At 37.4% G+C, this 72,089-nt stretch overlaps 1 protein-coding gene across 1 annotated transcript; it reads left to right on the top strand.

The window, feature by feature from the left end:
• Positions 1 to 12,349: 12,349 nt before the first annotated feature.
• Positions 12,350 to 45,888, top strand: IGFBP5 (insulin like growth factor binding protein 5). The gene is made up of 4 exons (XM_053698115.1): positions 12,350 to 13,364; positions 35,391 to 35,608; positions 35,768 to 35,887; positions 39,575 to 45,888. Exons 1-4 carry the CDS (start codon positions 13,037 to 13,039, stop codon positions 39,704 to 39,706), a joined length of 798 nt encoding a protein of 265 aa, XP_053554090.1. The 5' UTR covers positions 12,350 to 13,036; the 3' UTR covers positions 39,707 to 45,888.
• Positions 45,889 to 72,089: the final 26,201 nt, after the last annotated feature.

Here is a 72,089-nt window from a genome sequence, read left to right as displayed (position 1 = left end):
AAGTGCACTACGTAGCATGATGGAAATATTATAGTGCTGGGATTAAATGAGACGATCAGGAAGTGCACAGTGACCCGTATCAGTTCTTGTAATTGCATAAACATGATCATCACTTCTATTTTTCATAAACCTCTCCAAAAATTAAACCTGAATAAAATCCAACTTTGCGTGCAACTTGCTCAGCATTTTATGCACATACTCATCCAGAAAGAGGCAATGAAACTGTATGGGTAATCAAATATGCTTTGTATAAGCAAAGATCTAATATTGAACACATGAAAGGCAAATAAAACTAGGTATATTTAAAGAACATAATGCAATTAGACTTGTTACTAGGTTCTTATCTAGCTGGGTTTCATTAAAGGGACATGAACCCACATTTTTTCTTTCATGATTCAGATAGAGAATAAAATTTAAACAACTTTCCAATTTACTTCTATTATTATTTAACTTCTCTTGTTATCCTTTGCTAAAAAGGTTTATCTAGGCAAGCTTAGGAGCAGCAAAGAACCTAGGTTCTAGCTGTTGATTGGTGGCTGTATATATATATATATATATATATATATATATATATATAATCTATATTGATTGTGATTGGCTCCCCCATGTGTTCAGTTAGAAACCATTAGAGTAGTGCTGCTCCTTCAAAAAATAATACCAAGAGAATGAAACAGATTAGATAATAGAAGTAAATTAGAAAGTTGTTTAAAAATGTATTCTCTATCTCATGAAAGAAAATTTTTGGTTTTCATGTCCCTTTAAGCAGAGTATAACATCCTGCATGTTGCATAGGTTGTGGTACATTAAAGGGACATAGCACACAAAAAAAAATTAAAGGGGCATAGCAAACAAAGAATTGTTTTTCAAGCATGTGAATGAAAAATGAATTATAATGTTATAATAAGGTATAATTTTGCATTACAAAAAAATATTCCTTGTTTATCCTTTCATAAGAAAATCTCTTAAAGACACAGACAAATCAATTTCACACCCAAAAAAACAACAAAAAAAACAACTACAGTGTTTAATCTGCAACATATTGTAATTAGGTATCGGATGGGTAAAAGAATAAAATCACACAGTTTGAATTTGTATTTTCTGATGTACTATATATGGATGGTACATGATCTAAAAAAATAAAACTTACAAATATTGAAGCAAATATGTGTAGCAGAGAGTAGAGAAGAGAGAGAGATGATATAATATAAACGTTCAGGTATATTAAGGGACTTAATAACACTAAAGGCCCAATTAATCAAAGCCCAGATGGACAAGGTTCGCCTGTCCACCCGGTATCCCAGAAAGCAGGCAGCAATATGCTTGTGCAATGCTGCCCCCTGCTTATGCGCCATTGGGCTGTCAATCACCCCGGGCAAACGTGTCCGGAGTGAGTTTGGAAGCAGCGGCCATCAGACTATACTTAACTATTAGGCCTCCAAAGCTGCATAAGCAGCTTGGTAAATGGAGCCCTAACAGTGAAAATATTTTTCACAAAGCCAGAAACACTAGAACAAGGAATCATTGTCTCACATTCAAGGGTAGTAGGTTCAGGAATAATCTGCAGAAGCACTTCTTATTGAAAGGGTGGTTGATTCATGGAATAACTTTCCATTAGAGGTGGTAAACACAAACACTGTGGGGGACTTCAAGAATGCATGAAATAAGCATAAGGGCTTCTAAAATGGTACATCATACATGATCTAAAAAATAAAACTTACAAGGACTTGATGAACTAAATATGTGTAGCAGAGAGGAGAGAAGGGAGAAAGGTGATGTAGTAAAATTGTTCAGGTATATTAAGAGCCTTAATAATACTAAGGTTAAAAATATTTTCACAAAAACAGAAACACCAGAACAAGGGATCATTATCTCAAGTTCAAGGGTAGTAGCTTCAGAAGCACTTCCTTATTGAAAGGGTGGTTGAATAATGCAATAAACTTCCATTAGACATAGTAAAGACAAACACTGAGGAGCACATCAGGGGCGCAATCCGATATAGATCGTAGTTTGCGGCGCAAGCGAGGGAACCCCCGCCGCCCATAGTTTCATCTCGCAACTCGAGCTATCCCATATATGGCGCCGTCAGAGGATAAAGTGCCGCAAGCCGGATAAACCAGCGATGTCCAGAAATCTGCGTAAGTACACATTTCTGGAATCACTAGTGACTTACGACACTTTAGAAACTGCCGGCGCCTACAAAACCTGACTAAGTTATTAAATCTCCCGTTACTGACTAACACGCCTCCTAAACATAGCCCGACACGTCTAACCCTCTATCCGCTATCCCCCCTCACTCTCCTAATAATAAAAAATGTATTAACCCCTAAATCGCCGCTCCCGGACCCCGCCGCCACCTAATAAAGTTATTAACCCCTAAACCACTGCTCCCGGACCCCCCCGCCACCTACATTAACTACCCCCTAATGTGAGCTCCTACTCCGCCGCCAGCTACATTACCTACCCCCTAATGTGAGCCCCTTACACCGCCGCCACCTACATTAACTACCCCCTAATGTGAGCTCCTACCCCGCCGCCAGCTACATTAACTACCCCCTAATGTGAGCCCCTTACACCGCCGCCAGCTATATTAACCCCTAATCTAATCCCCCTACCCCGCCGCCAGCTATATTAAAATTATTAACCCCTAATTTAATCCCCCTACCCCGCCGCCAGCTATATTAAATTAATTAACCCCTAATCTAATCCCCTATACCGCTGCCAGCTATATTAAATACATTAACCCCCTAATCTAATCCCCCTAAAGTAATTACCTCTATTACCAGCCTTTAAAAGGGCCTTTTGCGTGACATTGCCCCAAAGTAACAGCTCTATTGCCAGCCCTTAAAAGGGCTTTTTGCGGGGCATTTCCCCAAAGAAATCAGCTCTTTTACCTGCCCTTAAAAGGGCTTTTTGCGGGGCATTGTCACAAAGAAATCAGCTCTTCGGGGTGGTATTGTGTGTCTTTTTACAGGCATGCCCCGCAAAAGGCCCTTTTAAGGGCTGGTAAGGTAATAGAGCTGTTAACTTTTTTAATTTAGAATAGGGTAGGGAATTTTTTTTATTTTGGGGGGCTTTATTATTTTATTAGGGGGCTTAGAATAGGTGTAATTAGCTTAAAAATCTTGTAATCTTTTTTTATTTTTTGTAATTTAGTTTAGTTTATTTAATTGTAGTTTAGTTTAGAGATTTGTAGTTTATTTAATTTATTGATAGTGTAGGTGTATTTGTAACTTAGGTTAGGATTTATTTTACAGGTAAATTGGTAATTATTTTAACTAGGTAGCTATTAAATAGTTATTAACTATTTAATAGCTATTGTACCTAGTTAAAATAAATACCAAGTTACCTGTAAAATAAATATAAACCCTAAAATAGCTACAATGTAATTATTAATTACATTGTAGCTATCTTAGGGTTTATTTTATAGGTAAGTATTTAGATTTAAATAGGAATATTTTAATTAATAATATTAATTAGATTTATTTTAATAAGAATTTAGTTAGGGATGTTAGAGTTAGATAGGGTTATTATACTTAATAAATATATAATATAATAACGATATTAACTATATTAACCCTAATATAATTAGGGTTAATATACAGGGAGTGCAGAATTATTAGGCAAATGAGTATTTTGACCACATCATCCTCTTTATGCATGTTGTCTTACTCCAAGCTGTATAGGCTCGAAAGCCTACTACCAATTAAGCATATTAGGTGATGTGCATCTCTGTAATGAGAAGGGGTGTGGTCTAATGACATCAACACCCTATATCAGGTGTGCATAATTATTAGGCAACTTCCTTTCCTTTGGCAAAATGGGTCAAAAGAAGGACTTGACAGGCTCAGAAAAGTCAAAAATAGTGAGATATCTTGCAGAGGGATGCAGCACTCTTAAAATTGCAAAGCTTCTGAAGCGTGATCATCGAACAATCAAGCGTTTCATTCAAAATAGTCAACAGGGTCGCAAGAAGCGTGTGGAAAAAACCAAGGCGCAAAATAACTGCCCATGAACTGAGAAAAGTCAAGCGTGCAGCTGCCAAGATGCCACTTGCCACCAGTTTGGCCATATTTCAGAGCTGCAACATCACTGGAGTGCCCAAAAGCACAAGGTGTGCAATACTCAGAGACATGGCCAAGGTAACGAAAGGCTGAAAGACGACCACCACTGAACAAAACACACAAGCTGAAACGTCAAGACTGGGCCAAGAAATATCTCAAGACTGATTTTTCTAAGGTTTTATGGACTGATGAAATGAGAGTGAGTCTTGATGGGCCAGATGGATGGGCCCGTGGCTGGATTGGTAAAGGGCAGAGAACTCCAGTCCGACTCAGACGCCAGCAAGGTGGAGGTGGAGTACTGGTTTGGGCTGGTATCATCAAAGATGAGCTTGTGGGGCCTTTTTCGGGTTGAGGATGGAGTCAAGCTCAACTCCCAGTCCTACTGCCCAGTTTCTGGAAGACACCTTCTTCAAGCAGTGGTACAGGAAGAAGTCTGCATCCTTCAAGAAAAACATGATTTTCATGCAGGACAATGCTCCATCACACGCGTCCAAGTACTCCACAGCGTGGCTGGCAAGAAAGGGTATAAAAGAAGAAAATCTAATGACATGGCCTCATTGTTCACCTGATCTGAACCCCATTGAGAACCTGTGGTCCATCATCAAATGTGAGATTTACAAGGAGGGAAAACAGTACACCTCTCTGAACAGTGTCTGGGAGGCTGTGGTTGCTGCTGCACGCAATGTTGAAGGTGAACAGATCAAAACACTGACAGAATCCATGGATGGCAGGCTTTTGAGTGTCCTTGCAAAGAAAGGTGGCTATATTGGTCACTGATTTGTTTTTGTTTTGTTTTTGAATGTCAGAAATGTATATTTGTGAATGTTGAGATGTTATATTGGTTTCACTGGTAAAAATAAATAATTGAAATGGGTATATATTTGTTTTTTGTTAAGTTGCCTAATAATTATGCACAGTAATAGTCACCTGCACACACAGATATCCCCCTAAAATAGCTAAAACTAAAAACAAACTAAAAACTACTTCCAAAAATATTCAGCTTTGATATTAATTAGTTTTTTGGGTTCATTGAGAACATGGTTGTTGTTCAATAATAAAATTAATCCTCAAAAATACAACTTGCCTAATAATTCTGCACTCCCTGTAGTTAATATATAATATAATAACTAAATTAACTATAGTAACCCTAATATAATTAGGGTTAATATAGTTAATATAGCTGGCGGCGGTGTAGGGGGATAGATTAGGGGTTAATCTATTTAATATAGGTGGCGGCGGTGTAGGGGGATTAGATTAGGGGTTAATACATTTATTATAGGTGGCGGCGGTGTAGGGGGATTAGATTAGGGGGGTAATACATTTATTATAGGTGGCGGCGGTGTAGGGGGATTTAGATTATAGGCAAAAGAGCTGATTTCTTTGTGACAATGCCCCGCAAAAAGCCCTTTTAAGGGCTGGTAAAAGAGCTGATTTCTTTGGGGAAATGCCCCGCAAAAAGCCCTTTAAAGGGCTGGCAATAGAGCTGTTACTTTGGGGCAATGTCACGCAAAAGGCCCTTTTAAGGGCTGGTAATAGAGGTAATTACTTTAGGGGGATTAGATTAGGGGTTAATGTATTTAATATAGCTGGCGGCGGTATAGGGGATTAGATTAGGGGTTAATTCATTTAATATAGGTGGCGGCGAGGTAGGGGATTAAATTAGGGGTTAATAATTTTAATATAGCTGGCGGCGGGGTAGGGGGATTAGATTAGGGGTTAATAATTTTAATATAGCTGGCGGCGGTGTAAGGGGCTCACATTAGGGGGTAGTTAATGTAGCTGGCGGCGGGGGTAGGAGCTCACATTCGGGGGTAGTTTAATGTAGCTGGCGGCGGTTTAAGGGGCTCACATTAGGGGGTAGTTTAATATAAACTGCAGAAAAAAAATAGAGGACTAATCCGGACAGGTAGCCAGTGCAGTTAGAGTTTATTAACGAGGTAATAGATAACAGGAACCACTCAAACCATCTGACATGTTTCGCGCATGTTCACATGCGCTTCTTCAGAGATAATGGTAGTTTAATATAGCTGGTGGTGGGGTAGGAGCACACATTAGGGGGTATGTAATGTAGCTGGCGACGGTGTAGGGGATTCACATTAGGGGGTTATACTTTTAATGTAGGTGATGGCGGGGTCTGGGAGCGACGGTTTAGGGGTTAAACACTTTATTAGGGATTGCGGCGGGGGATTGCGGTTGACAGGTAGATAGACATTGCGCATGTGTTAGGTGATAGGTTTTATGTGGCAGCTAGTTTAGGGAGTTACGGGGCTACAATAGACAGCGCAAGGCTTACTACGGCTGCATTTTGTGGTGAGGTGAAAATGGAGTAAGATTTCTCCATTTTCGCCACGTAAGTCCTTATGCTGTATATTGGATACCAAACTGCGCGGGTTTGGTATACCTGCCTATGGCCCAAAAAACTACGGACGAAGGCAGAAATATACGAGCGAAACTTCTAGGTTACGCAGTATATAGGATACCAAACCCGCGCAAAATTTGGCGTCGCCGGCTTTTGCGGCGACGCTGCATATCGGATCGAGGCCCAGGAATACATGTGATAATCATAAGGCAATCCTGCAAACTAGTTTAGCTTATACTTTATAGGAAATATGGGCAGACTTGTTGGGCCTATGGTTCTTATTTGTCCCTAAAATATATATTTCTTTATTGTTAATGTTAGTTAACAATTGGCTAAATTTTCTAAACAAATAGATTTTGCTTTCTTGCAATGTTTAGGTGGCTGTGTCTGTTATCTCCATGGGTTACTTTAAGGAAAACAATTCTAAATGTGCTTCTCCCTCATATATATATATTACTTAAATTGTGCATTTTTAATTAAATTATTCAGAGCATGGGCAGTAAATAATGACTGTATGCTTGTGCTTAAAAGACTATAAAAATAGTCCCTGGTTTGATCTCCCACTATGTTCCACAGGTAATCTCAGTGAATTCAAATGGCAAACCTTGCCAGAATTTAAAACCTACCTTTTACAATATACCAGGCACCAGGTGCAAATGGGAAGTTTATATTTAAATTGTGATGGCTTTTTGTAAATACTACTAAGTTTGTTTCAGAAATCACCATTTACGACAATCTTAAGGGTATTTGTAGCTTTATTAAAAAAAAAAAAAAATACTGCCTAAACAAAAGACAAAGTTGTTTACTTGCACATAGCAATTTGTTTTACATTAGATAAATATTTACACAATTGCACAGCCCAAGTTGCACAAATCTGTGTAATTATATTTTTAATTGAAGGGTTGTGTTACACAGAAACGTACTGCATGCTTGGTTAAGAGAAAGGGTTAAATAATGCAAAAGTAGCTACAATGGATTGAACTATAGCTAAAAAAAATATTAAGGTTTATGTAACAGCGCAATAAAACTTTTCTCATAGATAAGGGTGCCTTCTAGTGCTCAATGACTGGTATTACATAGAATGAAAGTTAAAAGCATATATTTCAAAATTGAGGACATATTTAAAAAAAAAACACACACAATATGATTACTACTATCAAAAACTTTAAATTCTAAACATTATCATTGATTGAAACAGCTGTACAAACATTCAATTCATTGTGCTGTATGTCCTCAAAGTGAAGTAATGTCACATCATTGTGTTCAGCAGTATTCCCTATATCAGTGTTTCTCAGAAAATTTACTCAGGCAACTCCACTAGCAGAGATTGAGAGCCTAATGGTATAAAATGCTCCAATGTGTGATAATCCAAGAAGTCTCTTCAGTACTGGCAGGTTCCTCAATGAATTTAAAAAAAAGCAAATGTTAGTTTGCAAGCTGGATATCTCACGATGCATGGATCTGTATACATTATATTTAAATGCTTTTTTTTTTTTTTTTAACTTTTGCTTGATTTCTCTCCATGTGAGCTTTTGATCTTCAGGCCCTTAGCCTCTTGTCTGTCAGCCCACCAAAGTAGCCTGTACCCTTCCCCAGCAGACAAGAGGTTAAGATTGTTTCTGCTGGGACAGAAAGTGGGTAAACATGGGTATAATTTGGAGGGCTTATGGATACTGTAACCCAGACTGTGTCCTTGTCAAGCCTGATTCTTGTCTTCCATTCATCCTGAGAGAGACTGGTTTCTCCTGTGCCAGCAGACATGCCTGTACATAAGTATGTGGGGAAGAGATAAATACACACTTATGAACATATGTAAATAGAATGTGTATACCAATATGCAAAGTCTGGTAAAAGAATGAAAGCGCGCAGCTCCGATTTAGATTATTTATTGACAATACCATTCATCAAATACATGCTCACTTATACTTAAAATCATCAAGTTGCATTCAAGTACTTCACCGGTTTCCCTCCGAGTGTGTGGCACCGGATCTGGAGTTCATGTGTCCAAAGTGCAAAACAAAGGTTCCAAACAGCGCTTTGCTGCTAGTCTCTATTTGGCGTCCTTAGGCACCATCACCGGAAACACGTGACAGTTGTTTACAGATGGTATTGGTATTGAAATATATGGATACTACATCTAAGGGTTAATTTACTGGTGACGAACTTAGTGACACCTAATATAAATATAAAATAACAATGTCACTATACCATCTATAAAAAACAAACAATAAAACCGTGAATTAATCATATTAACACACATGCATATATAAATGAGCAAATAGACATACAAATGTGAGTCACTAAAATTTGACATCAACCTTTAAAAATATATCCACTACATAAATGCCTCAAATTTTAGTGACTCGCATTTGTATGTCTATTTGCATATTTATATATGCATGATTGTTAACATGATTAATTTATGGTTTTATCGAGGATTTTTTTTATAGATGGTATAGTGACATTGTTATTTTATATTTTTCTATTAGGTAGCACTAAGTTTGTCACCAGTAAATCAACGCTTAGATGTAGTATCCGTATATTTCAATACCAACTGTAAGAATGACGGACTTCTACACCATGGGATAAGGACTCTGTATGGCGATTGGCCATTTACCTGTTGTGGACACTATAAATGGAGACCGGCAATGTGGAGCTGGTATTCACAATTAACAAATCCTCCTTGAAGTTCAGACGAATCCAAACGAATTGTGTAGAGGTGACGCACTTCAGGCATTGTACCTGTCAGCGTGGTCACGTGTTTCCGGTGCTGGTGCCTAAGGACGCCAAATAGAGACTAGAAGCAAAGCCCTGTTTGGAACCTTTGTTTTGCACTTTGGACACACAAACTCCGGATCCGGTGCCACACACTCAGGGGAAAACCGGTGAAGTACATGAATGCAATGAATTTAAGTGTAAGTGAGCATGTATTTAATGAATGGTATTGTCAATAAATAATCTAAATCGGAGCTGTGCTTTTTCGTTCTTTTACCAGACTTTGCCTACTACTTCGGCTGGATCAAGGAATTTCCAGTTATTGGGAGCTGCACCTGGATTTATTTAACTGTTCACCCTACATTATGAACTAAGTATCTTTCAAATACATATTTTTTACAGTGTTCCAATTAATTATGTGTATATTTTAGAAAGATTTTGGTGTCTCAGGAATTTTTTAAGGTATATGTTTGAGTCACATAAACTGTGTATATAAATTTGTTCCTGAGGCACGTTTTATTTATATTTGGACAAATTAGATATATTGGTATACACCAACACTATAATTAATAAGCGCTAACACTGATATCTACCTGTGCCTGCAACAGTGGGGAATACCCATCTTAGCTAAAGAAGAGAGATCCTAAAACACTGGTATAAAGAGACATTAAACTCCTCTTGCTTTTATTTAAAAATGTGCTTTGTCCTCACCCCCTATAAAAGGCAAAATCTTAGTTTTATAAAAAGCTGCAAATAACCTAAAGTTACTAGTTGATTTGAAATTTACAGAATTAATTTGTTTATTTATTTTGCCTCTCTAGGGAGTGTGGGACAAGCAATTTTTTTTTACGCAAAAGCAAAATATGTTTAATGATTGTTCCACCACTGTCAAAACACAGAACTCAGAGATCTTGTATGGAATGTGTTCTTGTCACCAATACATTGTTAATCCTCTGTGTGACTGGTCATCGATCTTGAGATAGGTCTATGGCTACATCTCATATGATGTTATCAGTAGGGTTACAGTTATGATGAAGGTTGCAGTTATGAAGAGGGTTTAGGATTATCCACAAGATTTTTTCCAGGGGAGGCCCAAAAACAGATTAGATGCTCTTAACATTTGTGCTTGTTGTACACTGTGGCACATCAGCATCAAATTCATTATTTGAATGAGTGCTTAAAGGGTTGAGAACCTGGTTTGCTCTTGCTGATTGGATGGCTAAATGTAGCCACCAATCAGCAAGCCCTATCCAGGGTACTGAACCAAAAATAGGTAGTCTCCAAAGTTTTCATTCTTGCTTTTTCAAATAAAGATACCAAGAGAACGAAGAAAAAATTGATAATAGGAGTAAATTAGAAAGTTGCTTAAAATTGCATGCTTTATCTGAATCATGAAAGAAACCATTTGGGTTTACTATCCCTTTAGTGTAGAAGCAGAATTCCAAGGGAAGCCACCTTCTGGATACCCAACATAGGGTTAATAGAATTTTACTCCAAACATCAGTCACATAATGTCACTCAAGATTTGTCATTGGTGATATCTCAGCCATAAAGATATTGCTGCCACCGTTTTGTAGACCAGGCTATAGTCCAGTAGTGATTGTGTTTTTAGACGGCTGTAGGCCAAAACCCCAGTCTAACAGCTTCCTTTTAACGCATCACCCTTTGATTTTAGTCCTCTCTGGAATTCAGAAACACTACTATAAAAAAAAAAAGAATATAAAACTGGTTAAAATGAGTAAGTACTATAAGTAGAAGAGCTTGCAATCTAAAATGAAGATGCTAAAGACATTAGGTCAAAAAGTGTGTAGGTGATTAACGTCACTTCAAAGACTGTGCCATTTAGCTTCAGGGTACATAACCAGGGTGCATCACAATGAGAAACCTTTCAACAGCATGTTTTGGGTTTTTTTTAACTATTTTTCTACTAACATTAAAAACTGTTCCCTCTGTTTGAAACTACTAGACACACAAACAAAACAAAATCTCAACTGAAATTCTGATCCACCATGCTGCACAGTTTATGTTTGACAGAACTAAAAGTGACTTTTATAGATTTTGCCCAGAGTTTGTGAAACAAAGACACCTCTCACTGGAAGTAATGCAAACTATGAGTTTCATTGGCAGCCATTTGTTTTACCCATGAAGCCTTGATCAAATAGCTGCAAATATGGTAACCGGTATGCAGTTCTCCTGTATAATTTCCCGATGGAGCATTTTACTGCCAGCAGATTACTTTTCACCTTTCTGCTTGCAGCTGCCAGAATTTTTACATTAAGGAACTATTTTCAGATACTGAGATGATGTTGCAAAACCCTTAATGTCCACTTTTACCCTGTACGACATAAATTTAATATTTTAGTGCTAATTAGGTTATCAGTAAGGGAACAAGCTATCTAGATCATTTGGGACGATGACAGTCATGTCATACTTGTCCTTAATAAAAACAGAAATGGCTGCCAGAGAGTGCTTCAGTTGCAGCATGATATGGTACAGGATGGTTCTAGATAACCTCTGATCTGCTGTGTCACTAAAGTCTATTGGATGCATGAGTTTTAAGAAAGATTTATAAGGAGTAAGAACGTTTGTCTGTCCTTGCTATAATGCAAAATGTATCTGTAGCCAGTATAAGAACAGTTAGACTCTGAATAATGTCATTTTTTTCTTTCCATAGTAGGATCAATTTAATGCATTTTGCTTTAAATTGCCTTCAGTTTTCCATGGTAAACATAAATAATATATAGAAATAGATTAGATAGATAGACATAGACACACACACATATATATATATATATATATATATATATATATATATATATATATATATATATATATATATATATATATATATATATATACACACACACACACACTTAATTGTGGTTTCTAGGAAATATGTTGCAGCTGCCATGTTCACGCCCCACATAATACCATAATAGCTGGAGAAAAAGTAAATGGGCATCATTTTTTGCTAAAAGTAAAGTCAACGTGTTGATTCGTTCTCTCTGGTTGCAAAGGGGTTAATGCACAATAAGAACACTGACCATATTCTCAACACCAGTGTATAAAGTACTCTAATATTCGCCGGTTACTGGCATCTATTCAGGCTTGGTGTCGTGATATCCGATTGCAGCTAAAGGCTGGCAGGCAGCCAGAGGTAGTCTATTTAAAATAGACAGCCTGCTCCACAGTAATCAGTCTCTTAAGAAACTTCTCCAGGGTAAAACTGTTGGGAGAGCTACAAAGTCCTTTTTTTTTTCTTCTTATGACTTGCATACTTTGCAAAAGTTAAAACTTCTATTTTTGTCTGCATATTGGAGAATATATGTTTAGTAATTGCTTAGCAATTGAATGTCTGCAGATTTTGTTACTAAAGTTTCTATATCATATGAAAGTTAAATCCATTGTTGCATAGCAAAGTTTGCAAAAATTTAAAGGCTTTTGCAAAACTAAAGATATTGGATTCATTTTTTTTTTTATTATTTCTTTCATGCACGTTGATTTGATAATCACATTATCAAGAACTTTTGATTTTTTTCTAATTTTTATTATATAAAATATATAATAAGATTTTTTTTCCAACCTGTTGCTATCTTAGCAATATCCTGACAACAGCAGCAGGTTATAGACATAGTTTATGTTGATTCACGTTTTGTTTATTCTGCAAATCAGTTTTAAGACAGCACCTTTGCTGGGTGTGTACTGATAGTTTTCTACCTATTTTTTCAATAGCTGAATGTGAGATTTTGAGTTGCTATTGCATTTTTTTAGTTGATTTTTTTGCAAGTGATTTTTGAACAGCTGCATAAGATTGCACCAGACTCTATATATTTATATATTTTTGCAGTGATAGTGGAGTTTTTTTTTTATTGGAAAGTTTTGCACGTTTTTGTAGCCTGCAATGATACTGCCAGTGTGCCTTGTGTCCCTGTGCCTGGGGCTGTGCCAGGCCATGGGCTCCTTCGTGCATTGTGAGCCGTGTGATGAGAAGGCCATGTCCATGTGTCCACCGACCCCAGTGGGCTGTGAGCTGGTGAAGGAGCCTGGCTGCGGTTGCTGTATGACGTGCGCCCTGGCGGAAGGGCAATGCTGTGGGGTGTATACAGAGCGCTGTGCCGGGGGACTACGGTGCCTGCCTAGGCAAGGCGAGGAGAAACCACTGCATGCTCTGCTGCACGGCCGGGGGGTCTGCCTCAATGAGAAGAGCCACCGGGACCAGGTGAAAACAGGTAAGTCCCTAGCACTGACCTGTTTGTGTATGGGGGGCACTGACTAGTACAGCTGTGCATTACAGTGTGCTGCTGGTACATTAGGGCTGTCAGTGAGCTACAGTTTCTCACACAATATGTGCGTCACAGCCAGAACTAAGTGTATAGAGCATAGTGACCTGCAGACGTCTTTACTCTACTTTTATGGGGTGATATCTGTGCTGCTTTACTGCTTACGAATTGATTTGTTTAATAATAAATACTTTGAAATGTCTGTTTAATATGTATTATCAATAAATGCATTTATTTTTGTCCATGCGTGAGCACCATTCCCCTCCCCCCAAATAATCTGATAAATATTTATGTATCACCTTCAGCTGCACTTATATCATTATTATATTGCTCTTTTAATTCCAAGACATCTGATATGTCTAGAGATAACAATTCAGTGAAAAAAATCTATGAAGGAGGAGTGCCACTAGCACTGTGCTGATTAGAGGTTGCTACACCATAATTGTCAGCCTGTCTCCAGGTAACCCTAAAGTAAAATGCAGGCATGTGCAATGCTACCTAAATATATTGATTGTAACAGTAATGAGTTACATTTGCTTTGATTTACTCAATTTATGAATCTTAGTATAGCCTAAATGTAAGATACAATTTTCTTCATCCTGTGTTTAGTTAGATATCAGATGTACACTATAAATCTTTTTCTTTCTATACTACATATGGTTTAGTATGCAGCAAGACATTGATGAAACTTGAGTTTTAAATGATTTTACATTATAGGAATACAAATGTCAGTCCCTGTGTTGTGTGTAATTCCCTTTCTCCACAAAGCCTCTGTTTCCATTAAACATGTTGCATCATCAGTTTTTTGGCTTCTGCAGACACCTGTGGAATTTTTCATGTCTTGCTATTGAATACTTAACCACTTTTCTTACTGCAAAATTGCACTTATAACCCCCAAGAAGCTGCATTCTCTACATTGCACAGTTTCCTATCTTTATGGCTAAACCCTTTCACAAAAAAGGTTAAATCCAAAGTCTCCTCAGCTTTTATTGCTAAGACCAGCCCTTCCTGCAGTCTCCTAATTAAATCCCTATGTGCTTGGATTAACCCTTCCTTAGCAGGAGTTTTATTAAAACAGTGTATATTCTCTTCCAGTGAATTGGTATATATATATATATATATATATATATATATATATATATATATATATATATATATATACACACACAATTTGGTTAACAATTATTCAGTGGAAAATAATGCTGCATTTACTAAAGTATGCATATTTACTATTGGTACTATTAACTTTTTAATTTTCAGTAGTGAAAAGTATGCACAAGCATGCAATACAAGTCAATGTTTTTATATATTGCTTTTATGCTTCTAGTAAAATGGGATAGTTACACACCCAGGTAGTGTGATGGTTTCCTGATCAAAATTATATACAATAGAAACATGCCCGTGTCTGCTATATGGGGCCACACCCATTTACTTGGCACCCTATATGTTTTTGGCACCACTGTAAGAGTGCATTTGTGAAATGCTGCCAATTCACAATATATCTGACTGCATGGACACTGAATACACCTAGTATTGTTGGTAGTTATAGGAGGTGATTGTTGGCTTAAATACATGGTAGGTAAAGTAGGACAGAGAAACTTAAGTCTTAATAAATGAACTAACTTTTATACTTTCAGTTGGCTATAGGCATCAATTTCAAATCATTTGGTTTACAACCTATATTTTAGGAAGCTACTGCTGGTAACTCAAAGCTACTGCTATTTATTTTGAATCTGATCTCCCTTGCAACTTGAACTTGTATCCACCCCCATTCCCTTGTGAGCAGGGCTCTCTCTGATTAGGGCAAAATTCACAAACTTATCCAGTATTCTCATAATGTGAATATGAGTCTACCATCTCTGGCCGAGAGCAACATATCAGCGTGTATTTTTATCCAGTCTCAGCACAAATTATATTTCTTTTTGGAGCACTGTGATGGTTAATTGAATCAAAGATCAATCTTCATGCTGCTAGTTAAAGAACAATGCACTTTGTTCAGATACATGGAATGTTCCATGTTGAAATTTATATTAGCTGCTGAAGAGGTTAATATTCTCCATTGCATGGTTTTAAAATTCATTATTACTGGCGGAATGCCCTGCAGGGAGGTATGGCTGGCAGGGAAATGGTTATGTAACATGCATCGCGTTAAATGAAAAGCAGGACAGATTGTGGCTGTGCCAGAAACACAGCTGGGATGCCCCTTTTCAAAAAGTTGAATATATGGGTGTAACTACCAGGGGTGCAGTTACTAGCATGTCCTATGGGGCCAGGAATAACTCTGGTCTCTAAATATAAGCTCATATATAGCTGTACATATAATTATGCATATTCAGGGGTTTCATGTTTGCAATGCATGATTTAGTGGGTAACAGATGTGGAAGGTCATGTCTCAGATTTTTCCACTGGGAACAAACACTTTCTTCTTGCACCCCTTGTTAAGTATGTGACTGCAGCTACGGGAGTAAGCGCCCAACATATGCATTTGTAGATAACATTATTTGACATTATTGTTAGCTAAATTGTTGCACTATTTACATTATGAATGTAATTTAATATGTAATCAGCATTGCTGGAGAGTGTTTATATAGGTTCCTAACCAAGTGTTGTAAAACAAAGCCAAGCAATGCTGGCCACTCCTGTGAGTCTGCATGTCATTTGCATAAATTCTGATTTATTTAGTTTAGCTCCTTGGCTGCCATAGGGCCTGCAGCAGATTACACTAATTATGAAGGCTGTAGTGGTTGTGGATCCGTGGGCCATATAATATATGCAACAATAACTATGTATTTGTGGCTTGATCACAAAAAACACCAGAGTTCTCTTTGTATAATAAACAATGTCATGTTTTAGGACCAGTAAGAATAAGCCAGCCATAACAGGGTACAGACAAGTGCTTTTGTATGTAAACATTGATTATTTTTAAAATGTAGAAGCCAGAACATTTTAGAAGCAGTAGCTCCATGGATTTCTCAAACTCTCAGCTATACACAGATCCTCAGGGGAATTCACAATGATCCCTTGAGATATATATATATATATATATATATATATATATATATATATATATATACATAAATACACATATACATACACACATATATACATACATATATATATACACACACACACACATATACATATATACACACACACACATACATATATACATACACACATATACATATATATATATATATATATATATATATATATACACACACACACTTCTTCAATTTCAAAAGTGAGTTTTGAACAATTCAGTTCAATGAGCATCCCCATATATAGTGCATTCTTCAATATTTATTGTAAAGCACTAGTTTTGGATCATTGTATTTTGTCAGCTTGCCAAACAATGTTTTTCCATGTTTGTTAGTTTGTTTTTCTCTGCCGCAATCTCTCTTGTAGGCACCCAGAAATTTTAATTTTGGAAACTTAGTTAACTGATATTAGTTGACTAACAGAAGAACACTTTCCACTAAATCACATAACATTGTAATACCGGAAACAGACTGAGGGAAATGTAAAATGTGGCTGATCTAAAGAAAGTGCAATATAAGAATCGTCTTTTGATAATAGCCAGGTTAAAAAACAAACAAAAAAAAAACTACTGATTATTGTTCCTTAACCCTTCCACTATTCAATGAGCGCCTGCAGTTTACTCTTGTCACTGGCAGATGTAGGGTTAAGTGCTGGCAATCCACCTGCAGGAGTGCAGCTGTACAGTAACAAGATATCTGTCTTGTAAGTGATCCTTGTACAATCCTAGACATCCTGTATTATTGTGACTCAAAAGTCTGCGTGAAACAGTCTAAAATCAGACATGAGCTGAATGGTGAATTTAAGATGTGTCATATTTGTAACATTTTTAAATCTGTGCTATGAATTGGATTGACATTTAAAAAAAAATGCACATATATAGGTTTTTGCACTTAAAGTGACAGTGAACTCAAAAATAAACTTTCATTATTCAGATAGAACATGCTATTTTAAGCAACTTTCCAATTTACTTCTATTATCAAAATTGCTTTGTTTTCTTGGCATTCTTTATTTAAGAGTAAATCTAGGCAGGCTCATAAGAGCTCAGGAGTGTGCACGTGTCTAGTACTCTATGGCAGCAGTGTACTGCAACATTATTTGCAGCTTTGTTATGCAGTTCTACTAAATACACGTGAACACTCCTGAGCTCTTAGGAGCCTACCAAGTGTTATGATTTAATAAAAGATACCAAGAAAACAAAGCAAATACACTGCTGCTATAGAGTACTAAAAACATGTGAACACTCCTGAGGTCTAATGACCCTACCTAGTTTTACTCTTTAATAAAAGATACTAAGAGAATGAAGCAACATTTATAATAGAAGCAAATTAGAAAGTTGTTTAAAATGGCATTCTCTATCTTACTGGTTTTCAAACCTGTCCTCAGGCTTCCCGAACAGGCCAAATTCAGAAGATATCTGAACTAGACCCCTTGCGAAAATCAGCCAAGGTAATCCAGAAAACCTGGCCTGTTTGGGAGACTTGAGGACAGGTTTGATAACCAGTGCTCTATCTGAATCATGAAAGTTTAATTTTGACTTTACTGTCCCTTTAACTATGATTGACTTGAAACTAGGTTTAGTAAGCCAAATATAAATGTCATCATTTCATGCTATCAAGTGTAAATTTGCAGTCACGTTTTACACCATTAGGCTGCAGATTTCCTAAAATATATGTACTATAGAGCCATAAAACATATTAGTTTAACATCTTCTGCCATGCTTACTATCTATAATGGGGACAGTGCATTTTATATAGTAATGTAGACATAATACAACTTAGTATTTGTTTGCAATCTCTCAGGCAGATATTTTTAAATATGCAGAAATCTTGCCACCTGTGGAATCCAGGTGCTGGTGGCAGCAAGTTATCTGCTTTGGATTACAAAAAAACAACCTACATCCAAGGGGTTAAGAGTCTCTATAACCCTAATCTTACCTGACATCTTCATCCTAGCGGCAATTGTGCCATTGAAGCACTAGAATCATTTCTATGGTCACTTTTAGCCACATTAGCACTACAGATATATATATATACACACACACTCGAGGCGACATTCCTGAAAAGAACCTTACCACGTCAAAGGACCAGTCCAAAATGCTCATACTTTGACTTATTTTGCTCACTGCTTGAATTAGTACTGGAGAACAGGACGCTGCCAGAGGCTCATACTTTGCATCTGTAATCAAGGATTAGAGAAGTGCTTGCCAAAAGCTAAATGTTTTATGGGAAAATTACAGGGCAGGGTTTTAACTTCTTAAGTGCCAGGCTGTTTGTCTCATTTTAGGTCTTCTGAGCAACTTGTTCTATAGAATCAATAGGGATCTAAGCTCTAGGACTTGTATCCTGCACTTATTTGAATCAATATGAATAATACCTACATTTCATAATAGGGATAGTCTAACACAAAAATGGCATGCTCCAATTCCTTACACCTTGTCATTTTTGCATTTCTGTGCATATCTAACTATGGCTTTAATCCCCACAAAGAACTGCTTTGGAGATTCAAGCATTGCAGCTCCAGGGAAAGGCCATTGATTGGCAGGTCTTGTGCCTGTGACTCCTCATTGGTTCACCAAGTTTGTGGTTTTGGAGTGGAAATCTTGCAGGGGTTAAACCCATTGTTATCTAAGTCAGTAATGAAAACATGAGAACATGTCATTTTTGCATTAAAATATCCCTTTAACCTTTTAAAGCTGTTATGCCGTTCTATTCCGTCATAATTAGACTGGGCTTTAAAGCCATTATGACGGAATAGAACGTCATAGCTAACGGCTGTCCTGAAGCCTTCTGTGCTGTCAGGACTTGATCGTGGTCTTGGGGGCGTTCCTAGGGTTGTAGGGATGCCCCCCAGACGCGATCCAATAATTGAAATCTCGCGATCGTGTGCACGATCCCGTGGTTTCAATTTGTCTACATCGGAACAGTTGTTCCGATGTAGGCACTTTAGCCCTGACACGAAAGGGTTAAGCATAAAGTATAAACCATATTAGTAGTAGGTGGCTTGTTAAAATGTGTAATTGTTAGAAAATGGTCTGTTCAGTACCTGTTGCTGTTAGACTACAAAGTTCTACATAGACTTAATATTTTTGGTCTGATGATGGGTTCCATTTAACTCTTGTGCTGTCAGATAGGGCTGTGATAAATTGCTTAAAAGGGACATGAAACCCCAAATTTTCCATTCATGATTCTAATAGAGCACTGGTTTTCAAACCTGTCCTCAGGCCTCGCTAACAGGCCACATTTTGAGGATATCAGAACTAGAGCACAGGTGAAACAATCAGCTGATTAGTAACCATGGTTGTTTTACCTGCTCTCATCCAAGGTAATCCAGAAAACCTGGCCTGTTGGGGAGGCCTGAGGACAGGTTTCAAAACTAATGTGATAGACAGAGCAACACATTTTAAACAACTTTCCAATGTATTTCTATTATCAGATTTGTTTAATTATCTTAGTATTCTTTGTTGAAGGAGCAGCAGTGTACTACTGTAAGGCAGCGTCACTCTCTGTAACGTTCAGCAATCTGTCTTCATATGGTAAGGGAGCGCATATAAAACTTGCACCCACCAATATGCACCCAGGTGCTGAGTCTATCTAGCTATACTTTTCAACAAAGGATACCTAAGTAATGAAGCAAATTAGATAATAAAAATAAATTGGAAAATTGTTTAAAATTTTATGTTCTATTTGAATAGAGAAAGAAAAAAAAAATGTGAGTTTCTTGTCCCTTTAATGCCTTTTGTCTCAAAACTGACTTACTTCACTTTAAAATTCAGAATGTTATTTGACTTAGCCTATCTACACCAGTCCAAAAGATATGCTATTTTGTATAAAAACCCATTTAATAAAACTATATTTTCCTTTGTTCTAGTGTATGAAAACCTAGCTAATCATACATTTTCTGCTAGTTTTAATTTACATTAATATAGTTTAAAGGGACAGTACACTGTAAAATTGTTTTTATATTAATGTATTTTCAATGACTTGTTCTACCAGCTGCAGAGTATAAAATGTATGAAAAAGGGCATTTTCAGGTTTATTTGTGTATATGAAGTAGCTGGTTTTGTGCTTTTAAACCACAGCCTATTACAATGGGTTAAGCTTCAGGTAATATCATATCTCATTATGTTATCACTTTGTGTACACACACTTGCTTCCTTATCTTATATTTGTCTGGAAAAACTAAAGCTCAATACAAAGAGAAAACAATGGAAAATTATAATTTTATTACTTAACTATCCTGCACCCCACTGGGAGTGTCATTTCTGCTACTGGCTGTGTTTACTTAGGCTATTTAATAGCTGAGACTCCAGTATCAAAACTTTTAGTATAGGTTGGGAAACTACAAGCTAAATCAGCTATTTCAAAGGCCAAAATAGGGGCAAAGGAGCCACCTGTAAACAATGTAATACACTCCAGCAGGTCAAATGGATCATTGGGAACAATTTAAAATGGGAGAACATTTTTTGGGTGGACTGTCCCTATTAAGAAACCAAAAAGTAAGATATTTTAAATCTCATTTTCCTAAACTTACCCAGATTCCCTAAATTTAGTGTCAGTACTATGCTGAGGATACGTGTGGAAAAACAGGTTAACCGGATATGTAACTATTACTTCTTGAAATAGCACTGATTTCCATGTATTGGACTTTATTACTTTTGCCTATACTTAGAAACTCTCCCCTTGTTGGAAACTATCCCACTCACATCCAAAGCATGTATGTCTGGATATAACCTATGACAGCTATTGCAGCTGCCAGTCCTATTGTTATCTCTTAGGATTGACAAGACCTAAAAAAGGGCAGTATAATAGACTCTCCTGCAAAGTTTTAGATTTGATCATGAGTGGCTAGTAGACCTGTAACATTTCTATTTGGTACCATTTGACTGACCAGAAACACCATCTAACTTACAGAGAAAGATAATGATGGTGTGTCAAGTACTCATTCCATACAATCTGTTGCATTAGTTTCTGCAAACACATTTTTAGAGTGGAAGATGAAAACTACTTAATTTTAAAACAAAAAGGGGTTGGATCATTGAGTGTTTGTCTCCCTTTGTGAGCAGTTATAAATTATTTCAGTCAGCTGTGCACTGAATAGTGGTACTGGTAAGGTTGCCACATCAGCCAGGTTTTCCTGGGCACTTATGAGTTACACATGCTGCAGGGTGTGCAGGGAGGAACATGTATTGTGCTTCTGGACAGTACTATTTATATGCTCTATTTATATTCCTCCCTGCACACTTAGCAACATGTGTAACTTATAATTGTCCAGGAAAACATGGCTGAGGTGGCAACCCTACGTACTGGATATGTGAGCTTCTCATGCTCTAGCAAACAAAAAGTTAATTAAAATCCTCTAATAAAGCTGCAAGTTTCTCAACTGCCTCCTGTGCTTTCCCTCCTAAAGCACAATCCCATCATGACTCCTGTATGAATTCTGCATGTGCTTGCAAGATAGGAGCATTTAAACTGCTATGGGGACTTTTTTTCTTTAAAGGGACATAATAATACAACAATAAAATGCTTTAATTTCCTGCAATGTGGAAAAGCTGGTTAAATATCTAGAAGGTAATATATATGTAGCCATTTTTTTTTTCTGGGACTGGCTGGAGAATGCACCTGTGCTAAAATGATATGTTAAACCCTTTTATGCACATAATTACATTTTATTATTGCATTTGTTTGTCCCTTTAATAAAACACATGTAATGTTAGCACCATCTTCCATTAAATTATTTTTTTTGTCCCTCAATAACTGGACTACTTGACTCATCAGTCCTCAGAAACTAGTCTGAATTTCCTTTGGGATTATTCAATGCCCCTCCCCATCAAAAATATGTACTTTATAATCCCACAATGTGCATTTTTCACAACTGAGCAGCCATTTTACCCCTTGGCTGTGAATAACATGCAAATCAATATTTTCTTCTCTATGGCTGCCAGTAATACACATAAACATTAGTGATTTGACCCCCCCCCTTGACTGCCCACTATTTCTTTCTGCTCTATATTTGTAATGCATTGACTCATTGGAGGTATTTTACATTTAGAACTTGGTGTGTGCACTATTTTTGTGAGATCTTTACTGGACAACCTGCTAAAACACTGGACTCCCCTGCTAAATACTGGACGATTGGCAACACATGCACCTGTTAAGCCCGTGACACACTGCAAGCGATGCGGCGCGAGGCAAAGCAGCTGCTTTGCTCCGCGTCGCATCGCTTCTGAAGTTCAAATATTTCATCTCTGAGTGCTTAGCTACGCGACCTGACGCAGCAGAGTGCTCAGAGATGAAAAGGCAAGACACACTGAGCGCGCACAGCTGCATCTACACGCTGCGCACGGCTCCGCTTGCAGTGTATCACAGCCTTTAGGCTCTTACCACCTAGTATAAGTGAGCTAACCACCTGTGTTGAAGCAGTGAAATCCTAAATCACTTTTAGCCCTTGAGGAATGTAAGTATGGCATTCCATGTCTAATTACTGTGAAGGATTAATATGGAATTAAAGTGACAATGATATACATAATTCCTTTCCATTCATAAACATACATATAATGATTTGGCCTTTGCTTGCAAGGTCTAATGCCAACAGCCTTTCATTAGAAGTCTTATTAGACTTGCTTTGTTTCCTCCAAAAAATTGTCCATGGTAATGCATAAGCTTCAAAATGAAGCATATTTGTTCCTGGTATTGATAGCCTTAAATAAAATATTTCAGCCAAAGAGTTAAACACCAAAATCTGCAAGCTCAAATTTGTGTGTCTTGTAATCTGCTGTCATCTCCCTATGGGGGATGGGGAGGGACAGAGCAGGTGTGTGTGTGTAGAGGACAATTTGAGGGAATGGGTTTATTTGAAAAGGTCACAAGGGCAGAGATACCAAAAAGGTCATGTTTCCACAGCTGATATCCATGGTGAAATGAGGGTATTCACTATCCACAGGGAGCTCACTGTTTGTTGTTATCCCTGTGGCCTAAACAGTTACTTGGACTATTTATAAACCATGCTGATAATACAGAGTCTCTCTGTTAACACTTTCACTACCACAGCGGTATCTGCTTTTTGTGTGTATGTATGTGTGCATATATATATAATTATTATTTTTTTAAGTTCTTATTTTTTGCTTTACATATGTCAGTATGTTGGGCAACCCACAGTGAAGTACATCTAATTCCTTTTCAGGATTTTTTTTTTCTTTTCAGACATCCTTCAGAGAATCCTGTTTTGTATATACATTGTATATAAATATTGTATTTCACTTCATAATATCTGTTTTCATTTAAATAATGTAAGCCACCTAAAAAAAAAAAAAAGTTCTTTGACATTTTAATGTAAAAAGAAAATCAGAACATGTTTAATCCCTATATCCCAGGGGTTCCAGATATTGTGTCACTCCTAAATCCTCTCCATACACATTTTGAGACTTTGAAGAATATTAAAGTACTAGTTTATATAATAGAATTGCATAATAAAACAATACCACTTTTTTCCCCCTGAGAAATTAGCAACATTTTTCTTTTGTTTCCCTATAACAGGGTTGGCTCTATAATTGGACCAGGTGGGACAACAGGACCCAGGCAGCACTTGTAAGGGGCAGCACATAGGGAGAGCATATCCTGGATAATAGTGTTCTCATGTGAATTTTTAATCTGCTGAGCTTTAGTCTCTGAGATAACTGACTTTAGTTGAATTTAGACTGTAGCATGCAGAGAGTTGGAGGGGATCATTTTTCTCTTGGACCCAGGCATCCCTCACGTGACAGCCATCAGCGAATCACAGACTATTATACAGTATGCATACATATATTCAGTAGGAGCTGATTCTTCAGAAAGTGTGCCAAATTTGATAATGGAAAGTAAATAGGAAAGTTGTTGAAATTGCATGTTCTATCTAAATCATGAAAGATGAATTTTGATTTTATTGTCCCTTTAAAAGAACATCACAGTACAAAGAATACAGTGGCTTTATAGGCCTAGCTGACTGATGATGAGATTGCCAAGGCACAAAAATGTAGGTTCCAATGCATTCAGCATATTTGCCAACCCAGTTAGACTCAGAAATCCGCACCCAATGTCTGCAAATGCTACTAAACTATTGTGAAAAAAAAGCTAAAACCATTTTTTTTTTCCAGTGCTGCTTAGCACCAGCTGCTACACTGTAGTATAGTGGGGTCAGCTAATATTAACCTTTTATGTCCCTAGTATTCATGCATACAAAGAAGTAACTTAAAACTGCCTGTAGCAGATTAATTCTATAATGAAACTAACCTGTCAGCCATTATTAAGATCGGATCAAACACACCCCTGACTAATGGTATATTTTAAAGCTATTATATATTTTTGGATAGCAGGCATTACCAAACATAGCAACAATATAACCAAATGTCAGACAGTTTACAATATTAACCAAAGAAAAAAGCAGTTCTGTTTGGTAGCCAAATAGCAAAGGCTGTCTATAAATGACATAGTTGTTTAGTTTTTCAACACGTAATTGCAAATCGGGACCAGGTTGTTTTGAACAAGGAAGAATTGTCTGACTCATAGAAGCGAGGGCAACAATGTAACTGTTCTGTGGTTTAGGTTTGTGTAATCTAGGATAGACTGTGGTTTAACCCTTCCTCTGCCAGTATGGCAATTTGTGCTGTTGCCTATGTTGTATTCAAGAACAAAAACATCCTCAATGTTCTAAAATATGTTTGTCAGGACACATAAGGTATATAAATAATGCATTTATTTAACAAATCACTAAATTTGTCAGCAGGGCCAGATTTCCCATTAGGCAAAACAGACGGCTGGTAAATAACAGGGGGCACCTAGTAAATAACAGAAGTAAACTGGAAGTAGTTTAACATTGCATACTTTATCTGCATTATAAGAGTTTAATTTGACTTTACTGTCCCTTTAATTAATTTATTTTGGTAAAGCAATATGTAACTTATTCAATATTTTCATTTTCCCTCTGCAGCCAATTAGCCAGCACGCCAACTAGGAACCAGGACAGGCACACACAAGATTCCAGTGCATGCTCATATCCATGGCGACATCCCTCATGTTATGCATCCCGCTAGACAATCAGTGTTTAGATCTATATATTTAGCGAAACAAATGCCGAATATGGCTGTAGGCTGCAACATTAGTTTTTAGGAGCCAGATCTATCAGTGTGAAATACAGTATCTGGTTACATTTTATTTTCTATATTTCCCACCCCACACCCTATCACCCGTGTAAGTGCTAAATCCCACCCAAATAAAAAGTTGTACACAGTCCAGACAAGGATTGTTAACAATGGAAATAACACTAAGAAGGCTGAGTCAGAGACCGAGAACTGCTAGTGGATGCACATAATTAAGCTGCCTGTCACATGAAAGGTACATTGCACTGTACATTTGTTCCCAGTAATCTGTTTTACACACTGGAGTGTATCAAATTGTTTATAAGTAGCTCCTTTACCTTTTATTTAGTCATTTAAAATAGCTGACGTTTGCCTGTTTAAACCATCAACTATACTGAAATTATGTAGATGAGCTATGTACACAAAAGGCAGCAAGTAAGTTCCCAATGGGGTTTGGAATAGTTAAGTAATAAAATTGTCCTTTTCAATTGCTCTCTGTATGTATTAACCATTGTGTACAGACAGAGAGAGAGAGAGAGAGAGAATAAGAAGGCCTTAATATATAGAGAGATATATAACTAGGATGTCTGCTATTTCTGCAGGCTCAGACCATTTATATGGGCATGATATTGTGTACAGTGGATTGAGGCTTCAATCAGCAAAAAAATAATCTACAATAACCATTTTCCATAAAATTTGTACCCTGCAGCTACTATAATATGTTAATGGAAACACAATTTACAGTACAATGTCCCTTAGCATATCCAAGTGTCTATATTCCACCCAGTGGTAGATTTTGGAAAGTTGATATCAACAGCAAGTCAATTGGGGAAGTGCAGCCGTGTTTTATTTCTTTTGCAGGCCATGATTCTGAGTGACACTGACCCAGTAGAGCTTGACCCAGAGGTTCGGCCTAGTGCCACAGAAACTGAGAGGGTAGCGCAGTGTTTCAAGTCAAGTGTACCTTCACCAGGCAGCAAAACATTCAGGATAAAAAATCCCTGGGAACCTGAGATCCAAGGTTGCACCAGGCACAATTTGTTCAGATAAAGAGCAGAGATATTAACATGTTCAGAGCTATAATCTGATAAACGCTGTACAGTAGTGAAGTAACATATACATTTAGTGTCTAACTTTGCTCAGCTAGGAAAGAGTTGCTGGCAATTTTTGAGTAGAGTAAATTGGTCAGTTTCTTCCTGTCTTGGAAGGGATGTGTAAATATAAATAAGGTCTCACCACAGTTATCTGAGACAGGACTTGTCAGTGAGAGATGCCTAAACAATGCATTGATGTCTTGTATTCAAAACCAATCATTCTGCACCCTATTTAACCACTCAGCTGCCAGACCCAAATCTGTCATAAATATATCAAAAAAAGCACCTTGATCTAAAACCTATTGATTTGGTCACTATTTCAGACATATTTCCAACGTACGTTGTCTTCTAAATCCATACTAACACACACAAAAAAGATGAAACCTGAAAATTAGTTGAATTCAGTATTGCCATTTTTATCTCTTATAAATAAAATACAAATAAGTGCAGCAGAACAGTGATGTCCCAATTTACCGTATGGGTGGCCTAATTTTAATAAAGTGTTATACCAACAATATGTAATATATATTTGTGTTTATACACATATCAGCACATAAATAAATATGTATATATAATCGTCTACATTTATATTTGCTGCAATCGCCCATTGGAGCGTATGAAAGCGTTCTCTCTAGAGCGCTAAACTTCCTCGCAATGTGAACGTGAGTTTGCATTCTTATTGCACTTTAATTGTACTACCGGCGCACATTAGAGGGCACTGGTATTACTCAGTGGAGTGCTAATATTTCTTGTGCGTTAAAGGATAGATTGCAAGTGGAGCGCTAATCTAATATTGGTTAATTTTCGAGTGCTTATTACTACCTCTGCGCAGCTCACAGGAATAGCAATAACCAGCCACTTTTAAAGGCTGGCTATTTATCGAGTGGTCGCAAATGAGCATATTTGCCTGTTTGCAGGCACGCAATAATTTAGCGCTCCACCTGTAATCTAACCCACTGTCTCTATATTTCCAGAGTTAATAGTTTGGTTGTAATAAAGTTGGCATTTTTTTCCTGGTTCTGACAATTTTGTTTTCCCATCCACACCCTAAATATCCAAATGAACTCTGGTTACCTTCATCTGTTCTATGTTTAACCGGAGAATTGCCAGGTCAGAGGCAATCTTCCCAGCAATGCAATGAATTCTCATATTACACAGTAAAGTAGTGCACCTCGAGCTGTTTGCATCCTCACGCTCCATCCTCACTCAATGTTTCTAGAAGCCAAAAGATTTGACAGAAAAACCTTATAGCTCAAAAATTATATTAATGGAATGATTGACACTCTAGTAATGTCCCGTAAATACTTGCAGCTTTGCTACCTAAGTTAGAATAGGGTGCGGCACCAAAAACTTTACTTCTTGCCTTTCAATCAAATTGTCTCTATTAACCAGGACTCTAAAAAAATCTTTTCTCTGTAATTACACAGTGTGGCTACCCAATAACATGCCCTTGGGCTCATTCTTAAAATAGGTTTATGACAAAGGATCCCTAAATCTATGTGCTGATTAAGCAGTTTTGTATTATTATTGCTGCACTGCTTCTATAGCAGCAGTTTTTATAGTGATATATGCTGTTTTGCTTTTGGCCTATCATAATCAGAGGGCTGAGAGTTTTATGTCTATTTAAATATCTGTTTGTTTATTATTAGTATATTATAAAATTGACAGTATTTTTCTTATTATAATGTTGCATGTTTATAACTTTGCATTCAAACCCAGCAAAGGCATTAAACACACACATAAAGTGAGCTCTGGAGCTGCAATGCACATCCAATCCTGAACTAAAAACAACCAGTGGCTGGCGGCTATGCAGATATGCCACCACTTATTGGCCCAGCAGCCATGCTTAGCTCAGGACCAGAAGTGCATTTTTCTTAACTATCTGCTAAAACCATTTGCAAGAAATTTCTCTGCAAGCCATAGTGCAATAAGAACATGCGTCAACCTATTAGACTTTTCTTATTGTAGTTTTATGTGCTGTTTATTAGTTTTGGTCTCTTGTCTCTGTAATTTCAGTAGCCGGAGTGCATAAAAAAAATCATGCTGCTACAGAAAAAACAATATTAAATACTTTTTTATGCTTGTGGGGCTTGTCACTGTCCACCATTAGAATTGTGGGAGTTATCCTGATCAGCCTCTGAGCAACATTTCACTAGGAATGAGCAGTGTAGAAACATTCACTTCCTGTTCTATTTCAAAAACAGTAACCTTTTGTTTTTCTACATTCTGGCATTTAAAGGGACAGTCAAGTCCAAAAAAATCTTTCATGTTTTAAATAGGGCATGCAATTATAAACAACTTCACAATTTACTTTTATCACCAATTTTGCTTTGTTCTTTTGGTATTCTTAGTTGAAAGCTAATTTCTTAGACCTTGAAGACTGCCTCTAATCTGAATACATTTTGACCACTAGAGGGCATTAGTTCACATGTTTCATATAGATAACATTGAGCTCATGCACGTAAAGTGACCTAGGACTGAGCACTGATTGGCTAAACTGCATGTCTGTCAAAAGAACTGAAATAAGGGGGCAGTCAGCAGAAGCTTAGATACAAGGTAATCACAGAGGTAAAAAGTATATTAATATAACTGTGTTGGTTATGCAAAACTGGGGAATGGGTAATAAAGGGATTATCTTTCTTTTTAAACAACAAAAATTCTGGTGTTGACTGTCCCTTTAAATAGCTATTATATGTATTTTTTAATGCTTGCAACCCTTGAATGGTTAAAGTAGCACTCAGCGGCTAGAGGGCACTCTAACCTAATCAGCAGTTCTCTTCTGCTCCTGATCTGTACTTTAACTATGTGTTTAAGTGTTTTACAACTAGTGACCCTGGAATGCTATGTGTTTAATTGTTCCACTCTTATGGCCCTGTGAAAAAAACAATATTTTATATAAATGTTATAATGTTACTTTAATGGCTTAATTGGTACACAATTTTTTTTATTTTGAAGCCCTTTGGCAATTTTCCATTTTAAATGATACCTCAGATTAGGAATAACTGCTATAAGCGGTCATAGTTAAAAAAAATAAAAAAAAAAAATCCAGGTCATAGTTAAAAAAAATAAAAAAAATCCAATGTAAAAGAGGTATTTGTAACTTTGTATGGCGTTGTTGCCCTCTTGTGGCTGATTGGGTATAGTACATCAACATTTTTCATTGAAAAAAAGGACAGTTCTGTTTTTGTTGTAATAATTCTAGATGGATATCAATTATTCTAGAATTATTCCTAAATACATTTTTCATTTAGACAGGTTTTAAACTTCCCTTGATCACCAGGTATAGCCAGGAAAAGAGATACAATGTGGGTGAATATACTCATTTACTAAAAGTGTATTAGCATAAAATATTTTTTCTTGATGCAATAGTCATTTGAAATTATTATTTTATGGGGGGTATGCATCAAATATGCCACCTTCAGCAATGGATTTCTGTACTATATTAATATTATGTCTCTTTAAGTTAAACGTTACTTTTAATTTTATGCCACAGGATGCTGAGCTGATTATAGAAGTCTTCAGAAATCAATGATAATTTGTTCATGAAGTCTTGTTATAATGACGAGGATTAGTAAATTTAAAAAATCTGAGTTTCTTAGTTTAGTGAATCTAGGACAAATTATATATTTCTTGGTACAGGAAAGGTTAATTTGCTTCTTGGTCTTGGTAAGTATGGAGGTTTTTGTTAAAATTGTGTTTTAACTTGCTCATCAGGTACAAATACTAATGCTTATAACACAGCACATTATCTTCACATACAGCTAATCAGTAGGTCTCATGTCCACATGTTGTCACATTCCTTTGAACCATTGCTGTATTGGAACATTCTGCCTTATTGAATTTCTACAGACTATTCATCTCAGCACCACCATTCTTCCAAATATGGTCATTTGCTAACAATTATATGAGTTCTCCAAGATCACATGCCACCTTGTTAATTCAATGCTTTACAGTTAGCATAACATTATTTTAAGACTTGGCTCTGTATGCACAATTAGCAAAACACAATCGGCAAGATTACGAGTTTTGCAGTAAGCTGAAAAAGCAGCATTAATAGGTCCTAACGCTGCTTTTTCACTACCACTGCTATTACGAATCTTGCAGGTTTAGGGGCACCGCACACTTTTTTGGCCTTACCGCAAACGACTTACGTAAAGTTCGTAAACCCTTTTTTCTATGGGACTTCCATAGCGCTGGTATTACGAATTTGTCCTGGGAGGCCAAAAAGTGAGTGGTACACCCAATCCCGTCAAGATTCGTACCGCATTTTAAAGTCAGTAGTAATGAGTTTTACACTACAACGCTGTAGCATAAAAATCATAACTAAAGTGCTACAAAGTACACTAACACACATAAACTACCTATTAACCCCTAAACCGAGGCCCTCCCGCATCGCAAACACTATAATAAAATTTTTAACCCCTAATCTGCCGCTCCGGACATCGCTGCCACTAGAATAAACATATTAACCCCTAAACTGCCACACTCCCGCCTTGCAAACACTAGTTAAATACTATTAACCCCTAATCTGCTGCCCCTAACATAACCGGCACCTATATTATACTTATTAACCCCTAATCTTCCGCTCCGGACAACGCCGCAACTTACATTATATTTATTAACCCCTAATCTGCTGTCCCCAACATTGCTGCTACTAATTTAGTGTGTTTTTTTTGTGATTTAGCTAATTTAATTTATTTAATTGTATTTAATGTAGGGAATTGATCAATTGTAGTGTAGTGTTAGATGTTATTGTAACATAGGTTAGGTTTTATTTTACAGGTCAATTTGTATTTATTTTAGCTAGGTAGTTATTAAATAGTTAACTATTTAATAACTATTCCACCTAGTTTAAAAAAAAATAGAAACTTGTACAATTATTAGTTATATTGTAGCTGTTGTAGGGTTTATTTTATAGGTAAGTATTTAGTTTTAAATAGGAATAATTTAGTTAATGATAGTAATTTTATTTAGATTTATTTAAATTATATTTAAGTTAGAAGGTGTTAGGGTTAGACTTAGGGGTTAATAAATTTAGAATAGTGGCGGCGACGTTGGGGCGGCAGATTAGGGGTTAATAAATGTAGGTAGGTTGCGGCGACATTGGGGGCGGGAGATTAGGGGTTATAAATATAATTTAGGGGTTAATAAGTATAATGTAGGTGGCGGCGATGTCCGGAGCGGCAGATTAGGGGTTAATACATATAATGTAGGTGTTGGCGATGTCGGTGACGGCAGATTAGGGGTTAATAAGTGTAAGATTAGGGGGTTTTAGACTCAGGGTTCATGTTAGGGTGTTAGGTGTAAATATAAAATGTGTTTCCCCATAGGAATCAATGGGGCTGTGTTACTGAGATTTACGCTGCTTTTTGGCAGGTGTTAGACTTTTTCTCAGCCGGCTCTCCCATTTGATGTCTATGGGGAAATCGTGTACGAGTACGTACGACCAGCTCACCGCTGACTTAAGCAGCGCTGGTATTGGAGTGAGGTATGGAGCACAATTTTGCTCTACGCTCACTTCTTGCCTTTTAACGCCGGGTTTGTAAAAACCCGTAATACCAGCGCTGTAGGAAAGTGATCGGTGACAATAAACTGCACGGTAGCACCGCACAGCTCATAACGCAAAACTCGTAATCTAGCTGAATGTTAAGAAAAATGTACATGGTAATGTAAGGACACATAGGAAATAATATCACACACCTATATTGAGGTTACAATGTGCCATAATCTCCTCTTTTTCATGTTTAGATAAGTAAGTCTATTGGAATGCAAGATCGAATGAGCAAAGGTGACTGTAAATAAAGATTAAAGATGGATATTTTATTAAATTACTTTGCATCAGAAAGAAAGTATGTCTGAAGGGTTATCCATTAAAGTTGATGCTTGGACAACTACATTCTGTTTTGTGCATGGGGGAGGGGCCCCTTCAATGCAGTGCACTTCCCAAAGCCTTAAAGGGACAGTAAAGTCAAATTTAACTTAAATGGATTGAATAGAGCAACTATCCAATTTACTTCTGTTATCAATTTTGCTTAATTTTCTTAGTATCCTTTGTTGAAAAACAATCCTAGGTGAGCTCAGGAGCATGCATGTGTCTGGCAGCAGTGTTTGCAACAAGGTTTATAGCAATGTTATAAATGGATGCAAGCACTACTGCCATATACTGCTATAGATCTGTTGGCGCTCTACAAATTCCTGATAATAATAATAATAATAATAGACACGTGCATGCTCCTAAGTTTCTATTAGCCCACCTAGCTGTACTCTTCAAAGCATATAAAGTGAATAAAGCAAATTTAATAACATAAGTACATTGGAAAGTTGATATGCTCTATCTGAATCATGAACATTTAATTTTCACTTTACTGCCCCTTTAAAGCAAATACTTTCAGCACTTGTATTTTTGTTGAGGATTACATATTTGTCTTTATAATTTTATACACTTTTTTTATTGCAAAGTGAATCACTGTCCTAATTTATCATTTTGTTATCTGTGATACAAGAGAGCTAAACTAAATTGTATGTTTCAATAAAACCAAATGAACCGTTGGTTTCATTGGTTGGTTACAGTTGGGCAACGACCTACTTACAGCAAAATCAAAAGGCCACTTCTCTCTGCCTAACCTTGCTTGATCTGTTCGTAGCCTTTGATACTGTTGACCACCCTCTTTTGCTCCAAACCCTACAATCCTTTGGCATTTGTGACACAGCCCTCTCGTGGTTCTTTACCTACCTTTGAAACTGTACCTTTATTGTAGCCTTCTCTGGGGCCTCCTCTGCCCCGTTGGGGTACCGCAAGGCTCTGTCCTCGGTCCCCTTCTCTTCTCAATCTACACGTCATCATTAGGTTCCCTAATAAAGTCCAACGGGTTCCAATATCATTTGTATGCAGATGACACACAAATCTACTTCTATGCACCAGACCTATCTCCTTCCTTGCTAACCCATGTCCCTAACTGACTTTCTCATATCTCTTCCTGGATGTCCTCTCACTACCTCAAGCTAAATCACTTTAAAACTGAGCTCCTTATTTTCCCTCCTTATTCCAAAATCTCCATCCCCAATCTCTCCGTCGACAACTCTAGCATTACCCCTACCCCGCATGCCTGATGTCTTGGTGGCACACTTGACTCAGATCTTTCTTTCACTGCTCACATTCAGTCCTTGGCTAAATCCTGCCGCTTCCACCTTAAAAACATCTCTAAAATTAGACATTTCCTTACACAAGACACAACTAAGATTTGAATCCACTCTCTCATCCTTTCCCGCCTTGAGTACTGCAACTCAGTCCTCTCTGGTCTCCCCAGCTGCTGCCTAGCTCCTTTACAATCCATAATGAATGCCTCTGCTAGGCTCATCTTCCTTAAACATCGCTCTTCATCTGCTGCACCTCTCTGCCAATCCCTTCACTGGCTTCCTCTTTCCTCCAGGATTAAACACAAAATTCTCACTCTGACATACAAAGCCCTCAACTGCACTGCTCCCCGCTATATCTCAGACCTTATCTCCACATACTCTCCCTCCCGTCCCCTTCACTCTGCTCATGACCTCCTACTCTCCTCCTCCTCTCCTCCTTTGTTACCTCCTCACACTCCCGCTTACAGGACTTCTCCAGACTGGCTCCCATCTTGTGGTACTCTCTGCCTCGCTCCACAAGACTCTCCCCTAGTTTTGAAAACTTCAAGCACTCCCTAAAGACTCTACTGTTCAGGGATACATACAACCTACACTAACCTTTCTTTATACAGTTTCCTCTCCTCCATTGCTATCCCCTTGAAACCTCTTAGCATGTAAGCCTAAGAGCCATGCTGCTTGTAGATAACCTTCTTTAGAGCTGACTACAACAGTGTGACTCTTGGCCGGGCCCTCTACCCGTCTGATCTCTATAAATGTTTCCTTGTATTTCACCTATGTTTATTGTGCTGCGGAATCTGTTGGCAATCTACAAATAACCGATAATAATAATAACCAAGTTAATGGTTTGGGGAATTAGACTCCAAGTAATACACTGAGCTTTGAACCCTTATTTTATACTTCACCATGACTGCAAATAAAGAAGCTTTGTTGGGGGACAGTGTACGTCATAGATTTAACCACAGAAAGTCTGCAGGTTAAGTTAAAGGGACAAAAGTGCAAAAAATGAAAGAAACTGCTCTTATGTGTATGACTAATTGTATTAATGCATATAACTGTTAAAATCAGTGCAATGCTGAGACCAAGCTGAACATGTGGTGAGCCAGTTAAAACAGGCATATGTGTGTAGCCGCCAATTACCAGATATCTCACTGTAGTTCTTCACCTGAGCCTACCTTGGTATGATGAAAGTTTATATTTGACTACCATGTCCCTTTAAATGCCATGGAAGCAACTCATTACATTTGGTGACCGGTATAATTTAAAAAAAAATTAAATGCACTTTGCTAATATTATACTTTGTTACAAAAAAAGCGAAAATTAACATTGTTTTCATTTGTTTTGTGAATTCCTCAAGCCATATATTGTATTAGATCATTCTTTCTTCTAAACGTTATACCCTTCTGCTCTGTGCATACCATTTCTAAAATGTAACTTAAATCAGTTGGGAATTTTAATATAGTTTACATTTCTAATATTTAGAATTATTGTTCACATATCATGATTATTTTTGTTTTTCTAAAGCTGCATGTGAAAGACAGTCAAATACAAAAATTAATTCACTCTATAATCTTGTGCCATTTCTTCCCTTTGTAGACAAAGAGTCGAAGGAACAAGAAGATCCAACTACATCAGAAATGACTGAAGCTAATTTTCAGGGTAAACATCGTAGACGATATATCCCCCTTACAGACCAGAAAGTGGAAGCTATGAACAAAGATCGCAGGAAGAAGCAGTCCTCCTCCAAGATTATAACTATGGAAAACAAAGCTCAGCCTCCTTCCTCACCAGAACACAGTACTGAGTCAGAATTGGTGAGTAAAATACAAGTCTGAGTTAATCTAGCATTTTAAAAACACTAGGATCACTTTAAAGAAATATAAAATACTCCAAATCCAGCAAAATAAATGAGGCATTTTATTAAAGGTATGTTTTAAATCATGCTTAGTAGTTACTGTTGCTTTACTTTTTAGGGTCCTTGCCGCAGACAGATGGAAACTATTTTGCAGGATATGAAAGGGTCTTATCGCATGTTTCCAAGAGCATTTTACCTTCCTAACTGTGACCGCAAGGGCTTCTTTAAAAGGAAACAGGTATGCTATTAGCATTCATGTGTGTGTATATATTATGATTTAATTTTTTTTATAATCTTAGATTATAATCTCTGATTGTCAACACAAAGACTGTTCAATTTCATGTATCAAAGCTGCTCATGTATTTTTGTGAGAAAAAGTTTGTGAACCTTTCAAATTACCTGAATTTCTGCATTGAGTAATTATATGTGGTCTGATCCAAGCCACAGGGATAAACAAAATGTGATTTAAGAAAAAACACACAAATAGTTGTACTTTTCAGTTTTTCATTGAAATCAATCACAGTGCAGGCTGGAAAATATAAGTGAACCTCTTTGCTAATAACTTCTCCAAAAGCTATTTGGAGTCCGGTATTTAAGTTAAGGAACAAATTTAAGTTAAAAACAAATTTATTACAAATGAACAAAATTTGGGACTGTTGTTACTCTCCTTAGATGTGGGCGTCCTGTACAGATCACTTCAAAAGTACACTAGGCAATCCTGAAAAAGGTAAGAACCCAAGAGTAACAGCAAAAGACCTTCAGAAAACTCTACAAACTGTGAAAGTATTTTCCTGTGTCCACTATCCGAAAAAAAACTGAACAAGAATGGTGTTCACTTTTTCCAGCCTGCACTGTGGACAATTATTCAATGTCTTCAATAAAATTGGAAAGTGCGGCTATTTATGTGCTATTAGTTTAGTTAGATTGTGTTTGTCTATAATTGTGACTTAGATGAAGATCAGACCATATTTTATGTAGAAATCCAGATAATTCCAAAGGGTTCACAAATGTTTTCTTGCAACTGTATGTGTGTTATACTGTATGTATATGTCTTTCTTGGAATATTTATGGATAAGAAATACATAACATATACTATAATATTAATATACTATAGTATATAATAATGTAATATAAATGTTGATTTAAGTTAAAGAGACAGTGAAGTGAAAATTAAACTTTCAAGATTCAAATTGAGCATGCAATTTTAAACAAATTTCCAATTTACTTTATTTTACTTATTTTCTTTGTTTCCCTTGTTGAAGAGTAATCCTCAGGAGCAGCAATGTACTACTGGGATCTAGATAAACACATCTGGTGCACCAATGATAAGAAGCATATGTATTGCTACCGATCACAGCTAGCTCACAGTATTGCATTGTTTCTAAGCCAATCTAGGAATGTTTTTCAACAAAAGTTTACAAGAGTACAAAGCAAATTTGACAAATGAAGTCAATTGGAAAGTGGTTTAAAATGACATGCTCTATCTGAATCATAAACATTTAACTTTAAGTTTGCTATCCTTTTTAAGAAATTTGTATTTACCCTTTAACATACCCTGTACGTCGCTGGTCTTGTTGCTATTTTAGGAAGCCTGCAGGAGGGAGGAAGGCTTCACTTACGTGGTCGTTAAGGAGTTAAAGGGGCATAAAACCACATTTAAAAAGGGCTATATAGCCCAACAATATAGATTTGCCACATATTATTATCAAACAATTTTCCTTAGAGCTATAATATTATTTTAACTCTAGACTGGTTGCTCACAGTCAGAGACCTTCTTAAGACCTGACTCATTTGAACTTTTAGGATTTGTATTTTTTTTTTACCTAATCCTTGCGCTAAATAACCCAATATAAAGCTAGGCTTTACATCAATTTAAAATATTCTATTTTATTAAGTGAACCTCCCAGATTAAAAAGTTGTTTAGGGTTTTAAATATGAGATACTTCATTTCAGGCAGAATATTTAATTATGTAATGCTAACAAAAGTAAGCTTTTTATATTGGATATATTTTTTAGATAATCTTGTTAGTTTTATCAATGCTGGATTGCTGTTGTATTTTTTTTACTGAGCATTGGGTCTGTGGGGATCCCTATCAGTTTATACTGCATAAAGTGATGGTAAAATTTAACTAATCAAATGTCATATATGGAATCTTTGCCATTAAAAAAGTATGTGTACTTTTTTTTGTTTTTAATCAATCTGTGAAAGGGTTAAATTAGTTCATACAGCAATGGTTTTATTGCAATATTATGCCGGCCCACTTGGATGAACTCCTTTTTTTTTATTTCTTTTTTTATTAGGACCATTTCAGTGAACATCCAATCAACATGTGTGTCATTTGACAATCTTGAAGTCCAGCCCCTTTTTAAGCCCTTAGAAAGCCTATGTATAGAATGGGTGGGACTGCTCTATACATGACAGCCCAGCCAAAAAAGGGAAAAAGGGAGGCGGTGGAACAGACAAGATTATAAATCTTTTATTAGTTTTTACTTGCAAGCTAATATATTTTTCATTGCAACATTCTTGTAGAGCGAAAATTACCATCACTTTAAGCATATGTTATTATCTTCAACAAAAGCAGGTTAATCCCTGCACTACAAACCATAAACTAAGTATTACAGTGTCCTAGAAATAAATATACTCATCAAAGATTACACCTATGTTTAAAGGGACACTGAACCCAATTTTTTTCCTTTGTAATTCAGAGAGAGCATGAAATTTTAAGCAACTTTCTAATTTACTCCTATTATCAAATTTTCTTCATTCTCTTGGTATCTTTATTTGAAATGCAAGAATGTAAGTTTAGATGCCGGCCCATTTTTGGTGAACAACCTGGGTTGTCCTTGCTGATTGGTGGACAAATTCATCCACCAATAAAAAAGTGCTGTCCATAGTTCTGAACCAAAACAAGCTTAGATGCCTTCTTTTTCAAATAAGGATAGCAAGAGAACAAAAAATGGATAATAGGAGTAAATTAGAAAGTTGCTTAAAATTGCATGCTCTATCTGAATCACGAAAGAAAAAAATTGGGTTCAGTGTCCCTTTGAAGGGACGTTGAAGTTGCATCATTACTAGTCCTTGTTGTATTGGAGCTATTAAAATACTGTGTGCTCCCTTGTTTTAACTGTCATGCCCCTGATCTTGGAGTAAAAAAGTCAAACAGCAGACCATACAGTCATGTACTGCCACAACCATTTGAATGAGTAATGTGTTCCTGTGTCATTTTTGAAGGAAAGAGCCTAAATCCCTGAGCACATGCTCATTAACTGTACACTCTCATCTGTGACAACCTTTATCTGTGAATGTTTTCCTATTCATTGCCTTTTATGAAAAAGAACAGGACCAGCAATCTTTCATCGGAATTGTTTAATAATGAAAAAACAGGGAATCTGGAGCTAAGCTAATGTGCAGAATTATATAACATTATTTCCTAGGTTTACTGGCCCTTTAAGTGTTTTGGAAGCAATAAATTAAATTGAATTCATACACCCTCTATGTTCCTATAGACATTTGATGTGATAATTGATTTTAAAGGAACATTCTAATACCAAAAAATTGACGTGATCTAACACACAGATAAAGTCCAATTTGGGAGCTGCAAGTCCTGCAGTTCCAGAACAGGTCACATCTGGTCAGGCAATCAGTAGCCGCATTCACACAACCCATCACTTTGCAGTCATTTTCTGCTTGGGTACTGAAATGCTTGTAGCTCCTGGGCAAGACTCTATCTCTCTGTTTAAACCAATTTTTAGAGTTAAACATACAATTTAATGTATTCAGAAATTAATTTTAGCATGTGGTTTTTGCTTTAGACCATCCCTTTAACCACTGTACATAGGCAGTGATCTCACTAACAGTCCACGTTACATTATTAAATTTACAGATTTCAGTTACATTTGGTTAATAATTTTCTTGTCTTTGTAGTGCAAACCTTCAAGAGGCAGAAAGCGCGGAATCTGCTGGTGTGTAGACAAATATGGATTGAAGCTTCCTGGGAGCGATTACGCAGCTGGAGATTTGCAATGCCACAGTTTTGACAGCAGCAACATAGAATAAACCAATTCCTTACACGCTAATGCCTGGCAATGATCACTTAAGGGGTTTTTCAAATGATTTTGTTTTGGGGGTTTTTGGAAAATTTCAGAGGGATAATTTTTGTTCCTTTTTTATTTCTTTTTTCATCCAATTGGCAACAAAAATATTGGAACCTTTTTATTGTGAAGAAAGGACAGCGATTATAGTTGCCGAGGAGAAAAAAATGAATAAACTTAAAAACCACGGCACAAAGCTTGACGAAACAAGAAAGTGAATATACTCTAATGTTAAGAGCAGGAAAAAGGGGCAAGCTCTGGAATCCCCATGAAAAAGCACTGTTGCAAAATTCTATTTTTTATTTTATTATTTTTTTTTATTATTGAATGCTTTTTTCCCTTTATTTTATGAGAAGGGGGGAAGTACTGATATGCTTGTGTTCAGTACCTTACAATTCTTTTTCTTTAATCAACTGATGGACTGAGAATGAGTGTGGCACATGTTAAACATTTCATACAGCGCGTTTGTCTTTTTAAAGTTTGTTATTGCTTGTATTTCTTCAGAAATAATAATCAATGTGGGGTCAGTTAGAACATTTTCTATCATTACTCCTAAAAAAACACACACATATACATACATACACATATATATATAGTTTTAAAAGTAGGTCCAGTCATATACACCTATTTCAGACTTCTTTGTGATTATTTTGCTCACAAACGGATGCATTCGAAATTCTTCAACAGTGGTGCAATAATTAAATTCTGTGCAGACGTTTATGACTTTCTAAAAACACTCTCCATATGTTGATTATTATGACTTGAAGACAATATTAGTAGTTAGTTGTGACAATGCTTTTCTTTGTTTTTATTGACTCTGTTTCATTATAAAAAAAAGTTACAGTATCTGTTTTTGCTGCACATTCTGCATAATGTCACATGAGCTTCCTTTTCAGCCAGTGAAACTTTGGCGAGGTCAGAAACACATAACTGGCATTCACAAACTCTTGAATGCATAGAAAAGCATATTGGGCTCCTGTTTGCTTTCCCCCAAAGCAATAAGTCATTAGTCTTATTTGCTGAAAAGCTGTGATGTAGTATGTGGGTTTTTTTTGTTTTTTTTTTAATTGCAATGCAAAATGTTATTATACACTTTGAGTTATTTCTATTGCAACAATAGAGTAAGAAAATGTTAACCCTTTTGCTTCTGGAGGGTCTTGCAGTACATTTCAGTTGCTAGCACTTGTTAAAAATGACCTTTTCTTTTAACTTATTCACTGTTGAAGGAGCTTGTGCCTCATGGCAGTCCCCTCCAGCTTTGCAGGGTCACATTTTTAGTAGTTTTTACTTGCTGACACTTTATTAAAACTCCTTCCTTTAGGGCAATAAGGAACTATATTAGCTGATTATATTGTGACAATGCCCCTTGTGGAAATCTTGGTGCTTTTTTTTATGACGTTTCAATGGTTTATTGGAAAATATAAGCTATAATGATGGGTTGCATACTATTTGCATTTGGAACTGATTGAGTTAACCTCTTTCTTGCTGACAGAGCATATGGTCTATTGCAGAGCAGAGGGCCACAAGTTATTTAGCAGTGAAAAGGTCTAAGCGACTCAAGCTTTAAATGAAGGCTTTTGTCACCACTTTGCTTGTAACATAGCCAGAAACAGCTTTTTGTACTGCATGAGTTCATGCTGAAATAGGCACAAAATAATTGGAATTACTGACTTGAGATGGGATGGACCATATGAACCTATAGAAAATGTATATAGGTTAATAATGTTAACCTAAGTCTGTTGGTTGTAGAATGTAAACTTCCGTGTAGTTTGCAAAAAATGGATTAGTTTGATGATTGTCCTTTTTTTTTTTCTTCCTGAAATACAACGATCAATACATCTCTCCAGTATGAGGATTAAGGGCAGATGGTGTAGGGTATAGATTTGTAAACATTTTAAATGCATTCATTTTTGACAAAGCGAATATACCAGCAATTAATACTTGACTCATATGTTTGTGTTAGACATTGGACTCTACTAATCACATTTACAATATGAAGATTATATTCTTCTCTTTAAAACAAAAATCAAGATAGTTTGGCATGTAGAAACTGAACTAAAGTCCTTTCCATTGCCCTGTTTAGTCCTGCTAAATGTTTTCACTATATGCCCTGCTGGTGCAGTGAGACCTGATTCTGTCTTCTTTGGAGACTTATCTTTTTAATTTGATTTTAAATAAATTTGCCTTTTGATTGAAATATTTCAGATAATAGATATGCTTTTGATCTTGATGAAAGAAAAATTCAAAGTTTTTAGTTTCCTTTCTTAATTGGGCCATTTAGCCTCTCTAAATTACAGGGATCTTCAGCTTTCTTGACTTTATTTGACTTTCTATGGACTTGGTTAAGACCTGTGAGAACCTATCATTCCGCTCATCTAAGATCATGCTCATCTATGCTGAGGACTTGTGGATCTTGAAAATATTATTGCTGTATCACATGAAAGATAAAAGTGGACAGTGTGGATTTTTGTTACTTATTTTATTACATAATAAATTGTTGAATATGGAAAATTTAGCAATGTTCATGTGAAAGTCAAAGGAGATTGTTTGGGGAAACAGGTTAATCTGCTATTATAACCACTGTATGGGACTCTACATGCCAATAATTTGTGCTTTGTGTTTTACAAATTTCTTGTGCAAAACAAAGTTTCTTACATGTCTGTAACTTCTTATGCCTTAAAACATTGTTTATAGCAGCAAAGTTTTATATTTTGTAATAAACCCGACCACAGCAAGTGTAGGTATCAATAATGTAATCTCATTTCTTTAGATAAACATCCCAAAGTTGAATCCAAATATGTAATCATGGAGTATCATAGTGCAAACCATAAAATGTAAAGGGAGTTAACAACAAATATTTCCCCACAATTAAAGGGACATAAAACCCATTTTTTTCATGATTCAGATAGAGCATTTAATTTTAAACAAGTTTCCAATTTACTTCAACTAGCCCCCAGTAGTGTATTGCTCTTAGAACACATGAGGTGAGCCAATGGCAAGAGGCAAATGTGTGAAGCCACTAATCAGCTGCAAGCTCCCAGTAGGGTATTGCTGCCCCTAACCCTACCTAGGTCTGCTTTTCAACAAATGATACAAAGATAACAAATGCAATTTTAAACAATTTTCCAATTTACTTCTGTTATATAATTTGATGTCCTTTCTGAATCATGACATTTTACTTTTGACTTTAATGTCCCTTTAAATTGAAAAGCCCAGTTTACAATGTTGTCTTTAAAGTGACTTAATTATGTATTTAAAACTATTTTTTATTTTAATGGAAAACCTGGGATGGGATATGTATGTGCAGACAAAAGGCGTTTTTGGGTGAAAGAATAACATAAAGATTGTTCAATATGAGCAAGGTGGAGGCTGACAAATTGTTTGCCTTTCATAGTCAGAAAGAGTGTAAATTTTAAAGGGAGACTAAAGGCTAAAATTTTCTTTCACTATTCAAATAGAACATATGATTTTAAACAACTTTCCAATTTTCATTCTATTACTTAATTTGCTTTGTGCCTTCGGTATCCTTTGCTGAAAAGCATGCCTAGGTAAGCTCAGAAGCAGTGACACACTACTGGGAGTTAGCTGCTGATTGGTGGCTGCACATATTTGCCTCCTGTCATTGGCTCACCAGATGCTCATTTAAAGGGCCATAATACCCAAATGTTTAAACACTTGAAAGTGATGCAGTATAGCTGTAAAACGCTGACTAGAAAATATCACCTGAACATCTCTATGTAAAAAAGAAATATATTTTACCTCAAAAGTTTCTCAGTAGCCACATCCCAAAAAGGACTTCTAAGCAACAAATCAGTATATCTGTCCCGTGACAGCAGAAGGAGCGAGCTTTCGTGCACACTCATCTTATTTGCCTATTCAGTGTAAGGAAGTTTACTATGAAATCTCATTAAAGTTAAGTGAAATCTCATGAGATCACAGTAAAATAGTTCATGACCTCAGCACTGCTGATGCTGATTGACTACTGTTCATTTCTTCATTTTTTTTAAAAAAAATTTTTACCTGCACCTGGGCTGCAGCTGAGTATAACTTTTTACACAGAACTTACTCTGCTGAGCTGAGGAAGTTGTGAGCTAAAATATCTTCCTTTTTTACATAGAGATGCTCAGGTGATATTTTCCTGTCAGCTTTTTAGAGTTATACTGCATCAGTTTCAAGTGATTTAGCATATGAGTATTATGTCCCTTTAACTCCCAGTAGTGCATTGCTGCTCTTTCAACAGTGGTTACCAACAGAATTAAGCAAATTAGATAATAGAAGTTAATTGGAAAATTGCTTAAAATTGCATGTTCTCTCTAATCATGAAAGAAACATTCTGGGTTTAATGTCCCTTCATAGTTTACCTGCTTTTCTAGGGGTTTAAAAAAAAATATTATAAATTTCAGAAATGTGTTTACCACAAGAAATGTTCAAAATATCCAAAGAACACAATATCCTATATAAAAAATACACAGAAAGGAAAACCATGCAACACTGCCTTACACCTAATTAAAAACCAAAAATAGCCAAATTAAAATGATAAACTTGATCAAATGAACTTGCCAATATATAAAAATTCAGTCAAACAAAAAAAATAATAATATATATATATTTTTAAGATTAAAGTATTCTCTTATCCAGTCAGTAGAATAAATATTTTGGATCTATTTCTAAAGTAAGTAATTTTATTTGTATCTTTACCAATGTTGTGTTTAGGTGAATAGGTTTATTGCTCAGTTTTACTTTCCTACATATTCTTTACAATATCCCTGAACTGTAAAACACTTTATACAACACCTTTTTTTTCTTTTTTATATCAAAATAAATATTTGTATTTTTTTAAATTAAACAAAAAAGGGATATTTGTGTTTTTGTAAGGGCCATACATTTACTGAAACTTGGCAAGTTTGTTGTAATTTGCAAAATATACATTTTGCGGTGGCATTTGGCAAGAGATGTTAAAGGGAAACAACACATTTATTAGTATTAAAAGAAGATTAGAACACAGTAGAATTAACCATTATTGTTGGCTAAAATTATTTGGTATAGAGCTTTATTAACTTTGTACAAGATAATGGATTTTCAGGAATCATTTATATTCCTTCAATAGATTTTTTTTTTTTTTTAACCTAGTAGAGGACTTTTGTGTTAACATTACAATTTGGCTAGAACCCCTTGAAAGTTAATTAAATAAAATGTATAACTACTGTGGGTGGAACTGGTGCTTTTTGAAAACTTAGCAAAGTAGATTTAAAAGATTGTATTTAAAATTGTATTCATAATAATATCCAATGAAAACAAGTTTTGTTTAAATGGTATCTGTTTGTGGAGAACATAAATGATTCAATTAAGCCAGATACATACATATATTATAGAACCAATAAGTGCTGAAACACAAAATATCCACAAAAAATGACACTTTTGCACAATTCTAGAAGCAGTACAATAATGTAATGGCTATTCAAATTCATTTATAAAGGGGTTGATACTAATATATATATATATATATATATATATATATTAGAATAAGTTGCAATTAAATACCCCATGTGCTGACACGTTGCGAAAGGTTTATGACGATTAACATAATTGTGAAAAAGATTTTGCTTAAAATGCAATATAACCTTGTTGTGTTTTTTTGTTTGTTGTTTTTTATTTTGTTTTTTTTTAACCACTACTTCAGGAGTAATTTTTTTGCACTATTTTTACCTTTTTTTATATATATATATATATATATATAATTCCTTTTTCATATTTTCTCTTCCAGTGAACTCATTTACAAACAGTTAACCATCCATATTGCAGCGCTCATTACCTGCATTGGAACTGTATTTTCATAACCTTTATAACCAGTTTTTAACACATTATCCACAACATCCATTTTGCAATATATTGTACATTACTTATGTTTTCTTCTTTACAATAAAATATTCATAATTAAGCTGGTGTACAAAAGCAAACAATTTGTGGATTGTAAGTGTTCTGTTTAACATTTTGTACTTAATAAAAAAAATCAAAAAAAATCTCACATTTTATTACAGAAAGTGAAGATTGCTATATGCTATTTATTCATCTTATAATTTATGTTACTCCTTGATCTTTGTCTTTTTGTCATGACAAAGCATTTATTTAATAAAGTTATGTATTCAAGTTTTTTTTTTCTAATGGATGATTTGGCAACAAAGTTCAAGTTGTAATCCTAACTAGTCTACTACTTAAGCAGCATTCTATGTAAAATGTATGCTTTTCAAATGTTGGGGGGGGGGTTTGGATGATCACTCACTGCAATGCCTAAAAGTAGAATTAAGATTGTACTAAGACATTTTTGAGTGTTTTTTTTTTTTTGGGGGGGGGGTAAACTTTTATTTGGGTAATATACCTTAAGTAGATCTGAATATATAAAGCATCAAAATGTCTACAGTGTCATTTATGCATGCTTATAAAAAAAGATAGGCAAAGACATTCCAATTATGGCAAACCTAAGGTTTACGCTAATAAAGCACAAACATCACTAGGTAAGATCATTTACATAGATACATTTGTCTGTGAACACATTTTCCCTGTGTTTATTTTGAATGTGATGTCATTAAAGGGGCACTGAACCCAATTTTTTTCTTTTGTGATTCAGATAGAGCATGCAATTTTAAGCAACTTTCTAATTTACTCCTATTATCAATTTTTTTTTTTGTCGTTCTCTTGCTATCTTTATTTGAAAACAAAGGCCCTTTTTGGTTTAGACCCTGGACAGCACTTGTTTATTGGTGGGTGAATTTATCCACCAATCAGCAAGAACAACCCAGGTTGTTCACCAAAAATGGGCCACCATCTAAACTTACAGTCTTGCTTTTCAAATAAAGATACCAAGAGACTGAAGAAAATTTGATAATAGGAGTAAATTAGAAAGTTGCTTAAAATTGCATGCTCTATCTGAATCACAAAAGAAAAAAATTGGGCTCAGTATCCCTTTAAATGTGTTGAGATTACAGGAACAGCAGAGCTCCTTATCTTATCTCACTAACTCTATACACAAAGGCAATACTTGGGTATTGAAATATTCATTAAAGGTGGATATTTAAATTAGCAAAACCACCTTTGTCAATTGCAAGAATAAATCTTAAAGGGACACTGAACCCAAATTTTTTTCTTTCGTGATTCAGATAACGCATGACATTTTAAGCAACTTTCTAATTTACTCCTATTATCAAATTTTCTTCATTCTCTTGGTATCTTTATTTGAAATGCAAAAATGTAAGTTTAGATGCCGGCCCATTTTTGGTGAACAATCTGGGTTGTTCTTGCTGATTGGTGGATAAATTAATCTTTCTTTTTCAAACAAAGATAGCAAGAGAACGAAGAAAAAATTACATGGTCTTTCTGAATCACGAAAGAAATAAATTGGGTTCAGTGTCTCTTTAAGTAACCAATTCCAATACATTTAATACTATGCAGCTGGTATAACAAGTTATTGGGGATCCATTAAAGGTATAGAAAAGTCAAAATAAAATGTGGATGGATGAATTTCAATTTGAAAAAAAGCATTTTTGCAGTATACTTTAATTACCAGAAATGCTTCTAGTAAAACGTATTACTGTTTTTCTGCAGCATACGCACATATCCTGTCAGGGGCCATGCACAAGTATTTAAGCACCACACTGTCTCAGAGAGTCAGTAGTGGCTTGCATGAGACAAATTACATCTTCACAGAAGCAATACGCCACCACCTCTCTGAGTAGACAGTGTTTGAATACTGGTGCATAGCCCTCACAGCATGGGCAAGATTACATACAATATGCGGCATCGCCCATAAAAGCCGACAATGCCGGTTTTTACACGGTTTTGGTATCGCATATGCAGTGCCGCGTATAAATGCGAAGCATATATTTCACCCGTCGCCTGCAATCTTTACTCCCATAAGCTAACAGAACCGCGTCGCAAATTGGTATCACATATTCAGCAAGGACTTACGCAGCAAAAATTGAGCAATTTAATTCCATTTTTACCTCACCACACAAAGGCAGGCGCAGCAAGACTTGCGCTGAATATGTGAGCAACGTAACTGCCTGAAAATAACTAACACCTAACGCATGCACAATATCTACCTTTCAACCGCCAACCCCCACCGCAATAACTAATAAAATATATTAACCCCTAATCCGCCATTAACCCACATCGCAATATGCCTAATAAATGTATTAACCCCTAATCCGCCATTCACCCACATCGCAATCTACCTAATAAAACTATTAACTCCTAATCCGCCATTAACCCACAAAGCAATAAACCTAATAAAACTATTAACCCCTAATATGCTATTAACCCACAATGCAATAAACCTAATAAAACTGACCCCAATCCACCATTAATCCACAACGCAATCAACCTAACAAAACTATTAACCCCTAATCTGCCAAACCCATACAACGTAATAATCCTAATAAATCTATTAGCCCCTAATCCGCCAAACCCACACAACGCAAATAACTAAATTGCTGAGCCCCCTAACCTAACACCCTCTAAATTAATCCCAATTACCTAAATTAAAAATGACTAAATTACAATTAAAATAAAAAAGCTAACATTTCTTAAAAATAAAAAACTAACATTAAATTAATCTAAAATTACAAAAAATAAAAAGGTCTAACATTACATAATAAAGTAAACCAAATTATCAAAAATAAAAAAATTAAACCTAATCCCTATGAAAATAAAAAAGCCCCCGAAAATAAAAACACCCCCTAATCTAATACTAAACTACCAATAGCCCTTAAAAGGGCCTTTTGTAGAGCATGTCCCTAAGTTTAAACAGCTCTTTTCCTTAAAAAATACTAAGTACCCCTCTAACAGTAAAACCCCCCACCCACCAAACCTCCAAAAATAAAAAAACTAACACTTAAAAATCTTAAACTACCCATTTCCCCTAATGGGGCATTTGTATGGGCATTGCCCTTAAAAAGGGCATTCAGCTATTTTAAGAGTGCCCAATAAATTCCTAATCTAAACCCCCCCCCCCAAAAAAGCCTAAGTCTAATAGGATATAAGGGTTGTACGTGTTGGGTTTATTTTTGGGAGGCGGGTTAGACTTTTACAGGAGATTTTACATTTTTTTTATTTTCTTAGGTGCCGACAGTTTCTAAAGTACCGTAAGTCACTGGCGACTCTAGATATTTGTATTTACGCTCATTTCTGGTCATCACTAGGTTATGCGACTTACGGCACTTTATGAATTGCCGGTGGGGTTTGTGTGATACTCCGATATGCGAGGTGAAATTACAGGCGGCGCAGGTTTCAGCAGTTATGCTGAAGCCTGCGCTGCATATGTAATCCTGCCCCATATGTGCGTATGCCTCAGAGAAATATTAATACATTTACTAGAAGCATTTTTGCTAACGGAAGTATATTGCAAAAATGTTTCTATTTCAAATTTAAATTGACTTATGCACATTTTAATTTTTAGCTTTCTATCACTTTAAGGGCAACAAAGATGGTACAGTGTCCCTTTAAACATTATTATACAGAAAATAAATGTTAGATATAATTATGCATTCAAAATAAAGATTAGCATATGAATAATTACAGGGAAAGGGGGCAAAATAAATAATGAAGGTATATTGCAAAGTTTTTTATTTGAAATACTTTTTATTGAGGTTTAAAATGTAGTAAAACAGATAAATGATATTACAAAAATCATATAGATATGTAGAGAGAAGAACATATTGGTCACCTGAACCACATCATATAATCAAATCTGTTTCATTACAGAAACATTAAACATGTTGAAGATAAACCTCGCATTTTTGCTTTTTAACCTCAAAAATAATATAACATATTAAGCTTCATATGAACCCCAAATAATGCAAAAGACAAATAACAGTCTGTGGCTCATAATAAAAAATAACTAAAAAGTGTAAACAAAAAGCACATCTGACTCTGAGCCATCTAGATTTGGGTGTCTTGTTAGGGAGGGGATATTCCAAAATGTGGTATGTGTTTAGGGAAACCGCGCAAAAGGACCCTGAACACTATCACACAGTGCCAGAGTTCTATATAGGGGGAAGGGAGAGGGATATGGATGGGGCGGAGCCTAATCGTATAACATAATAAGAATTCACCTGGATTTACTAATAATGTTAAGGACATTGTTCAGCCCATTACAGCATATCTAGAAGTGTGAGGGGAAACATCAGTAATGTAAAATTTCAGCCTTTAGCTAGTCAACCACTGCTGGAGGTACAAATAGCTGGTAACCTACCCTATTGCTGTTATTAAGTGAAGAGTAAGACTATTCAGTAATTTGATCATAAACAGCAGACAATAAAAAGACTAGGAAATGGAAATATATTTTAAATCAAAGTAGCCTCCATATAATAAGGTATTTGTCTCCATATCAGCAAAATAGAGTATAGACTGCGTTGGTTCTGCGTAACCATAGATATATCTGCATTAATATTGATACATTTTATTGTCTGGGTGTGGGCCCTTACACCCAACAGATAAACCGTATAGATATAACTTTATATAAATAAGTGTCCCTAGCTAAAGGATAATATATTGAGCTCTGTGGGTTTAACACCCAGCTAAAAGTGTAGGCTTAATGAGACTCATACATATGCAGGGCAATAATATATTTAACCGTGGTTTATATCTGAAGCAATCCTTAGCAGGGATGTATAAATCATTACAAGCATAAACAGAATCAATATATCAGGCTATTATAAGTTGTGTTATGTATCTAGTGCCTTATTTATCTAGGGGCATGATATAATATGAATGCTTATTAAGAGGGCTAGAGCTAAACCATCAAGGTGGACATTATGGGATAGTTTTACCACCTTTCACCTATATCACTTGACTACAGCAGTCAAAAAAGGTTCAGCACCTTGTTATTAACAAGACAAATATATTAATATAATAACAGAATAGAATAGTGTCCCTTCATAGAATAGCAACAAACAATCCAATAAAAAGTTGGCAGGTATGTTATAGATAACCCAGATAAACTCTAAAGGTGACTGACTTATTTATGAATAGGGACTTAAAGCCAGGAAACTTGTGCCTAATAAAAAGGTATGGTAAAGTCCCCTTTCCTATATGTATAGGCAGCTGCCAGTTTCCCCACATGCCCATAGTATTTGGAACTTATACCCAATCCTGCTCAACGAGCGCTCTGGGGGTTGTTTAGGTAGCGATTTGTAGAAATTTCCAAAGGCACAGGTAGAGAGAGGGTATGGGGACCTTATCCCATGTAAATATGTCCAAATGGATTAAACACACAGGCGGCAACTTCTAATCCCAGTGCATCTGCATATGCACTTATAACAAGTAGAAATATCCAGGGGGTGGGAAAAGAAAATAGCGCTCCAAGCGTGGTAGTGAAAAATCCAAAGCTTTATTACAAAAATATTTAAAAGCATACAGAGTAAAAACGGTCGGCATCGAAAAATTTGCAGAATTACAAGTGACAAAACAGGTGCACCCAGCAAACGTTTTGTGCGATCACACACTTGGTCACTGCTGATTTGGAACTTATATGGTATGTCATTTTAACAGTTTAACAAAACATTGTAAGGCCACACATAGAAATAAACTGAACATTGATAACAAGGTCTACTTTGACCTTATCACTCACAATTCTGCCTAAATAAGGTATATATGGGATAGCTGAACTAATCTATTGGAGTGTATAGAATCTATGTACACTTTTATATTATCTATAAATAACTATACATGTCACATAATATTGGCTAATAACAGTAAATCAACTGTGCTAAGCTGTATAAGAAGGAGCTTGGGTGACAGCTTGGCGTAATAGAACTGTTATATGTCCCTTCGTATGATATAGCTAAAATATTCTGGGTTAAACAATGTGCCTATTTTAAGTACAGAACTCCTAAACAAAAATAATATATAAAGAGAAATGGTATATAACAGTTTAAAAAAATACTGTAATGTCGTTTCTGATCTGTAGAATTTCATTATGAATAGTATTATCATTTTATCTAAATCCATATAATACAAAACAGGTGCTCAAGTTTCACAGTCTGTAATTCAAGTGCACTGGTCAAGAAAAATAGGGAAACAGAGGCTTAGTAATAGAAGGGTAATTTAGGCTATATAGTATCAAAATACAAAACTCCACAGTAGCGCTATTTATGATTGAGTTAGCCCTATACCAGTAATTTCACCCAGAAATGGTTGACTGTGATAAGATAAACATTTCAAAATATTATATTGAATTAGGCTGAGAGTAGTTAACTGTAAAATTTAGCTCCTGAAAAAGCTGGAAGGTAGCAATAACAAAGTCACTCCTGAAACTAGGGCAGCTAAATGTTGACACAAAGTCCAGTTAAGAAAAATAGTTTGTTTAAGTAAAAGTAAGTTGTTTCAATCAGATCAGCATTAGCGTCATTTTTCTAAAGAGCAAGCTTAATTCTAAAGCAAACACTTGTATATGCTCGTTCAAGTTCTCCAGAGCGACAAGATTTAGCTACATAAAGGGCACAGTACAACAGTGTCACTGTTCCCAACCACCCAAAAATCACATGAAATTAACCAACTCCTGCTTTCTGGGGCTCCTTTTCGTATGGACTTTGGTGGACCTTAAGATGTAAAAAATGACAATCCTAGGGTAAAACAGTAGCAATCCTCCGAGTAAGATACCTCCAGGGTCCCAGCTCAAAATCGATAGATCTACATAACAGTATTCTCTGAGTGGTTGGGAATATAATCATCCGTTTAAAGCCAATGGCCAGATGGGTTTTGAGTGCTGAGTGTAGATGTTCACTAGGGTCTTCATGGGAGAGAAAATATTAATCTGACTCAGTACAGATAACGATTGGAGGGTGGAAGTGGCTCTCTCTCCAAACTTAGTTGCTGTTTCACTATTCCATAATCTAGGCTCTAAATCCGAATCACTCCGGGATCTTGAAGAGGTGAGTGGCGAGTCCTGGGGTCCCATAACGCCACCATTCTCACACTCCATCAAAATAGGACTAAGATGGATGGTTTGCTCAGTAACCTGTGTGTCCTCTGATTTGAGTATCTTACATAATGTTTCTGATAATGCAGCATGATGTCTGCCCAGCAGGTAGCGCAACTCTGCCTCAAATAGTGTACGAGCCGCTATTTCTCACACAAATACCTGAGTCTGCTGTGATCACCCCCCCCCAAGGTACAGCAGAAAAGTAGCTTGATGTGTCTTTTCCATTAGACCTTTGTGTGTTTTCAATGACTTATGGTCCCTTAATAGTCCCAGCTGAATAAAGGTATCCTTTATGCGACCTTATCCCATAAATCGGTCTCCTCAAACTCTGTTTTAGGGAGAGAATGATAGGTGCAGCCTTTGTTGCTTATATTAGGAGACCTTTGTGGTAATAGTGTGGTGGCTAAATGATTGTTATGTGGAATTCACATATGGTAGCTGTGCTAATGTTCACCAGCCTCTGTCTCTGTAACAGTGCTCCGTCACATGTGCTTTACAGCCTTACCGGATTTCACTCTGTTCCATCATCGTATGCCTCCTTAAAACCTCATCACTCCGGACTGTACAGGGAGTGCAGAATTATTAGGCAAATGAGTATTTTGACCACATCATCCTCTTTATGCATGTTGTCTTACTCCAAGCTGTATAGGCTCGAAAGCCTACTACCAATTAAGCATATTAGGTGATGTGCATCTCTGTAATGAGAAGGGGTGTGGTCTAATGACATCAACACCCTATATCAGGTGTGCATAATTATTAGGCAACTTCCTTTCCTTTGGCAAAATGGGTCAAAAGAAGGACTTGACAGGCTCAGAAAAGTAAAAAATAGTGAGATATCTTGCAGAGGGATGCAGCACTCTTAAAATTGCAAAGCTTCTGAAGCATTATCATCGAAAAATCAAAGCGTTTCATTCAAAATAGTCAACAGGGTCGCAAGAAGCGTGTGGAAAAACCAAGGCGCAAAATTACTGCCCATGAACTGAGAAAAGTCAAGCGTGCAGCTGCCAAGATGCCACTTGCCACCAGTTTGGCCATATTTCAGAGCTGCAACATCACTGGAGTGCCCAAAAGCACAAGGTGTGCAATACTCAGAGACATGGCCAAGGTAAGAAAGGCTGAAAGACGACCACCACTGAACAAGACACACAAGCTGAAACGTCAAGACTGGGCCAAGAAATATCTCAAGACTGATTTTTCTAAGGTTTTATGGACTGATGAAATGAGAGTGAGTCTTGATGGGCCAGATGGATGGGCCCGTGGCTGGATTGGTAAAGGGCAGAGAGCTCCAGTCCGACTCAGACGCCAGCAAGGTGGAGGTGGAGTACCGGTTTGGGCTGGTATCATCAAAGATGAGCTTGTGGGGCCTTTTCGGATTGAGGATGGAGTCAAGCTCAACTCCCAGTCCTACTGCCAGTTTCTGGAAGACACCTTCTTCAAGCAGTGGTACAGGAAGAAGTCTGCATCCTTCAAGAAAAACATGATTTTCATGCAGGACAATGCTCCATCACACGCGTCCAAGTACTCCACAGCGTGGCTGGCAAGAAAGGGTATAAAAGAAGAAAATCTAATGACATGGCCTCCTTGTTCACCTGATCTGAACCCCATTGAGAACCTGTGGTCCATCATCAAATGTGAGATTTACAAGGAGGGAAAACAGTACACCTCTCTGAACAGTGTCTGGGAGGCTGTGGTTGCTGCTGCACGCAATGTTGAAGGTGAACAGATCAAAACACTGACAGAATCCATGGATGGCAGGCTTTTGAGTGTCCTTGCAAAGAAAGGTGGCTATATTGGTCACTGATTTGTTTTTGTTTTGTTTTTGAATGTCAGAAATGTATATTTGTGAATGTTGAGATGTTATATTGGTTTCACTGGTAAAAATAAATAATTGAAATGGGTATATATTTGTTTTTTGTTAAGTTGCCTAATAATTATGCACAGTAATAGTCACCTGCACATACAGATATCCCCCTAAAATAGCTATAACTAAAAACAAACTAAAAACTACTTCCAAAACTATTCAGCTTTGATATTAATGAGTTTTTTGGGTTCATTGAGAACATGGTTGTTGTTCAATAATAAAATTAATCCTCAAAAATACAACTTGCCTAATAATTCTGCACTCCCTGTATGGTCATCTTTTTGCTGAGCTTGTTAGGTATGTGTGAGCTGCCGGCAGTTCTCGATAACCTTAGTTGCCATGACTTGTGAGCAGACTATGTCACTGCCGTCTAGGCCCAATGGCGGCGGAACTGGGTGAGCTATATCAGTTGAGTTTTACATGCTTTCCTTTAGATTTTTGTTCTCCCTGCCCCTTGGTTGGTAACTTCTTCTGTAGGTGATATTTATTTGGACTGATTGCTGCAGTAATGCCTACTTTAAGCTTTGAACTGCATGGAGCTCCTAGCTCAAGCTGCCATCTTTGAGCTTGGTCAGGCTCCGCCCCTGCAAAGTTTTTTTAACTATACATAACTAAATATTTTCCATAAGGGATGTGCAAATATTTGGAATTCAGCATTGGTTTCACTAACAAATGCTCACTTTTCCCTATAAAAAAATAAAATGGTTACAACCTGCAGCATTTGGCTCATTTTGGAACTGGCTTTATTACAGTGAAAGTGGAACACACAACTAGATTTGAAAGGGTATTTATGTGTTCCATTTTTATTCTAATAAATCTGTTTCCAAAATGAGTAGAATGCTGCAGATTGCGGCCATTTTTCCCTCTTTAAAGTAAAGCCCCTATATAAGTATTATTTGCCGGGTGATCACTGGTGAATAACTGTGCATTTGGGAGCTCTTATGTACACATCAGTTATATAACTATACCCAAAGGCCCTAATTTATAAACCCTTCTTTATTTATATTTGACTACATATTTTGGAAAAAAACACACTATTGTTTGCAACCATATTTATTAAACTTTTAATAAACATATACATTGTTTTACACATTTTGTTTGAGTTCTTATGTCATGTTTTATACATAAAATAACATTATGGTCTGAATCTGCTGGATCTGCAAAGAAACAACAACTCAATATATAATATGTGTGGTTTTCTCACTAAAAAGTGACCTACATTGTGTAAGCAGCATCTAAAGGCTGCAAAGCAGCTCAGCACAGGGGTGGAACTGACTCAATATTCACATTGTGAAATATATGGATTTTACATCTATACAGGTAAGGAGCAGCATAATATCCAAATGGGTGTCAGCTTTCAGAGCCTCCCTGTTGCTCCATATCAAATTAAAAAACAAAAGCTGCACTCTCATGTATAGAAAGTAAAAAACTTTATTTTAACGGTTCATGGGCACCTGCCCCTTTGTCAAGCTAAAATCCAATTCACCAATTTAAAGGGACAGTCTAGTCCAAAATAAACTTTCATGATTCAGATAGGGCATGTAATTTTAAACAACTTTCAAATATACTTTTATCACCAATTTTGCTTTGCTCTCTTGGTATTCTTAGTTGAAAGCCAAACCTAGGTAGGCTTATATGCTAATTTCATGCACCTCCCTCTAAACATGGGTGCCACCAGCTTGGAACCTAATTTACACTGAAAGAGAGTTGCTACACGTGCAAATATTTCAGCAATAGAGTGCAGTGAAAGCTACATTTTAATATGGCGGCACCTAGAGCAAAGTGTAGAATAACCTCAAATACAATGTATTTCATGATAGATTAAAAGTGGAGAGCTAGGGGGCAGAGCTTGGCCGTTCAGGGACATGGCCTTGTGAAAAGACAGCTCCTAGGCCCACGCTACCCAAGCCCAAAGTACATGGCCAGCCAGACACCTATAACCATACCCCAGTAAGCCACTGCTTACCCAGAATCCTGGAGGATTGAAGAGAAGTCGCACTGGGAGAAGCCGCTGACATTGTGACACCTGAAAACTCCGGCGGGCTGACATCCCGCGCGAAGGCCACAGACAGTGGCTCCAGCAGCTACACAGACCGCAAGCAGAGCAGGGGGGCAGACATAACACCAGAAGGGCCAGCAGACCGCTCCGGGATCAAAGCCACAAGACAGCCTCTCCGGTCGGCCACGCCATACAGACCGCGATCATATCACAACGATACAGAGCCTCAGGCAAGTGCTAAGCCGCAGGGGGGACCAACAGAGGGGTCAGAGTGCAAGGATCCACACAGGGATGTCCATCTTAGCATATGAGCAAGATTAAACCATCCATCATCTTCTAGAAAAGGTAGAGGACCTGGATAACAGGGGCAGGAGGAACAACCTCCGGATATGTGGCATATCAGAGACTATCCAATCAGCAGCCCTGGAGGGCTGCCTTCAAGATTTATTTCGGACACTTAAAGGAGATAGTGGTGCACCTGAGGTGGTTATTGAAAGAGCACACCGTGCTTTATGAGCCAAACCGCTGCCCAAAGCACCCCCTAGGGATGTCATCCTTAAACTACTCCACTTCAAAGACAATGAAGAAATCCTTAAGCATGCCAGACAGAAACAGGACTTTACCCATGCAGGAAACTGCATCCACATGTTTGCAGACCTGAGCCCAGCAACCCTACAGAAGAGGAGAGACCTCAATCACATAACCACTACCCTACGTGCACAGAAAATACCCTATAGATGGGGCTTCCCGGTCTGCATTATAGCAACAAGAGAGGACACTACTGCCACATACAGGACCAAGGAGGACCTACCATGCTTCTGTGAAATGCTGCGGATCACCATACCAACCCCGGAAAACCCAGGACAACGAAGGACAGCGGCCACACAACAGACCTCAAATGCCACCAGGGGACAAATCAAGGTTGTACTCTGAGACCCTGGCTTCTGCAACAAATGTACACTCAAACTAGAAAGACTCTTGCCTTTCGACAGTGTGCATTCATCACCTTAAGGGGACACTCACTAATCCTTTATGGCTACAGGTTGTATAATAACTGTTTACATTTAAATGTTTGGGCTTGGGGGTGGTGATACAGCCCTATTTGTTTCATTCTCTCTGTTGGTTGATATTGGTATTTTGTTACTATATTGCTTTTTTTGTCACAGGTTCAACTGAGTGATTTCCTATATTTTTGCTCTCTAGACAACTTGTTACAAAACATACTTCTCGCCTGACAGCTTCTATTTTACACGAGACAGTGCAGTTTTCCCGGGTACTCTAGAAGGATACCGGGACGGAGGGTCACATTAGCAAGGCACTCAAGACTCTTTGTTTTTAACTAGGACACACACATCCCTCCCCAGACTCTTTACCTCAGACGCCTCAGAAAGAGACACACTTTCTCATGGCAGGTCAGGAAAAGACGCAACCACGTTCACTCAATGTATTATCAATAAATGCTAAAGGGCTTAATAGCCCGGAAAACGGTTGGTAGCTTTTCACCAGTTACACAAAGATGCAGGGGACATACTTTATATTCAAGAGACACACTTTAAGAAGGGGAGAGAGCCTAAGTCCATAAACAACAAATACAGGACCTTTTTCTTGGCCTCGGGACCATCAAAGAAAGGGGGGGGGGGCATATTCTTCAAAAACTCTGTCCACTTTCAACCAAAACATGTCATCAAGGACCCAAATGGGGCATACGTAATAGTCATAGGGCTTTTGTTTAAAGCATATGTGACACTTGTGAATATATTAGTACCCAACCAAGGGCAACACACAGTTTTCAAACAAGTGACTCAGCTACTACTAGAACACACGAAAGGTGTTCTGTTCATGGCAGGTGACTTTAACCTCCCGCTACCCCCTGTGTGACACTTCCACAGAAAGGACATGTACTCCACTGAAAGTAATAAAATCCACTAACGCTGAATTGCAACTTCTAAAGCTGTATGGAGAGCGAAAAACCCAGATTCACTAGACTTTACATTCTATTCGCACCCACATCATACCTACACTAGGATCGATTATCTCATAACAGACCAGTTGGGATTATCAATGATTGAGGCATCCACAATCTTACCAATCACATGGTCCGTTCATGCCCCAGTGCTCTGCACAGTGGCTTGGCCGGATACCCCACTATGCCCCTTTTTGTGGATGTTGGATGAGCATGACTTAGCTAACCCATTAGTTAAACTGGACATTGACGAGACCTTAGGACACTACTTTAGGGAAAACGCAACAGAGGACACATCTACGTCCACAACATGGGAAGCCCACAAATGCGTGGTGAGGGGGGAGTTTATCAAGCACAGGGCGAGAAAAATTAAAACTCACCGGCAGTTTGTGAATTCCACTCTCTCACAAATATACTGCTAGGAGACACAACATAAACAAGCCCCTAATTTTGCCACTATTTTAGACTCACTGACCAAACCAAGAAACAATTTTAAGAGTCACTGCATTAAGGAAAATCAGCGCAGGGCCACAATTTTGCAGCAAAAATATTTTGATGTAAACAACAAGTCAGGCTCATCCTTGACCAAGGCGTAAAAATGGCAGCAATTAAATACCCACGTACACACGTTAACAGACACGACAGGCCAAATATGCAAAGATAGCACTACAATAGCAGAGACATTTAGAGAAATTATATAATATCCGCAATGATTACAGGCAACACAAAATAGAAAAATACTTGGATGGGGTGACTCTGTGCACATTAGACACTGAGGACACCAAGGCCTAGATTTAGAGTTCGGCGGTAGCCGTCAAAACCAGCGTTAGAGGCTCCTAACGCTGGTTTTGGGCGCCCGCTGGTATTTGGAGTTAGTGATTAAAGGGTCTAACGCTCACTTTACAGCCGCGACTTTTCCATACCGCAGATCCCCCTACGCCATTTGCGTAGCCTATCTTTTCAATGGGATCTTCCTAACGCCGGTATTTAGAGTCGTTTCTGCAGTGAGCGTTAGAGCTCTAACGACAAGATTCCAGCCGCCTGAAAATAGCAGGAGTTAAGAGCTTTCTGGCTAACGCCGGTTTATAAAGCTCTTAACTACTGTACCCTAAAGTACACTAACACCCATAAACTACCTATGTACCCCTAAACCGAGGTCCCCCCACATCGCCGCCACTCGATTAAAATTTTTAACCCCTAATCTGCCGACCGCCACCTACGTTATACTTATGTACCCCTAATCTGCTGCCCCTAACACCGCCGACCCCTGTATTATATCTATTAACCCCTAACTTGCCCCCCACAACGTCGCCGCAAGCTACTTAAAATAATTAACCCCTAATCTTCCGACCGCAAATCGCCGCCACCTACGTTATCCCTATGTACCCCTAATCTGCTACCCCTAACATCGCCGACCCCTATGTTATATTTATTAACCCCTAATCTGCCCCCCACAACGTCGCCGACACCTACCTACACTTATTAACCCCTAATCTGCCGAGCGGACCTGAGCGCTACTATAATAAAGTTATTAACCCCTAATCCGCCTCACTAACCCTATCATAAATAGTATTAACCCCTAATCTGCCCTCCCTAACATCGCCGACACCTACCTTCAATTATTAACCCCTAATCTGCCGACCGGAGCTCACCGCTATTCTAATAAATGTATTAACCCCTAAAGCTAAGTCTAACCCTAACACTAACACCCCCCTAAGTTAAATATAATTTTTATCTAACGAAATAAATTAACTCTTATTAAATAAATGATTCCTATTTAAAGCTAAATACTTACCTGTAAAATAAATCCTAATATAGCTACAATATAAATTATAATTATATTATAGCTATTTTAGGATTAATATTTATTTTACAGGCAACTTTGTAATTATTTTAACCAGGTACAATAGCTATTAAATAGTTAAGAACTATTTAATAGTTACCTAGTTAAAATAATAACAAATTTACCTGTAAAATAAATCCTAACCTAAGATATAATTAAACCTAACACTACCCTATCAATAAAATAATTAAATAAACTACCTACAATTACCTACAATTAACCTAACACTACACTATCAATAAATTAATTAAACACAATTGCTACAAATAAATAAAATTAAATAAACTATCTAAAGTACAAAAAATAAAAAAGAACTAAGTTACAGAAAATAATAAAATATTTACAAACATAAGAAAAATATTACAACAATTTTAAACTAATTACACCTACTCTAAGCCCCCTAATAAAATAACAAAGCCCCCCAAAATAAAAAATTCCCTACCCTATTCTAAAATACAAATATTACAAGCTCTTTTACCTTACCAGCCCTGAACAGGGCCCTTTGCGGGGCATGCCCCAAGAATTTCAGCTCTTTTGCCTGTAAAAAAAAAACATACAATACCCCCCCCCCCAACATTACAACCCACCACCCACATACCCCTAATCTAACCCAAACCCCCCTTAAATAAACCTAACACTACCCCCCTGATGATCTTCCTACCTTGTCTTCACCATGCCAGGTTCACCGATCCGTCCTGGCTCCAAGATCTTCATCCAACCCAAGCGGGGGCTAGACATCCACTGAAGAAGTCCAGAAGAGGGTCCAAAGTCTTCCTCCTATCCGGCAAGAAGAGGACATCCGGACCGGCAAACATCTTCTCCAAGCGGCATCTTCTATCTTCTTCCATCCGATGACGACCGGCTCCATCTTGAAGACCTCCAGCGCGGATCCATCCTCTTCTTCCGACGACTAGACGACGAATGACGGTTCCTTTAAGGGACGTCATCCAAGATGGCGTCCCTCGAATTCCGATTGGCTGATAGGATTCTATCAGCCAATCGGAATTAAGGTAGGAATTTTCTGATTGGCTGATGGAATCAGCCAATCAGAATATAGTTCAATCCGATTGGCTGATCCAATCAGCCAATCAGATTGAGCTCGCATTCTATTGGCTGTTCCGATCAGCCAATAGAATGCAAGCTCAATCTGATTGGCTGATTGGATCAGCCAATCGGATTGAACTTGATTCTGATTGGCTGATTCCATCAGCCAATCAGAAAATTCCTACCTTAATTCCGATTGGCTGATAGAATCCTATCAGCCAATCGGAATTCGAGGGACGCCATCTTGGATGACGTCCCTTAAAGGAACCGTCATTCGTCGTCTAGTCGTCGGAAGAAGAGGATGGATCCGCGCTGGAGGTCTTCAAGATGGAGCCGGTCGTCATCGGATGGAAGAAGATAGAAGATGCCGCTTGGAGAAGATGTTTGCCGGTCCGGATGTCCTCTTCTTGCCGGATAGGAGGAAGACTTTGGACCCTCTTCTGGACTTCTTCAGTGGATGTCTAGCCCCCGCTTGGGTTGGATGAAGATCTTGGAGCCAGGACGGATCGGTGAACCTGGCATGGTGAAGACAAGGTAGGAAGATCATCAGGGGGGTAGTGTTAGGTTTATTTAAGGGGGGTTTGGGTTAGATTAGGGGTATGTGGGTGGTGGGTTGTAATGTTGGGGGGGGGGTATTGTATGTTTTTTTTTACAGGCAAAAGAGCTGAAATTCTTGGGGCATGCCCCGCAAAGGGCCCTGTTCAGGGCTGGTAAGGTAAAAGAGCTTGTAATATTTGTATTTTAGAATAGGGTAGGGAATTTTTTATTTTGGGGGGCTTTGTTATTTTATTAGGGGGCTTAGAGTAGGTGTAATTAGTTTAAAATTGTTGTAATATTTTTCTTATGTTTGTAAATATTTTATTATTTTCTGTAACTTAGTTCTTTTTTATTTTTTGTACTTTAGATAGTTTATTTAATTTTATTTATTTGTAGCAATTGTGTTTAATTAATTTATTGATAGTGTAGTGTTAGGTTAATTGTAGGTAATTGTAGGTAGTTTATTTAATTATTTTATTGATAGGGTAGTGTTAGGTTTAATTATATCTTAGGTTAGGATTTATTTTACAGGTAAATTTGTTATTATTTTAACTAGGTAACTATTAAATAGTTCTTAACTATTTAATAGCTATTGTACCTGGTTAAAATAATTACAAAGTTGCCTGTAAAATAAATATTAATCCTAAAATAGCTATAATATAATTATAATTTATATTGTAGCTATATTAGGATTTATTTTACAGGTAAGTATTTAGCTTTAAATAGGAATCATTTATTTAATAAGAGTTAATTTATTTCGTTAGATAAAAATTATATTTAACTTAGGGGGGTGTTAGTGTTAGGGTTAGACTTAGCTTTAGGGGTTAATACATTTATTAGAATAGCGGTGAGCTCCGGTCGGCAGATTAGGGGTTAATAATTGAAGGTAGGTGTCGGCGATGTTAGGGAGGGCAGATTAGGGGTTAATACTATTTATGATAGGGTTAGTGAGGCGGATTAGGGGTTAATAACTTTATTATAGTAGCGCTCAGGTCCGCTCGGCAGATTAGGGGTTAATAAGTGTAGGCAGGTGGAGGCGACGTTGTGGGGGGCAGATTAGGGGTTAATAAATATAACATAGGGGTCGGCGATGTTAGGGCAGCAGATTAGGGGTACATAGGGATAACGTAGGTGGCGGCGGTTTACGGAGCGGCAGATTAGGGGTTAAAAGTGTAATGCAGGGGTCAGCGATAGCGGGGGCGGCAGATTAGGAGTTAATAAGTGTAAGGTTAGGGGTGTTTAGACTCGGGGTACATGTTAGGGTGTTAGGTGCAGACTTAGGAGGTGTTTCCCCATAGGAAACAATGGGGCTGCGTTAGGAGCTGAACGCTGCTTTTTTCCAGGTGTTAGGTTTTTTTTCAGCTCAAACAGCCCCATTGTTTCCTATGGGAGAATCGTGCACGAGCACGTTTTTGATGCCGGCCGCGTCCGTAAGCAACTCTGGTATCGAGAGTTGCATTTGCGGTAAAAATGCTCTACGCTCCTTTTTTGGAGCCTAACGCAGCATTTGTTTGAACTCTCGATACCAGAGTTAAATTTATGGTGCGGCCAGAAAAAAACCCGCGGAGCGTTAACAGCCCTTTTACCGCCGAACTCTAAATCTAGGCCCAAGTCACTAGACATACCGATCACCCATGACGAAATTACAGCGGCTATCAAAACTATGCCGAATGGCAAGAGCCCAGGGCAGGACAGACTGAGTCTTAAATACTATAAAACTTACATACACCATCTGCTGGTACCCCTGGCATCTTTATTTAATTGTTTTCTAAAGGACAGAGGCTTTACTGACCATATACTAGAGGCCAACATTTCTGTACTTCCCAAACACTGTAAACGCCCAGACAAACCAGAGAATTTCCGCCCCATCTCCCTTCTGAACTCTGATATCAAGATATTCGCTAAGATCTTGGCCATCAGAATTAATAAATACCTACCTAAGTTGATCCACCCGGATCAGGTGGACTTTGTGCCTGGAAGGGAGGCAAGGGACAGTACCCTAAAAGTCTTACAAATGGTGACTTACGCCCGACAACACCATATACCATCAGTTCTTGTATCAACAGACGCTGAGAAAACCTTTGACAGGGTTCACTGGAATTTCTAAAAGGCGGTTCTGTACAAGATGAAATTCAGTGACACCGTAATAGCCCAAATCTTCACATTATACCGTCACCCTACAGCGAGGGTTAAGGTCAATGGTCTCCTATCTGACAAATTCACCATCCGAAATGATACAAGACAGGGGTGTCGCCTCTCACCGATTCTCTTTGCCATAACCATAGAAGCCCTGGCCCAAAAAATAAGGGAGGACACACAAATATCGGGACTATACAACAAAACACACAAGCATAAGCTTGCATTATATGCAGACAATGTGCTACTCACGCTAACTAATGTAGGCATCTCCCTACCCAAGGTCTTAGCCACCTTCAGGGAATACAGACAGTTCTCAAATTTCCATCAAATATAACCAAATCCAAGTTACTGAACGTCACATATGACCCTGATGAACTGCCCGAGTTTCTACAGGGCTGTCCCCTTGGGATCCAACCAACTAAAATAAAATACCTGGGAATTTACTTGTCCCCAGACCCACAAATGATATTTCAGGCCAACTATAAAACATTGGAGCGCACCTTAGTCACTGACCTCTCTAGCTGGAGGAAGAAAACGATCTTGTGGATGGGGAGGATCAACGTTGTCAAAATGAACGTGATCCCTAGACTACTGTACCTACTCCAGATCACCCCCATACCACTACCAGCAAACTATTTAAGATACAGAATGTACTGGAAGATTACATATGGGGAGACATCAAGCCTAGAATAGCTACAAAAAAAAACACTGTAGCTTCCTAGGGACAAAGGGGGCCTTGGAGTACCCAATATTCATACTTATAAACAAGCCATAACATTACAGAGACTTATCAACTGGTTCCACAATGACCCCAATAAGATGTGGGTACGCCTGGATCGAGACATACTTGACACAAGAAATGCCAGATTACATGCATGGGTCACAAATAAAGAGAGAGCCTCAGCTGACTCCACATACCCATTATTAGTTGACTTTTTCACGCATTGGGACAGAATACTACATACCTCAACAAACATATCCTCCACACATGCCCCATTAACCCCTATTTATCAGAACCCTGAAATGCCTTAGAACCGCAGGGAGATAGACCTGGGCCAAACAGTAGCCCTTAAAGACCTGACACTTGCAGCTCTTTTAGATAGAGACAAACTCAAACCACTTGATGAGATACGCAAGCTGAAATCAGGCATACATACTACTTCCTTGCGACACATCGCCCTCCCCACATACACCAAGGCCTGGGAGAAGGAATTACATATTGAAATAAGTGATAGCGAATGACAGGTTTCATTTCAGACTACTAAAAAAGCCTCAATTTCTGTAAGAGTGCAGGATTCTAGTTACAAATTCTTATCTAGGTGGTACCTTACCCCCAGTAGGCTACAACGAATCTATAGGTCATCCTCAGGTATGTGTTGGAGGGACTGTGGGGGAGAGGGAACACCAGGGCATATCTGGTGGCCCTGCCCGAAGCTAGACATGTATTGGGTGGATATATTAAGTTACATAGAACACACGATAGGGACACCACTGCAAAATAGCCCCAAAACGATATTATACATGTCGTTGCCCAAATTAGAGAGCAAGCAGAACAGCGCCTTGCTGCTAGTCATGTTGAATAGTGCCAACATTTTATTCCCAAAACACTGGAAGACACGTATAGTCCCAACAATAGGGGAGTGGAAGCAACAGGTAGACACCCTGTTACAGTTAGAAAGGTACCATCACCTCCAACAAGGTACAGCAGATATACATGATCTTATGCTGCAGCGGTGGGCAGAGTGTAAACACCAATAGGAGTAAAACACTCCAAATTATAGCACTGCACAAGCGAGATACAATTATTTACACACAACACACTATATTCCACTCTGTGGTAGGTCAGGGAGGCTAATACAACTAACCAACTGTCAAGGCAGGAAGTACATATCCTTCCCAAACTAAGATATTGAGACGCTATGAGAGCAGGTTCCTCTTTTCTCTTCTATGCTCTCCTTGCTATTTACACTGTATAACAGATTTACTTGATCTGTATGTTTTTCTATCTATCTGTTAATTATTATTGATGACATTCAATGGGCCGAAGAGCCTACATGAACATGGACTGTTTATGGACACTATGCAGCAGTGATATTGCTCTAGACAAGGCTCTGGCTGTCAGTAATTTAATAGTATAATTGAAAACGCTATATACATAATATACAAAATGGGTACTCACATTCCAGTTTGCACAATGAAATCGTTCAAAAAAGGCAGGATGGATGTTACAGACACCAGCTGTCTGAATCAGGTCTCCCTGGATTGTTCTTTCAAATGGTTTGAATAAGTGGTATAAAGTGCTCCAACTACTTTTAACTACTTTTTCACTTTGGAGCACTTTCCACCACTTATCTATCTTCACAATCTTTTGTGAAAACAGAACAGAAGTAATCATTGAGACAGTATGCAATTTGCTAATCTCCTTCTATTGTTCTACCATCAACTGATTTCAGTTTTACTATTCCTACCTTATTTTTTTTTCGTTCACTGATATATCTAAAGAATGTTTTGTCCCCATGTTTTACTGGCTGTGCTATCTTCTCTTATGCATGAGCTTTAACCTTCCTAATTAACTGCATAGTCTTTTTTTGTTGGAGTCTCCATATTTTCATATTATCATCTGATTGTGTGTATCTGTAATTTATATAAGCTATCTTTTTTGTCTTTACAGCATGTGCTACTTCTTTGGAAAACCAAATTGGTTTCCGCTTTCTTTTACTTTTACAGACATGTCTAATACATTGTGCGGTTCCATCTAAAATGGCACCCTTCACAAATTCCCACTGTTCTTAAACCCCTGTAATAAGAGTTTTCCCTTTTAAATAGTTGTTTTAGGTATTCTCCCATTAATGAAAAATCTGCCTTCCTAAAGTCTAAAACTTTTGTTCTAGTCTGGGTGGACAGTTTCTGCACAAGATTACTAAACTAAACAGATTGATGATCACTGGATCCTATGTTCTCACATACAGACAGCTGATCTAGCAGAAGGAATCTTCCAGTCTATATCTAGCAAATTAAAGTCCCCCATTACTATAACCTTACTCTTCATGGACATTTTGGTTATTTCTTCTAATAACAGATTGTCCAGTTTTTCATCCTGCAATGGAGGCTTATATACAACCCCTATTCTAAACATATTTTTATCACCAATTTCCAAATTCACCCAAATACTTTCCACCTCATCATTTGTTCTTACAATTTCAGAAACCTTTATATTTTCATTTACATACAGAGCAACTCCTCCACCTTTCTTTCCTACTCTGTTCTTTTTAAAAAACCTGTCATGGAAATCATTGTACCATGTTTCTGTTATAGTTGTCCCTAGTCATTATTGAAATGAGTTCAGGTAATTTATTTCCTAAGCTGCGAGCATTTGTGCTCATAGCACGAAGAATTTTTCAACTAGAATTTCTAGAATTGTTACTTGGACTAACAGTTTTGGCATGCTGTGTGTGTGTGGGGGGGGGGGGGGCAGGTGTATATATTAATGCTACCCCCCTTTATTAGTATAAATGATTTATAATAAAGCATTTGAACTCCTCTCCCAGATAGTCTGTTCCTTTAACATCCAAATGCAAGCCATCTCTCTTAAATAACCTAGTATCTTTCCAAACAGAGCTACAATGGCCAATAAAACCAAATCCTCGTTCCCTGCACCACTTATCTAACCAAGAATTACATTTTGTTATCCACTCCATCTTTCCTGCTTCCTGGCCATGCACAGGTAAAATAGCAGAAAATGATAGAGTTGATGCCAGATTCTCTAAATGATTACCTAGGTCACAAAACTCTTTCTGAACAACAGCAACATGATTACTAGCCAGATAATGTGTTCCTAAATGAACAATTACATCTAACTCACTTCCCTTTCCTGCTGCCTTAACAATTCTAAGAATACGATTCTTATCCCTGTGAGCACAGTAGCTCCTGGAAGACATCTAACCTCCCTTGCTTCTCCTTTACTTTCACCTAAATACACATTCCTCAAAATAGAGTCACCCACTAACAGTCTTTTCCTCAAAAACACATCTGCAGTTCTTACCTGTTTTATGTTACCTGGAGAATCTGGTACCAATAGATTTGAAATACCTGTTACAGCTTCAGATGTCTCAGAAACAGCAATTTCCTCATCACAAGTGTGTTCAGCAAGAGCAGCATAGGAGTTTTGTAATGGCAGAGGTTGTGGGCAATGCTTCTGGTCTACTGTTCTAATTCTTCCAGAGTCTACAGTGATCCATCTGCCTCTCCCTGCTGATTTCTGGGGTAGAATGGTTTCTTTCTGAGGCAGCTTTGTAGAGGTAACAGGTATGTTACTTAGCTTGAAGGATAGCTATTTCTTCCCTTAAGAGGGAAAACTGCTTACAAACAGGACAGCCCCTAAATCTCCAAAAAGTAGGATGATTAAAAAGTGCAAAACAACCATTGGACTGTATCTGAGACATCTTAAACTATGCAACACTTTAACAATAACTAAAATAAAAGCATTCTTTACTACTGAATAATCATGAATAACTCCTGAAATAGCTCAAATATCCTTATTTATTTGATCCTTTTTTAGCTTAATCCCTTTGCTAAGAAGCAGAGCTAAACAGATCTCTTTAAATACCCTCAGAAACAGAGGCGTAACTAGAAACCAAAGGGCCCAGGTGCAAGAATCTAAGAAGGGCCCCCCCACCACCCCTCCATAAAAAGGGTGAATTTAATACATATAATTTTTTTATTTATTTTTTTACATTTTACACAGAAAAAATGTGAATCAGATTACATGTCTGCAAAAGGAGGTACTCTGTGCCCACAGTCTGTGAGATAGTCTGACCCCCTATTACTGTATATATATAGTGACACATTTAACCCCCCAGTACTGTATATAGTAAGTTAGTGACACAGTCTGTAATCTGCCGGTGAGATGGCTGGCCTGACCCTACCCACCCAGTACTTTATAAAGTGACCACAGTAGTCAGTGACATGGTCCCCCCCCCCCATACTGTATATAGTGGTACTGTATAGTGACACTGTTTACCCCCTGCCCCCCATGCTGTAGTAACAAGGTCTGTAATTTGCTGGTTCCACAAACATACACACACACATACATGCATAAATACACACACAGTCACATACATACACACACACACACCATACACACACACATAAACACCAATGGGTAAAACAGAAACACTAACCCCTGTAGTCATGTCACACTCACATGATATTAGTGCACCCCCTGTAGTTTCGCCCCTGCTCAGAAAGATAGGGTGGGGTCCCTCCTAATTGCTCACCTATGCAAACAATCTAATATCGTTTACTGTCCCTTTAAATTATACTTGTTCATGTATCAAAGGTTTCTCTATTATAGATAACATGCAGCTATGCTTTAGAATTTGTGTTTTAATGTTTAATTAGAGAAAATTGATCCTGATAGCACATGCATGTAATTTATGCATGCAGGGTTGGCTACATTCTAACACACTGATAGGTGCTTTTCCACTTAAAGGGACACTGAACCCAAATTTTTTCTTTTGTGATTTATATAGAGCAAGCAATTTTAAGTAACTTTCTAATTTACTCCTATTATCAGTTTTTCTTCGTTGTCTTGCTTTCTTTATTTGAAAAAGAAGACATCTAAGCTAAGGAGCCAGCCAATTTGTGGTTTAGACCCATGGACAGCACTTGCTTATTGGTGCTGTCCAATCAGCAAGGACAACCCAGGTTGTTCACCAAAAATGGGCCGGCATCTCAACTTAAATTCTTGCTTTTCAAATAAAGATACCAAGAGAATAAAGAAAATTTGACAATAGGAGTAAATTAGAAAGATGCCTAAAATTGCATGCTCTATCTCAGTGTTTTTCAACCAGTGTGCCGTGGCACACTAGTGTGCCGTGAGAGATCCTCAGGTGTGCCGCGGCAGACTGACAACAGTGCGGGGGTGTCCCTCTTTCAAATGTTGAAATATTGGGAGGTATGTGACAGGCTCATCAGGCATAATTTACAACCATGACATTGACATTCATTCACAGACAATCATTATGATTGTTTGTGAATGAATGTCAATATGCCATGTATAGTTTGTAGGAGGCATGGCAGCACAGTACAGTGTGTGTGTGTATGTGTATATATATATATATATATATATATATATATATATCCTGTATTAGGCTACAATGTGTGATTTTGTAAAATTTTGGGATGGTTGTGTGCCACAGGATTTTTTAATGTAAAAAAGTGTGCCACGGCCAAAAAAAGGTTGCAAATCACTGCTCCATCTGAATCATGAAAGAAAAAATTTGGGTACAGTGTCCCTTTAATGCCACTAGATGTCACTATAGCACTATTATGCGTTCACAAAAAAAATAACTCATCTCCCTAGTTACTCCTAATGCATTTTTTTGTAATTAATTTTACTTTGAGATATGCAGACAAAAAAATGTTCTGTTTGTCTTAGTTAAGCTCACTCCGAGCATTGTGTAGATCCTGTAGGCTTATGAGATGAATATGCTGGGTTAGAAATGTTGTGCTGATTATTCAGAAAAAATCTATCAAAAATATGTTAGACACAGTAACGTTTCTTTGTTTCTGCTTTTCAAGTATAATTTGTAGCTTTTATTTCAATAGATAGGAAAGCCTTTGTTTGTCATTGACTAATGTATAATGGACCCAGGTAATAGCAACTAGACATGTGCTTAGGCCAAATTTTCGGTTAGGCCGAATCTTTCGTTCTGAAAATTCAAAATACTTTGTATTTCGAATATATGGTGTCCGTGTTGTTTGTTATTCATCTAGTTTTAAACTAAACGAATACCGACCATTTGTTGTCGCCAAACGAACATACATGTTACACTGCTACAGGTGAAAAAGTTACCTAAGCCATGGGAGCAGGGAGATTAATATCCGTGTTTTATTTATGAATTTGCATTTGTAACTAAATGAACATGTCTAATAACAACCCCACTAAAAACGCTTTGGCCAATGGCCACAGTTATTTTGATTTTCTCCAACAGGCAGTGCTATCAAAAGAGGCATAAATGTTCTATAGACAGGTAGCAGAACAGCAGGTACAATGCGAAAATAAGACCAGGTACAGTTGTCAGGAACCAGACCAATGGGAAGTGTAGGGAGGTAAAAGACTTCAGTTTCTTTATGCAGGTGACGACAAGTGAATACAACATGCAGGTAGTAGGTCAGCAGGTATTATAGGAAGATGTGGGCTCAAGGACCCTCATTACATTTCTAGTTAAGGGACTCTGGCACCTACATGTTTATTTCAACTATGTGCATGTTCTTTAACAGAGTGTTATGAGTTCAGGATACATGCATAGAAACGTTATATTTGCAACCCACCTGTGAGGCTTACTTATTGTCACAGGAATGCATTCTAGCAGCAGATTTAGGCCGCTTGCTGGACATGTCTGACATCGTGAGGCTGCGATCATTTAATGGTAAGGGTGAATGACTGAGTTTGCCAGTAGAGAGAACTTCCCCAAAGTTCAGCCCACATCTCTTGCAGTGGTAAAAATAGACATTTACGCCTGTTATTTTTGTAATTAATTTAAGGGAAATCCAATTTAAATACTGTCTGATTCAATAGTTGACCAAACTTAAATCTATGGGAGATGGATGCCCCCTTCTGTTGTTTGCCCAGATGCCATTGTACCAGCTGTACCCCCTATAGTTCTTCCCCTACTACTTCCTATAGGAGACATATTTCTTTCTGTATATGTAGTGAATGCTATTTCTTCACTTAGTACAATAGAAACATTCACCAATTAGATCAGGATTTTTCTTGCCTTCACTTGGTGTTTAGCATTTATGGATATAAATAACATGGAATAGTTGGAAGAAACAGCAATCCTCAAGTTTTGACTTTTACATAGTAATTAGTATAACATTTTTGTTCTACCACTAAGATCAGACCTACCTTGAGTTTGAAGGACAGGAACAGAGCAAAACCTTGTTCAGAAAACACAACCTCCCGTACAGTATTCTTTCTGA

This window comes from Bombina bombina, chromosome 1, assembly GCF_027579735.1.
Source record: "Bombina bombina isolate aBomBom1 chromosome 1, aBomBom1.pri, whole genome shotgun sequence".
Lineage (NCBI taxonomy): Eukaryota > Metazoa > Chordata > Amphibia > Anura > Bombinatoridae > Bombina > Bombina bombina.
This window is presented reverse-complemented; position numbering and strand designations above follow the sequence as displayed.

Excerpts from the sequence above, each read along its gene's own strand:
- IGFBP5 (XM_053698115.1), top strand. The coding sequence starts at position 13,037 with ATGATACTGCCAGTGTGCCTTGTGTCCCTGTGCCTGGGGCTGTGCCAG. Across the intron at positions 13,365-35,390 it reads CCGGGACCAGGTGAAAACAG|ACAAAGAGTCGAAGGAACAA; the intron begins GTAAGTCCCTAG and ends TTCCCTTTGTAG. Across the intron at positions 35,609-35,767 it reads ACAGTACTGAGTCAGAATTG|GGTCCTTGCCGCAGACAGAT; the intron begins GTGAGTAAAATA and ends TTTACTTTTTAG.